Genomic DNA, 71,680 nt, shown 5'->3' with positions numbered 1-71,680 from the left:
TGGACAAAGCATTTTACTTCCAATACAAGAGAAACTGAAAGTCTTAAGTAAGGTGTTTATTACAGTTGTTTTTCACTCCATCACTCCAACAGGTGTTTCTGTTTTATGTGACCACTCAATGACTCAATGCCTGACCTAGTTTTTGAAGAGAAAAAATAAATAAACCTGACATCCCCTTATTTGATGTGTAGTGCTCATGTTAACTATTTTGTATATCCTGACATTTACAGTATCATGTAGAAGGATATTATATCACACATTTAACATTTAACTTTTTTTTATAATTGATTTTATCATAGTGAACCGATAATCTTTATTTACCACACAGATTCTTACAATATCATACACTTGACACACTATAATAATTGTATGCATAATTTGTAATAAGTGCTAATGTTTTGTCAACATTAATTCAAAGCGTGTTGCAAAGAAGGGATTGAAATGTCCTGATTACAGCCTGATGGCATCTTATTTTATGTCTTTACACAGAAATGTGGTCAAGTTAGTCCATTTTTTTATGTAGCCCAAATCACAAAGTTGCCTTTGTGCTTTAAATATTTTTTACATCATACAACTCAACCATTTACTCAGATAAGATAAAAACAACCAGCAAAACACCTTCAACACTTACTAACTAACTGGGGAAAAAACATCCAACCATGTGACAATTTTAATGTATGATGCTCAGAAAAATCCCCTAATGTGTTGTGACAGTTCAACCTGAGTATGTTATAAAGCCAGGTGCTCTCCGTCAATGACACAGAGGAGAGGAATGCTCCATCATGTGTGAGTCTTGTGCAATCAGAGAGTCAGTCTGGTATCGTGCAGCAGGTTTTTTCTCTTCCTAGTATATGTATGAGCTTCCAGGCCTGCCACTCTTGTAACCTGTAGTCTTCAAAGGGATGATGCATGTGAAAGGGAGCTCTGGCAGCTTTTCTTCGGCCTGTTTAGCTTTTTATTAAAACTCCCCTGCTGCCATGTGATCATTTGCAGATACTTTAGACTAAAATGTAACTATAAATGAATGAAATCAATAACATTTTCCCTGGAATAGAGCTTGAAAGATTCACACAAATAATTTGAGTCAGCTTCTCAAGTAAACAATTAGACGGTTGTGGTATAACTGCCAACACAATATAATGGAATAACATATCTGACTGTTTGGCTGGTTTATTACTGTGTAATTATTCTTTTCCTCCTGTTGTTGGCAGCAAAAAACATTCCAGTTTTGCTCCTCAAAAAGCCATTGTGCAGCAGATATAGTGGGTTACAGGCCAAAGATGATGCAACACCTCAGTTTAAGTGTGAGTCTTTACCCTCACTGGGTAGTGGCTCTGTAGAGATGTGCGTGCCATTTCTCAGTGACATGTCTGTCCTCACATGAACCTTATACCTGTATTTGTTCTCTAACATATCACCCCACAAAAGGCAAACACATTAGCCATCACATCAGTATAATTAGCTAACTTTTATTATGCTACGTTCTGTATGTTATGAATCATTTCCAGGCAACTATTGTACCATTTGTTATTCTTTTTTTTAAGGTCTGCTTTTTAATGGCTACTTCACTCTTCACCAACCCTGCTATGTCATTAGCTCTATTCACTCTCTCACTTTGAATCAGTGCATTGAATATAGTTGCATATTTATCTTAATTGAATCCCATTCAATACTTTCCCAGTCCACGGGGGCAAGCAGATGCTGGGAGTGTTAATGGGCTATTGATTTAGTCTTGAATCAGCTTGCTTATGAGATAATGGCGACTACGTCTTAAGCAATTCACTCCACTGACCTCCGGGGGATTAGTCATTCAGGAATCTCTAGACTTCCATCTCTGTTGCTATAGTTTTATTTTCTCTGTTATTCTAATGAGGCATACTGTTTGGCCTCTAAAGAAAGTATTTGTGATTAAAGTGTGGCCGCATATGCAGCTGTGGGATGCAGATGAGAGGAGGAGATGTTGGGTCAGCATTCATACAATCAAAGTTTTGCTCCCTGTCGCTCTCACTCTCTCCCTCTGTGGTTTTCTTCCCGTTTCCCTGTGTGAGCTCTGAGTGGGAGAGTGTCTGTATCCATGAGGATCAGCTGGAGGGAATACCAATAAGCACTGCAGGCTTCTTCCCCTCTGTGGTTCTGTTCTCTGCTGAAGGGACGGTTTTGTTCCATCTCAATGAGTGTGCCAGCTCAATTGCCCTGTGTGTGTGTGTGCATGTATTTGGGGTGCACAGAGGCATTGACAGAGGGAACGCTAAAAAAGTGTCACCCTATGCACCACACACCACAGCCTCATCATTTTGACTCAAAGTTCCTCAGATCACTGCAAACGCCTGTGCTTGTAGTAGTGTCTGTGTGCCTGCATGACCTGAACCTACACTGTGAACTGATGGTTTCACCAGATTACAGCTGGGATTGTGATGCCGTCCTGTTTGCATAAAAAAAAAGTCTGTGGCTTTATTAATGACCCCTCCCATCAGGGAGGTACAGCGAGTTTAACAAGAAACAGGCTCAGTTTCTGTATGTCCTACTTATCTGAAACAATATTTATTTCACTAATACTGCTCAGTTCACCCGCTACACTAGATACCCACCCAGTTCTGAATAATTTGTGTGCTTTCACCTCACTCCAGTTCAGCAATGCTGAATTGCTGCTTTGCCTGTTTCTTCTAGTGCTGCACTGGGACATCTTTTTTGCATGAAAAATATAATCGCTAACTAGATCATTGATCTAAGAAAGAGCACACTGCAGTGCAAGATAAGCAGCATCTGTTTCTATCGACTCCCTCGACTTTGCCCCCAAAATGTAGCTAGAAGATTTGGACGGATTTCTCAAGCAGAACAACACAATGCTCTTCCTTGTTGGGTTAAGATTGAGGCTAATGCAGTTAGAACTTTATGTTATGCTGTCTAGCGAGGTCAGAGCATATTAAATGGGTCATGGTGTTGGACAGACGCTGTGTGCTATGTAGGGCAGCGTGGGGGACAGGGGGCTCAAACAGGGCTGAGGTGTAAGGGAAGCACCCTGGGGGCACACTGGGCCTCCTGTAGATCCTGTTGGTGGAGATGATGATGATTAGGATGATGTGCGCTACTGTGCTGTGTTTGGGAGCGTCCCCCCTTTGTTCTATTCCTATCCTCTTATAGGTTTTGGTTTCTGTAGCTCTCTCTCTTTTTTGTCTACCACTTTCTGTCTGTCTGTCTTCTTCTGCTCTACTGACACACTAATATCAATTGGTAAGTCAAATAGCAGTGGGCGTAACGCCTGGCTCGTTAATTTCACAACATTTTCTCACATTGATAGTGATATACCAGATTTTAAGCATATGATCAGACAGATGGGTCTTGCACAGTCCAGCTTTGAAATCCCAAAGAATCTCAGTCAGTCAAGTAGGAGTTCATCCTGTGGCTCAAGGACACCCATACACGTCACCTGGCTCCAATACATGAAATTCTATTTGATCAAACTCTACCCTGTGTTGAATCTGTGACCTCTCAGTTATGGACTGTCCACCTAACTGTCAGACTTTACCGCTGCCATCTGCCGTGTTGTTCAAGCAGCGTTTCCCCTAGTTACTGAGCTTTCACCCCTCCCGTCGTCTCCTGCCATCCCCAAAGGCCCTTTAATCCTGGCCCTGTTTCACCCTCCTACCTCAACCACCCCTGGAGAATGCCTGCATAAGTGTTTGGGAGAAACAGAGTGAAAAGTAGGGCAGCTCCTCAGTAGATTTGGGAGGACATTTTCATCAGCATGAGTCTAACTCATTTAGCAGAGCCACTCATCCAGAGAGACCCTCAGATTTCTCCAGCAGTAAGTCAGCGCGGGTAGAAATCTTGAGTAACAGCAGTAGTGGCGGTGGAAATGGGCTTATTACATTTCTTATCAAAAAATAGTCTGATGGCATACTCGTTTTTAGGTTTGAATGCGTGTAAAACATCTGGGTTGTGTTATTCATGTTATCTGCGCTGCTCTTATGAATCAGATCTTATTGTGCCAAAAGACATCTTGTTTTAATAAGACAAAGCTTACGCCCCTCATTCCAGCTGTGTCATACAAGTTTGGCTTGACATTTAAATATGGAAGTTGCATCGATACGCTTTCCACTGCAGGCCTCAGCAGTGATCCATTAATGGCACCTTGAAGCAATAAACCTACACCACTGTGTTCTGTGTTTGGCGACTAATGCTACAAAAGAGAATATTGAACATTTCACAGTTAAGGCTGGTGGTGGGAGAGCGCCTGAGGAGCTAGCTTAGTTCCAGTAAGCTGTCTGGTCGAACAGGCAGCTCTTTGTGTTTGTTGTTTGAAAATGAAGCAAGACTGGGTAATATGAGAAACCTACACACAAGCCTACATTACACTTCCTCTTGAAGAAGGAGGATATTAGGCTCCTGTATGACAAACAGGTTTGACAAAAGGACAGCTTTTGTGTGAACCCGATTGTTTTATCAAGCGATATTGCATGCACTCTGGAAGGAGCAGGATTGTGATTGGGCGCAGGGCTCCTCAGGCTATACGTCAGGCCAGTCAATCCATATGCAGTAGCTCGCTCGTCAGAGTCCTGGACAGAGCAGAGGTAGGACATGACAAAGTGTGCTTTTTTCTCCGCAGACAAAGAGTCCTGTGTTCAAGAAGGACAGATGCCAGAGAGGGGTAAAGAGTGGGATGAGGACAGAGGCTGAAATACCCCAGGCATGCTTGTAGAAAGGAGCATGGCATTCTCTGGTTACACACTATACATAAATAAGTATGTGATATGTATGTACAGTATAATTATAGGCACCATAATTACAAAATAATTACTTTATATACATGTACATACAAGACTAGATTGTAACACGTTGATGTTTAGCAAGTATATTGTTTACCATGTTCACCATCTTAGTTTAGCATTTTAGCATGCTAACATTGGCTCCAAAGTACAGCTGAGGCTGATGTGGATGATGTTAATTTTTGCAGTTTTTGTGTTGCACATTATAGCGAAACCACATTCTAGTAATAAATGGAGATGTCAGAGATGATGCAACAAATCCTTGCTCACCGTTTCACCCTCACGAAAACAAGTTTGACTAGTTGATTGAGTGTAACGGTCACAATGCATTGCAACAGCAAGTATACGGGAATGTCTAATTGGATGACTTAAGCTCAACAGGTTTGAAAGAGGAATAGTCCTCCTGAGTGACAATGTGTTTTTGTTTTATTATTATCTGTTACTCGGTGTGTACGTCGAGTCATACTTAATCACCCTATTGTTGGTAAACCCTGTTTCACCGGACAGTCATGAGCCGAGGAGTGTCAGTGTGTGTGGTGTGCATAGGTAAATTGTACAGGTACTTAGCACTTGTGCAATATGTAACCATTACATGATGATGTGGGAATGCTAAGCAGGATTCAGCCCTAAGTCTGCCTGAGTTTGCTGTGATCTGTTTATTTGCTTAAAACTAGCTGTGTTACATTTGTTTAGGATTAGTGCAGCTTTGTACAGCCCATAGTGCTTGTTGTACAACATTTTGTGTTAGGCTTGATCAGCTTACATCTCCTGTCATTACACTGGTGTAGGACTGTCGTCAACTTGAAACTTGAAATTAATTGCAGTGTCATTTACACTTGAAGTGAACTATTGTTCTAAAAATTAATAAATAAATTCTGTCTTCACAGCTTTCGTCAGTTTCCTCTTCATGTGAGGTATTAAGGTTTCCTGCCATAGTTAAATTTGCTTACCTAAGCCATATTTATTCTGTTTCACTTCCTCAAGTCTACAGCTGACGTCTATGCTCGACAGTGAACTATTAACACATACTGACTGTAATGTTCAGACTTTATTAGGAACATGGTGATTTACTGTAAAACTAGGCACAATTTCTGGTTATGGGGTTTCCTGAGTCTTGTGGCCTTGTGTAACATTTCCACTGACCTACATTAGATATACATGCTCCACTTCTTTCACACACATTAATAGCTGTTATCTGAATTTTGTCATCTGTGTAATCTGTGTGCTATACTGTAAACAAATAGGATTAAATTCTGGCTCCTAAAACATAACAGATGTGCCGAATAATAGCATTACATACACACCCAGATGGTCCCACTGTGACAATAGCAGGAAAGCTGAATAGAGTAGAGGACTCGCTATGTAGAATGACTGTATATGAAGAGCAAATTCAGAAACGTCAACAAAAAAACAACAACATTAAATTAAATGTTTTATTACCCAGCTCTTAGGGGGTTTTTTTTGGTCACCATTCGCAACATTTTACTCACCAGCTTCTTGTGATTCTGTGAGCTAAATTACAGTATCATAACCAAGAGGAATAATTGTCAAAACTGGAAAATATGGTCCAATTTAAAACTGAATGCAGTTTTCATTTGTAATGCATACGATTGGAAATGAAATTGTTGTTTACCTTTTCCAGATGACATGTTTTGCTAGTTAGACACGTTTCCATATTAAAAGATCATCCCTGAAAATTCTCCATATCTAATATAGTATCTGTGTCTGATCTTTGTTTCTCGTCGTAGGACCGGAGTACTGAGGGCAGTTTCCTGAGCATCCTTGGGTCGATGCGTCGGGGTTCCTCAGAGAACAATCTGGACCTGGATCTGAGCGATGGAGGTCCTGGTCCTGCGGTGGGCTGCGAGGTCCAGCGTAGTCGTTCTTGCTTGGACAACCTCCAGCAGAAGATACTAAAAGTCACGGAGCAGCTGAAGATTGAGCAGACGGCCCAGGACGAGAACGTAGCCGAGTACCTGAAGCTGGTGAACAGTGCGGACAAGCTGCAAGTAGGGCGCATCAAGCAGGTGTTTGAAAAGAAGAACCAGAAGTCAGCTCAAAACATTGCCAAGATGCAAAAGAAGCTGGAACAGTACCATCGAAAGATGAAAGACAGTGAAACGCACCACATCCCATCCCCTCACCCATCTACTGTCAAACACATTACCTTACCCAGGGAGTCTCCCAGAGAGCTGCTGAGGGATATGACTGGCAGCGGCCGACACCCGACCATGGACAAGATCAAGACCATCGGCCCAGGTGTTTCCCTCTCCCCTCCTTTCTTCTTCAGCAAGCCTCGAGAGTTCGCCAACCTTATCAGGAACAAGTTTGGCAGTGCTGACAACATCGCCCACCTCAAGACCACTCTGGATGCTTCCTCACCGCTCCCCACTGACAGTGCAGGAAAGGGGCTGAGTAGCAGCACCTCCATGGTGGGAAAGCCCAAGTATCCCAGTGATGATGAGAGCTCCTCGGGGAGCGCCTCCATTTCAGCAGACAGTAATGGGCAGCCAGCAGGGGGAGGAGTGTCGGCGGTGCAGGCGCAGGGCCAGGACCAACAGGCCAGGGGAGACAGCCAGAGCAAACTGGCTCTGTGCCTGGAGGAGGTGAGGGAGATCAAAGATGCCCAGAGCCAGCTGGAGGAGGATATGGAGGAAATAAAGGCTCAGTTCAAGAGAGAGTATGGCATCATCAGCCAAACACTGCAGGAAGAGAGATACAGGTATGCTTATATTACTTTAATTTTCCTTCAAGCACCAGGTAGCACCAGCACCAGGCCTAATGTCTAATCTCTATTCTCAGGTTCAGAACAGTAAAGAATAGTAAAAACACAAAATGTAAACAACCATAGCACCTAATGGAATTTGGAGACAAGTATTTACTAAATGGTAGATTCATCACATTAACATCAGCAGGACAGGAGTATATAGTACATTCAAATCTGCCTATAAATGATCATTTTTAACAAATATTTCTGCATCTTCTACCAGGTACGAGCGTTTGGAAGACCAACTAAATGACCTGACAGAACTTCACCAAAACGAGATGACTAATCTAAAGCAGGAACTGGCCAGCATCGAGGAGAGGGTGGCCTACCAGGCTCATGAAAGGGCCAGTGACATACAGGTACGCCATAGTGTATCTATTATGTAGTGATGCTTGACAGAAATGGACACTGCAGACCATGTGGTGTTATCTGTGTGTCATTAGGGATGGGTATCAGCAGGCAGGTCAGATAGAAGTCAGTAAATTCAAATGTATTATTTTAGATTAAAGTAAAATCTCAGCACATGAAGCGCTGAAGCTAGTCTGACATCCATTGATAAGGCTTTTATCATTAGTCATAGTGATGAGGCCATTACCATGTAGAGGTGAATGTATTAGTTGCCTTCGTCAGATGGCAGTCTAAAAAAAAGTCTGTTTTGTCATTTGACATTTATCCTCTCTGTCCTCTTGTCTCTCTGCTCTCCACGAGTCTTGAAGGGGAATTTGATTAATTGAGGATTAAAAGGTCATCAAAATGCCTTTTAGCCATTTGGGAAACATTCAGGCCCTCAAAGTCTCTCTCCATCTTTCTTAGGAGGCTCTGGAGTCGTGTCAGACGCGAGTGTCCAAGCTGGAGCTCCAGCAGCAGCAGCAGCAGACGGTCCAGCTTGAGAGCCGTGATGCCCGGGTCCTGCTGGGAAAGAGCATCAACATCATGCTGGCCATCATCACCGTCATCCTGGTGTGTGTCTCCACTGCTGCCAAGTTTGCTGCTCCACTGATGAGGAGCCGGCACCAAGTGGTAGCTACCTTCTTGGGAGTTTGTTTTTTGACCATATTCTGGAAGAACTGGGACCGTTTACAGTATGCCATAGACAGGTTGCTGGTACCTGCCTGATGGTGAAAATAACACTGCAGAAACATGGACACTGTCGGTTGTCAGGATAGGACTGTCTAAGGATTGGTTGTACAATCGTCACACACACACAAGATCGCCATGCATTTACAGAGGTCATGGTTTTTCAGTCAAACTGAAATAACATTTTTGTGATTTCTTTCTTGTTTAGAACTTGAATATGTGTTGCTAACAATTTTCATTTAACCTTTAAAATAATATTTATATAACAGTACATTTTGTTACTTCTCTAAGGATTGTTATGGAATCATCACAAGACATAAATAGTCAATTCAAGGATCAAGAAGGGTGGAGAGAAGCGCTCATGAGACTCTTGAGTACTCTTGATTATTTGGTCTCATTTTGCTTCAGCTTGACGCTAACGTCTCTCAAACCGTAAAAATTGCACGCAACATGCACACACAAACAAAACCTCAAGCTTGATATCTTGTTGGCCACAGTTATGAAATGCTAACGTCACCCTAAGAGGATTAGTTGGACATTTTGGGATATACACTCATTTGTTTTCTACGAAAGTTAGTTGAAAAGATCGATACTTTTCATATTTGTACAGTAAATATGAAGCTACTGCCAGCAGCCAGTAAGCTAAGCTTAGCATGAACACTGAAAACAGGGGGAAACAGCTAGCATGGCTCTGTCCAAAGGTAACAAAATCCACCTATCAGCACCTCTAAAGCTCACTAGTTAACAGTCATCTAAACATCTTGTTTGTTTAATCTTCACAAAAACCAAAGTGTAAAAATGACACGAAATAGTCAGGCACATAACCCTCAAGGTATTGTTTTTACACTTTGTTTTTAGAGGTTCAGAGGTACTTGTAGTTGGATGCAGGCTAGCTGTTTCCCCCTGTTTTGAGTCTTTATGCTAAGCTAACCTAACTGGCTACTGGTTGTTTATATTTAGCATACAGATATGAGAGTGGTATCCATCTTCTAAACTAACTCTCATCAAAAAAGATTTTCTTAAAATGTTGGAACTGTTACTTTAAATGAAGAATCTACAGACTAAAACACAGAGGCAATAGACATCCTCTTTCTTTTTTATGTTTGTTTTTTTCTTTTCTTTATTCCTTATTGTCTGCCCTCTGTGGTCAGTCATCTCTTAAAGTTTTTCTGTTTACTGTTGCTGATGTTTAAAGTGCAATATATTTGATTTCTACGAGCACTGTTTTTTTAAATGTTTCTTTTAGGAGTGAACGTTTCACGTCAATGATTTACAGTGACAGGGTGCTGGTGCTGTGTGGGGAGGGGGTTGAGTAAGTGTCATCTATGTTGGCATGAAAGAGCCATAACCACTGAAGCCACTGGTGGGCTCTGATAAGACCAGCTGTCTCCTCTCTCAAGGGCCAAAAATCAATCCCACTGCATTACAGTGCTGATAGTGCGGTAATATCAACACGCCAGCTCTCCAGTGCAGACATCACAAAAACAAAGCATGTCACTTGCGTATGATGTTTGTCTTTTACTAATAATGTGATTAAGAGGCGATGGGTTATACTGTGAAACAATTTTTCCAAGGAAAAATGCAATTCCCTTTATTAAAGAAGCAACAAACCACCTTCAGTACTCTAATGATGACAGAGGAGCATGTTACCGGCTCTAAGTGATCATCTATGAGCCAATTCTTTTGACTAATTAATGTGTTATATCATTTTTGTCTTACAAACATTGCCTTTGATGATCTCACAAGAAGCTATGGACGTTTGTCTGCCATAATAACATGTTTGTGTTAATGTTTGTTGTCATCTTTCTGTTGCTCTAATGACTGTATTATATTTTTTTGTTTTGACATATTTGAGGAAATTTTACCTGCAGAACTACACATCTGGTTTACATTCTCATTCATCTCTGGTGCACTACGTGATCAATCAGTTGTATTTTCATGCATTACGTGCCTTCGTCTGACACTTTCTGTTAAATTAAACAAGGCTTTTTAATCAACTTGTGGCTGATGGTAATTTGTCATTTTTTACTCCAACATTCCAGTATTGTGAAGTCTCAGTAGTGTAGACAACAGAAGACAGTCAGAGACAGACAGTAGACAGTCAGAAAATCAGAGATTATGTCACCAAGTGCCATTGGTGTAAAAAAAGAAACAGATGAAATGTTGTTAATTCACTGAAACTTCCTGAAAAGGTCTACATTCACAGAAGATGTTAAAAACTACAGATTTCTTAATTTTCCTTTTGGACATTTGCACCATAATAATAATCCCTTACACAAAGCGTAATATGCATACAGTTTCTAATGAGTTACATTCTATCACATATGAATGCCACAAATATTTACCACTATAATACCACTCTTACTACCAAATTATCTCTCCTTCACCACCACTAGAGGGTGTAGGTGCTGCACTGTTGACACAACGGAGACCAGAAACACATATTGGAAGGCTGCAGCATCTTAAACAGCCTTCATGGTACCAACCAGATTGTATGCATGTTTTATATTCTACATTCTGTCAAAACCCCTTCACACAAACATTACAGTAAGACGCAGGAGACAGAGACAACATATATACTCCATATAGACAACACTTTTCTGTGGGATAATATCACAAGCAGTGTGGAAGAGTAGCACCCTCTGTTGTTGGAACAAATTAACATTGAAACTACATTTTCTCTACAGATCTCTACAATGTTCTAAAGTGCAGGGCTCCATTGCAGCATATTTCTGTATATTTCCATGAACATTAAATCTAGGTCATATTGTACTCCATGCTGTGAACAGGAATGCTTTCTGTAGGCTGTAACTGTGACTGGTGTTGTTCCCATCAGGGTGGATTTTGGTGCCCAGGATGTGGATGGTTAGAGAGAGATGGATTCATTCAATTTCACTCACTTCAATGATCCCTCAGCCAAGCTGGTACAACATGCAACAGCACAACTCCAACAATATAAATCATGACACACCATGTGAAATATCACCGTCAAACAACAGATAACATGTCACACATATTCAACAATACAACAGCATCAACAGTACTGCTGCATATCACTGCCAGGGAGCAATAGGGACACACACAAACACACATATCCAGACAGAATTAAGCCTGTATGCGGTTAAACTCAGTGCAGTGGCACTGCAATATGGGTCACCTGGCACAGCTGTGTGCACGGTTTAGTCTGCGTGACTAGTGCCTGCATGCCTTAAAAGAGGAATAGACACATGGTGACATACAGGAACAGGAATGGGGAAGATAGACAGATAGCTTAACTGGGGATCTGTGGCACTCACACAGTGTGTGTGTGTGTGTGTGTGTGTGTGTGTGTGTGTGTGTGTGTGTGTGTGTGTGTGTGTGTGTGTGTGTGTGTGTGTGTGTAGGTGTTTCATGCATTTGTAGAGCAACTAAGGTCCTCAGGGGAGAAGAAATACTGGTGTGATGCAGAGATCCTGACTAACACACACATGGACACTGCCACACACACACACACACACACACACACACACACACACACACACACACACACACACACACACACACACACACACACACACACACACACACACACAGGCTTAAAAACGGGGATTATGAGCTATATTTGTAGGTGGGAATAGAGAGCAATATTTTCTTTCCCAATCTCTCTCTCCTCTGTATTATGTGATCTGAAAAGTGAGCGCTTCCCTTTGATGTGTGCTCGGGTCCTGTGTGTTTTTCACTGCGCTTTCTCTTGCGGCTCCTAGAGCTTGTCGGCCTATTCACTGGGCTCCATAATGAGCTGCTAATTATCCCAGGACCTCATCAAGTCTCTTTGGGCTTCGCAGCTAAGCCTCTTCCTCACACAGGTTGGCATGGTGACCGTAGGGGATGGGACCTGCATGGAGGAGGCCACCAAAAGGACAGCCGCAGCTTCACTCCTACTCTCTTCTACTGAGGGGGAGTGAGAGGGACACATTTTGTTTCACTCCTCGGAAGACAAAGAAGAGAATGGGGAGTGTGTGGATAGAATTAGCTTTAAGCATGGCTGGTTTAAATTTGGTGAACTTTAGTTGCATGTGTGTGTTAATAAATACATATGTGTGTTGTTTGTGTGTTTCACTCACTCTGAGTGCATGAGCTCATATTCTGGGAAAGTTCTGACCTCTCTGGCAACCTCCGCACTGATTTAGACCCCTCTGTGGCACTGGGCCCTTCCCATTTCCTGGCTATGGTGTCATGAAAACAAGCCATGTTCTTTTTCTCTGCTTTAGCACTATAACATAAAAATGTACCCTGCATCTAGCAAATAGCCACAGTCTCATACTTCAGCAGGCACAAGATCTGCAGCTGTGACACTGCAGCGTCTGTGACCAGAATTAAAACCTCCAGTGACGAATACATGGAAACAGCTGGTGAAAAATTCCAGATTTATGACATTTATCATCAAGGTCTTCATATAAATCACCTCTTAAAATGCCATAATTCAAAGGCACCTCCAATTTCCTTTAGTTGCTAGGCAACAATAGAGCGCCACAGTGATGCTTGGAGTTAAATGCTGGCAGCCCAATGGAGTAAAGAGGATTGTGGGGTGAATCACTGTCTTTTATAGCTTTGAGCATCCATTACACATCCAGCTGACAGTGACAATGATACACTGTCGCTAGAGAGTAATTATATGGCCTGTTGATCCCTCGGGTGCATCCAAAAGCAAATTATGTTAGTCTGCCTTGTGATATTTGACCACTGCCTCTAGACATGCATTTGAACATTATAATCATTAGAACTGATTTGAGAGATTTAACAACATATGGTACTTTTGCTGTGTTGAACATTTGATTATTGGAGGAACAATGTTTCATTTCTCTCTTTGAATTCTATTCTATTCAAAGTCTGCATGCCATATGTGATGTCTGCTATTGGTCTGTATGTGTCTGCGTTTAGGTCTGTTTTCTTTAAACCTGTATTCTACTCTTGATTAACCCACTATGGGGCCCTTAACAAAAATGAGCTTTTGGATCCCTTTTGACCCCCTGTTGCTCCTGCTCTCTGTGCATGTAATTCATAACCTCCAAAGTCCTATTAAAAGCACACTGCAGACAACATTATATTTCCCTCGAGACCCAGTAAACAACAAGTACTATCTGTCCCTAGTTTGCTCACAATTTCATTTAGGACTATGCACCATGTAAATACAAATAAATGACATATGGGGCATTTGGGGCCCTGGGGCAGTTGCCAGCTCTATCCAGTTGGTAATTCAGCTGTGGTGATTGTTGATTGTCTGCTTTTTGTCTTAGTTGTTTTTCTTTTTTTTATAGCCATGCTAGCTGCTCTGTGATGATGTACTTAGGTATAACAATGCTTTTAGCTAAATCCTAATGTCAGCATGCTAACATTTGCTATTTGGCACTAAACACAAAGAACAGTTGAGGCTGATGGGAATGTCATTAGTTTTGCGGGTCTTTGCTCATAAACCAAAGTATTGGACACATTTAAAATGTGACCTGATGATGGTGCTAGATGAAAAGTTAAGGGGTCGCCAAAGTTCTTCATTTTGGGCACCATCAATATCTGCCCTACAGTTGTAGAGACATTTCACTAAAAATCAAAAAAGTCAATTCGGTGGTCAAAATATTATGGCAATCACTCTAATAGTTGTAGTAGTTCCTGGAGCCAAGGCTCAGACACATGAATTCCACACATAATCATATTCATGATGCGCATTTTTGTGCAAATCTTTTTCAAACACTCCCATGAAACCATTAATTCCACTCAAGATTAAATGAATAGAGGATGTTGAATGCAAAACCACAGCATTGCCAATAGAAAATGTTGGCCATTTGTGTGTTTGCCTCTCTGTGTGTCCATTTGTGTTACATGATAATTACAGGCTCACATTCCTGAGGTCTATACTGTACGTAGCTGTGGGTGCTTTGCGTATGGCTTGCTGAATCTGGACAACAAAGACCACAGTATGAGTGGAGAGATTCCCTGAGTATGACTTCACACTCTGTGGGACAGCTCTCTGTTATGAACAAACAACTCATCTCTAACACACCCTTACTACAGGGCAATCAGACATTGGCACTTGCAAATACTACAAAAGGAAGCTATAGCATGGTGGGGATTTTCACAAAGTGCACTTTGTGACAATCCCCACCAGCTTCCAAGAGCATTCAACAATCATCTTAGCGTACACTGTAAACCCAGATTTAGTTGTAATTAAACTTCACTAAATGGTCACTAAATATTCTTTCATGTTTTGTTAAAAACTATATTCATTACTAAATCACATTAGTTGATTGTAATAATCAGCTTAAGTATGCAGTGCACAGATCATAGTAAAGTGATGGTTCGGAGTAATTTCACCCTAGGGTCCTTTGCACCACGACCTCGAGCCAAACAACCCCCCAGAAGCTTTTTTCACCTGGGTCAAACATTGGGAGACTTAGCGTTATCAGCTGAATAGCTTAGTGCAGGCCTAATGGATCTAAGAGTGTATCTTGTACATTACCCCACTAATAATGCCCGAAATGATACCAAACTTCTACCCTTGTACAATATTTATTAATTTAACTTTTTTTTTTTAAAGTAAGTGCTGTAGTATAACTAGCAGGAGACAAGTAATAATTGAGGTAAGTTTGGAGACATTACCTTATTTAATCATTAAATTAATAAATATTTTTGTTGTATCTCTTTTCGGTGTTGTAATTTGTAGATGGCCCTAAGCACTCGTCTAACTGCAGGTAGCAGCAGCAGCAGCTAGCAGAAGAGAGCAGGCAGTGTTCATAAACTTCTGGTGTACTTACAAACTTTGCAATCCATCGTTTTATGAGTGCATAACCTATTTGTACTAGTGTAGAAGTTTGGTATCATTTCGGGCATTATTAGTGGGGTCATTTACGAGATACAAACGTGGGTCCATTAGCCCCTGCGCTAAGCTATTCAGCTCATAACGCTACTCTACGCTAACTCTCCCAATGTTCGACCCAGGTGAAAAAAGCTTCTGGGGGGGGTGTTTGGCTCGAGGTCATGGTGCAAAGGACCCTAGGGTGAAATTACTCAGAAACATCACTTTAAGCAGAGATAACTAAGGATGTTAAGAATCTGTATGGGAGGGGCGGGGTCATTTGAACTTGTTCTGCACTCAAGTGATGCAAAGGCTCATGGGAAAAAAATATGTGTTCTGAACGGTTTCTGTCCTAGTTAAATTGTGTTTTAATAATGTTCTGTTAATGTTTTGGGTGTGCATTTATGTTATCTGGGTTTTAGTTTTGTATGATTGATTTAGTGTTCATGTTTATCTACATTGATTGTTGCGCCATGACCGAGACTGATAGCAGCTGGGCAGTGAAAAATTACTGCTTACCTGAGTGATAGCCTACTTCCCACGCTGTACGTTGGAAAGTTACAATGTTATCTATATGATTACTTCTCTGTTCAATGGAACAAATGTATTGAATACCTTGTTCTAAAGATCATGCTGTTATAAGGTAAAAACAATATTTATATGAACAAGTTATTTCTTTAGTATTTATAAGTAGCCTAACGTTTTATATTTGATATGTTTCTTTGCATGTTTAAAGCTATGGTGCGTAGTTTCTGTCTCCCCCATGAGGAATTCTAAGTAATGACAACAAAACTTTCAAGGCATTCACATGATACAAGCCTTCCTTGATCGCGCACCACCCCGACCCCCCCCACCCCCTCCTCCACATAGTTGCTAGTAGCCAACGAAGACGTAGGATTAAAAAAACAAAAACATGATGGACTCTTCAGAAGAGGTAATTATCTTCAGTCGATTTTCTGCCTGCGAAAGTCGCTGGACGACACCAGTTTCTGAACATAGCCTACTGAGCCTACATAGAGATACATAGCCTACAGAGAGAGTTTTGTGGAGCTGATTTTCTTAATTAGCTTTGCAGCAACTCATTTGGCAATGGCTTGAATGTAACAGACATTCATTAATATAAAAAAGTTACACACTAAAGTTACTAAACTAAAATGATTTAAGACAACATGACTCCAAAAAAAATTATGTATGTTTACTAATGATTTTTAGAAATGACAACTAATGTAAACTTGATTTGTGTACTACATTGACTTACCGCTCTGTGTTAATACAACTTGACCCGGTCTCACGGCAGTTCGTGTAAATGTCCACGTTATTCTTAATCTATTGATACGTGTTCACGGAGACGTTTTTCTCGTTTTTTACGTGTAAATGTCACATTATTTTCTCGGGGTAAGGACGCCGGGAGGCGGCCGAAAAGGACGCTCCATAAGCCGGGAGGCGCCCGCGAGGCGGCCCGCGAGGCGACCCGCTGGGGACGCCCCACAATAACGGGATGGCGGAGGTTGGGTTATTACTCCCTACAATTTCGTGCTGTGGCCACAAAATATGCTTCCCATTGAAATACATTACTTCACATTTTCGTGTTGTCCACCACGTAAAAAACGACAAAAACGTCTCCGTGAACACGTATCAATAGATTCAAATAACGTCACATTTACACGAACTTCCATGAGACCGGCTTGAAGTTTCACCTTGTGTAAAAACGTAGACGATTTTAGGCAACGTGTTTCCACGCAAATTTCTATTAAAGTCAACTAATTCGGGATAACAGTGTACTTTCGCAAATAGTAAACAGTTTGAAACAAACAGTGAGAATTATTTTAGTCTTTGACCATGGTTTAATCTGGTATCTGCATTCCTTCTGTGGCTGTCTGCAACCAGGCTCCTGCCACACTTGAGTGACATATGGGTGGATTGAAGCCAGACAGCTCATTATCAACACCTTGTCAGCCAACTCTCTCCACAGCTCTCCTTTCCTGTATGTGTGTGTGTGTGTGTGTGTGTGTGGCTGGTATTGTGTGTGTTAAGGAGACTGTGGGACGACTTCAGCCTCCTTGTCTGGGGATTATAGCTGCCTGAGGAAAGCTGTACAGAGCCACATAGAAGTGAAGGAAGTGCTTATAAGCGGACATCAATCTTTTTCAGTCTGGTACCTTTTATCTCTTGTTACTTGTTGTCTGTCCCTGAGACATCACTGTTTAGCACTGGTACAAACAACCAAATGTAGAGACTCAGACTTTCTGCTTCTTTCTATTTCCGTTACTAACTTCTGTTTTCTTTTTTTCAAACATTTCCTCTTTCAGATGTCTGCAGGTTCCATATGAGAATGTGTGTGACTACATTGTTTGTGTGTACATCTGTGTGCACTTCCTGCTCTCTGACAGTGCTGTGATAGGTATATCCTCCTACTGGGCCAGCCAGCAGTTAAGCCTGGCCCTCCTTTCCTCTCTCTCTCTCTCTCTCTCTCTCTCTCTCTCTCTCTCTCTCTCTCTCTCTTAAGCTGACATATTTTCAGACTGTTTCACGGCACACCTCATATTTTTGGCTCCTTATGTACTGAACAGAAGTTGCAAGATGTGATAGCAGCTGAAGAGAGAGAGAGAGGTGAGAGACAGACAGAGACCGAAAGATATGTGGGTGAAGGGTAGTGTTAAAAATGGAGGTGAGGATGTGTGTGTTTTAGATGCTGTTTATAGTACAAGAGCCACTTTTCATTAGCAGTAAACAGAGATAGAAAGAGAGTCAGCAAGGGGAGGAAATGAACAATGGAGGGGAAATGATCAGTTATCTGCAGTGGTAGCTGTCAGCCTCCACTGGAACAGCCTGTCTGGACCTCATTATAGGTCAGTTCATTTGGCTTAGGGGCCAAGGCTGAATGTACACGAGTGTTTGAGGAAGTGTGTGTGTGCAGTATGTGCAGTAAAGCACAGATAAATGGTAAACGCTGCAAGATGCAAAGAAATAGTTTGCATATGTTTTGGTGCTGTGATCCTCTGAGCTCCTTTTGGAAACCTGTTGGTTTGTTGTCATATATTCAAATCCTCGACATTGTTTATTAGGAACTAGACAAGCCAGTTGGAATATGCATGATAGATTTATATATATATATAAATTTAGCATTTGGCAGCCAAATGATTTGCAATTCACTGGAGATTTACTATTTTGCCAACTCTTTCACACTGGTGGATTGAGCTCTCAAATTATTTCACACTTGAAATAGTCTACTATGGTATCAAAGGCAAAGTCCAAGATTTCCATATGAATTTGGCGAATTAGGATTTTTAGAAAGTATTTGAAAACTATCTGTAAACTATTTCAAAAAATAATTATCAGTACCTTACTGTAATATACACAATTCTAAACCTGATTGTTGGTGTATGTGGGGGCGAAGGGTGGGGGGAAGGAAAGAGGCACTGAAAAGAGGGAAGAAGTTGAAATAAGAGTGCAAAAATAGTTAACAGAGGGTAAACCAGGCAGTGGAAGAGAAAGAGACAGAGAGAGAGAGAGAGAGAGTGTGTGTGTGTGTGTGTGTGTGTGTGTGTGTGAGAGAGAGATCTGCGCAGGGAGACGGAGCTTCGCGTCTGGAAAACAGCATCTTTCCCTCCACTCTGCTCCTCCCCTCTTCCCTCTCGGCATCTCTCCCACGCTCCAAAGCTCAGCCTTCAGCTCCCCGGATCCTCCCAAATTCTCCCGAGGTATAGCTTGTGTGTGCTGGATTGTGTGTGTGTGTGTATATGCGCATTGAAGCCTGCACATGTGTGTGTGTGTGTGTGTGCGAGTACTCGACTCGACGCTGTGCTCAGTACTTTCCGTGTTTCTCTCTCTCTCTCCGTCCCTGCAGCTGAGCTGAGGTGGGCGTGTGGAGCCTCTGACCCTCTCTCGCCCACTCTCTTTCTCTGTCTCTCCCTCTTTGCTGCAGCTACAGGGGGCTATGGATGGACTGCGTTTACCTCCACTCATCGAGGAGGCTTTGGACTCTACAGGTCTGTGCAGCTGTTTTGTCAGTGTGTGTCTGTTTGTTTACCCGTCATTCTGTGCTGTTGGCTGTGGCTATTTTTAGCCCTGCACTACAGATCAGATATGATCAGCAAGAAAAGGCAGAAGGGTCGATGTTTGTCTGTGCTGACAAAAGAGTGTTTACTCCTGAAGTGAGGGATGGGGTGGTGAACTGAGGAGGCGGAGGAGCTGGAGAGAGGTGGTCAGGTGGTAGGTGGAGGGGAGATTGTTGTGGGAGCCTGTCTTTATTAGGAGCTGTGGTCGAGCTGACAGACTGACTGACGAGTGGGGATTACTGTCAGCTATGGCTTCTGTGGACATTTGATGGAGGCGACACACTGCCAGGTACAGTAATAATAGATGGCTGGCAACCAGAGGCAAGAAATGATGTAGCTAGTCTTAACTCCGGCTGCATGTTATTCTGAGTCTGGTTGAGAATTGATTCAATGTGGAATCATGCATTGTTGGATGTTTTTATAGTTCAGCTTATTTTTTATACTTTACGCTCAGATTGTTTTCAGCTCCAAAATGAGTTCTTGTGGTGGACTCGCTTCGCATGTATGACGAACAGCTGCTGTTAGGCTTGTTTGGTAACTTCATGGCTGTTGCTGTATGACATTTGGCACAATGTATCTTCACAGAATCAGTACTGCATATAATTGTGTTCAGGGAAGAATGTGTGGAATGTTACTCCAACAAGGACGAAGAGTGTGTTTTCTTCATGTTTTGAATGGGCGTGTAGACAGAGCAGCTCTGTGTGGGACACTGCTAGGAGGATGTTTATTGGTGTGGAGGGGCTCAGAGAGAAGCACAGGTCAGCAGCCCTTTGACCATTGGCCAGGTTGCCAGAATCTGGCTTCCTTTTCCTGTGTAGTACTGTCCTGAAATTGAACTTTCGATAACAAGCATTTGGCGGATTATCTCTTAATGCCTGCTCTTCAGTCAGCTGTAGACTTATTAAACCACTTTGTTCTAAGTGTTCAGTGAGTCATTTCCTTTAATGCATCTATTATGCTGGGGCCTGCGTATTGACCATAATGTCACTCATAAGATTATTCCTGTTATCTTAACTCTAGAGACCTCTTGTCTTTCATTACAGTCTGAGGACTGCTTTTAAAGCTGGAAATTCATAATAAGGATAGACATACAGCAAACGAAAAGTGGATTGAGCAAAGGCTAGTGTCTTTTTGTATTACATAAAATAATAAATGGATTAAAGTGCATTAATTCTGTCCTGGCCGAGGTCACTACTAGCTAGATTTCAGTCTGGGTTCTTAGAAAAAGATGACTTTGTTCTATTTGAATTCTAGGCTTTATTTTCAATGCTTTTTCATTCCTGCTGGAAATTAATTCTGCACTGCACTAAATGAAATGCTTCTAAAATCACTTGACACATCTACCAACAGGAAATACAGATGCTCTAACACAAACACACACTCCCACTGATCTTTGACATTTGCGAGTTGTCTGTGTATCTTCCATATTGTTCCTCCCACTTGCACGAGTCGGCAACCATATCTCTCTCCATCCTTCTCTCTGTTTTCCCACTCAATATCTCTTCCCCCTCTTTCAATCGCAATGCTCGGCTCTCTTCTGCGCCCACACACGCTCAAAACACACACACACACACACACACACACACACACACACACACACACACACACACACACACACACACACACACACACACACACACACACACACACACACACACACACACACACACACACACACACACACACAAACACACAAACCTTTGCACCTGCCAGTGCCTCAGCCCACACAGCATTTCTCTCCTGTCCTCTCCTGCTTTTCCCTGCACTCCTCTCCAGTGTACTCTCTGGAACTATAACAGCAAAGTTGCTGCCTTAGATAAACTTTGTAGATCTGGGAGGTGCAGGGACCTGTGAGACAAACAACAATGTGAGATTCTCACATCAGTGTTTAATATGGCTAGTCAAATAAAAACAAATCTTGCATGTTTTTCTACCCTCAGGCATCCCAGCTTCTTCTCCCTGCACCACCCTATCCCCATTAACCCCCATCAGACTTAACAGGCTTTCAAGGCACTCTGCAGGTCCCTGACAAAATTGTTTGTTAAATCTCTCTTGGTTGCATAATGGAAAACTTTTGGTCCATGAACTCATGCAGCTCCTTCCTGCATCTTATTCTATGGATTTAAAAAAAACTTTACTTCTCCCTCGCAGAAATGCTCGGCACTTTCAACCTATCATTAGCGGGCTCTCTCTCTCCCTCTGGGTCGTTATCCTTTTTGGATTTGGCAGCTACATGGTGAGCTGTGGTACCCCTCTTTCCTCTGTGATTAAGTGATGTAAAACCTTCCTAAGAGATTGCTTTCAGGTGGGAGGTACTGATTTGTGATCAAATGGATTGTTACCGAATCACTTGTTTTCATGCTTTGTACTGTCACTGTTCATAACCCCTAATGGAATAGCTACACAACAAGCACATGTACACCCACACACTGCACCACCACACAACCACACATATTCCCATAAAAAGCATATTACCTGAATCAATCCCCTACAGTAGGTACACACTGACACAGCTTTTGTTCACAATGAGGCCAAATTATATCTCATTCTAACAATGCATCTCTATTCCGTTGACCCACTTTCTCTTATTTCCCTTTGAAAGTGCAAACATGAATTTTCCATTTAAATAACAGAGCGGCTCATTAAGCCAGCTCAACTCTTCGGTGCTTGTGATTCCTGTCTTTTCTTGTTGTTTCCTGCTACTGTTGTTCCTCTATCTCCCTGGAGTTTTCAGGCTCCAAGTACAGAGAGAGAAAGAGACATTAACTTCATGACCCCTGTAGCTCTCTCCTCATCTCAAGCTGTTGAGTCTCACGCAGCTTGAAGTCAGAAAATCTCATCTGATGGTGACTTCACTCTGTGGGCAACTTGATTATTGCAATGCTCTGACATTAGTAAGGGAACATCCAGAGAATGCAGCATATTCAAAATGCTTTTAGTTTTAGAATTAATGTGACTACTTGTTTTTAAAGCCCTGAACTGCCTAGCTCCTATCTGTGATTTGCTAACTCTCTACAAGCTGAACCGTTGCCTGAGATCCCCCCGGCAGGGCTCTACTAAGGGTTCCAAAATCTTGTCTTGTCACTGAAGGTGACCAGGCCTTTGCTGTTCGGGCCCCTCAGTTGTGGAACTCCATGCCTGGAGATCTTAGGCAGGCAAGCTCCTTGGCTTCTTTCAAATCTCTTCTAAAGACTTACTTTTATCGTGTGGCCTTTTTATAACTGTTTTTTATATAACTATTATTTATTGCTAATATTGCTGTATTATTTCTTGTTGAATCTTAATTTTATTGCATTTATATTTTAATTATGGATCTTGTTTTTAATTATTGTTTTTACTGTATAGCACTTTGTAACTTGATTTTGAAAAGTGCTATACAAATAAAGTTATTATGAAGAGAAGATCACTCTGTGGGGAAAAGCAAAAAGTAGATGGAAATATTTCCATGCTAAGCAAAAGAGTGGACAAAAAAAGCTTTATTACCACGGTGATTTTCCATATGGTGAAGCCCTGGTGTGCAGAGGTCACCATGGAGATGAACTAGTGCATGGTTTTACCTGACTCTTTCTAGTTTCACTAGGAAGTGAGCAGCTTGTGTGCCTTCAGGCCATATCGTAACTCCTCCTTCCTTGCATCTCTCTTATTGTCTTCTCCTTACCCTTTTGCTCTCGCACAGCCTCTCCGTCTTTTTTCAACCTCAAATATACACACATACTGTATGTCTTATATAAACATTCTGTGCACATGCAGCTTAAACATATAGTTATATATAGGCTCATCAGAAGTGGGCCTAAAGGAGATCTACACAATGAAGCCTGCTTGTCCCCATAGTGTATATACATACAGGTACAAGTACAAGTGCATAATCATGCATACATTCATACAGAACATCCAATACACACACACACACACACACACACACACACACACACACACACACACACACACACACACACACACACACACACACACACACACACACACACACACACACACACACACACACACAAATTGAATACCCTTCTTCATTTGATAGGGAATGGAGTAGACCCATTTGCTACATAGAGAGGTTTTCTTGATTTGTACCACATTTAAAGCATATACTGTGGCACCTGATTACATAAAGCAGACTGAAAAACGAACATCAAGATAGTAAAAAACGTGTTAAGGTTAAACGACATATCTTGTTCAGTATATTGCTACCTACTCTATAACACTGTAAGATTTAACTTATACATATATTAAACATATTTAATATACATACTGTAACTATGAGTCTAACTGCAGACTCACACTGAGTATTTTATGGAGAAAGGCTTGCCTGTGGTGCCAGGTAAAAGCAGCTCTGTCCCACATCCTCTAGCATGCCTCTGTTTGCTAAAATTCTCACTCTGCTCCTCAATTTTGCAAAGTGCATTATTACGCTCCTCACTCCATCACTGAACACCAAATCAGAAGCAAAACAAAGGGCTTGTGTTGCCACATTAGAGTAATGTTTAAATTTAATCTCAGCTCTTACAAATTCTGACAAAGAACACTCAGCCTTGCTTGTTGTCTCCTTTCTAAAGTGGAACCATGTTTGCAGTGACATACTCAATGTGTTTTGCTGCAATGTGATTAGGAAGGAATGTGCTGTGGCTAGATAAAGCCATCCTCCCCCTGGAGCTGTAACACTGCTCCTGAGATGACTCTCCTGCCCGTCCCTGCTCTAGTATGCAAGCAGCGTCCTTGTCTAATGCAATCCCTGCATGACTAAAGCCCAGCGCTGTGCCAACGAATGAGGTGGAGTGATCACAGGTATCACTGCCGCTGATTCTGCTGCACGATGTGTTTGACATTCACGCACAAGGTGAAGTGATAACGTTTTCTTAAGAACTGAAATAATTAACAAGCTGTTGGGAATAGCTAAGAAGGCAGATGGTATGGGGACACTGGACGGATAGTAGGGACGGCTCTGTAAGGAGGTTTCATAGAGTTGATGGGCACAGAATAATATGTTGAGGGGTACCACAAGGTTAAGGCTAATTTGTTTGCAAGGAATGCCGTCAAAGGAAGTTAAAGACAGTTGAGAAGGGCTTTCTTGCCCATTATAGTTAACGGATGTCCTAAACAATTTCTCAATGCCCAGCAGCAGTACAAAAAGTGTATACAAATTTTGTACATTACTTCCTAATTCTTGCCATGCTTTCCCTGGGATCTGTATCACAGTTTGTTTCTGATCAGATGTAGTTTGAGCCCATTGGAGGACAGTCTGAAGGCTACAAAACCTAAAACACAGCACAAATCGCTTGAGCCAAGCTTTCCTAGCTATCACACCCTGAGCTCCACGTTCTGACGCATTCGGATGTGAATGATATTCAGTGGGGAGCTTTTTGTCTCTTGATGGCCTTTAGCTGCCGCTGGCAATACAAGTAGCTCTAGACTCTCCCTGCCACATGGCTCCAGCTCTCTTCTTTATGACTAACTCATTACACCAGCATCAACGTTTAATGACAAAATAGCCCAGTGCTCATAAACCTCTCACATGCCTCTCAGGGGCTGCATTGTTTAAATTAACATTATTATGAAACAGGAAGGGTGTAGCCTTCTGCTAATGTCATACAGATATGATAAAAAATATATGTTGTAAGTGCTTGATTGTGTTGGAAATAGTTACTTCTAGTGAGAGGAACAACAAGGCAGAGAAATTACCACAAGAGATGGAAGCATCCCCTGAGCCAAGATCCCACCAGTAGCATCACTCCTAATTAGATAGATCTTTAGTTAATGCTTTACTGTGTCCCCTGCTGCACCTTTTTCTCTTCACATGGCTCTATTCCTGGCTCTCAGCAAACTCCATTCCCCTCTCCCATCCTCAAGCTGCTTTCTGAGTACAAACAGCAATTTTTAGGCACTCGGAGACCATTTACACATGAATGTGTGATGCTACATATCAATTTATTTCTGAGATTGGGCTTGACCCTGGATGGCATGTCATTGAGAAATAAGAGAGAAATGATGGCAGGCCACACAGGCCAGTGTGTGATGTAAGCAGAATTTCCAGGAATGAGACAGTAACTGAGGCACAAGTGATTTTTTTAACCTATAACTGCACCTGAGAACAAACTAACGCTGTAAATATAATCTCCATTTAGATCTGGCCTTTCCTGCCTGGCAGCAAATCTCATCTGACTAATGGGAATAGACTTTCCCTCCGAGTCAAATGGGAATTTACCGTCATGTTGTTGTGCTGTAAATGATGCGTTCCCTTCTAGTCTGACCTGCTCTGCATTCGTCTTCGCAGCTCTAACAAGCAACAGCTGTTATAATGTCTAATCAGGTTTAGCCCTACATCATATACAATGTCTCATTGGGCTTTACAGGCCCACATTAACAACCGCTCAGTCCAGGCTGTCGACAAGGAGAAAGAAAACCAACACAAAAAACAAAATGGCAAACAATGTAATGACACATTACAGTGTAATACAAGAGAGGGATGTGTGTTTGTCACATCATAGTGGTAGCTTGTGTTATTATGAACTTGGAGGTGCATTGCTGAGTGGTGAGTCATAGTGATTGCTTCAGCATTCAGCCCCCCTCCCCCCCCTCCTCGCTCCTTCTCTTTCAGCATTGTGTCAGCTAACTCCACCTACTGGTCAGAAATGTAAATTCAGTGTGCAAATAGAGGAAAGTAAAACATACCTTCTAATCTTACACTAACATTTTAATCAGTTGTCATCAACACGTGTTATGGATTAAGCATCAACACTTTGATACACTAAACAGTATGACATGTTTAGGCATATGATCTGATGCATTTTGAATCACGTGAATGGATTTCTTGTTTCCTTTCTATCAAAATTTCAGCTCGAGCTCTTAATAGGGGTTGCCAGTAATTTTGTATATTTAAATTAGTGTGTTAAATTAAGGTACATGAGTGTAATAGAGGTTGGAGTACAAAAGTCTCAAATGCCCATTTCATCACAAGATGGTGCTGTTGATTCAAAAGAAAACACAATCTGTGCTGCGTTTAAAGCATGACGGCATTTAGGTTGATGACAGAGAGGTAATTGTCACCTGTAAATCTCTCTTCCTGTCTCCCTCTCTCCCTGCCAGGCATCCCTTTCTAATATCGCTGTCATCTTTTCATCAGATGACCCGTGCGATCTGAAAGCAGAGTGCAGCCCCACCATGGACAACGAGATAACAGCGAAGGAGAGAGGCGTTCTGGAGGAGAACAACGAGAAAGAGGAGATGGACCAGGAGAGAGCTCAGGAGGAGGAGGGGGAAGAGAAGAAGCTGAAGGAGGAGGAAGGTGAAGGGGAGGAGAAGAGGAAGCCGGATCAGGAGCCGCTGACAGAGGAGCAGGAGCTGGAGGAGCTGAGGGCCCAGGTGCTGCAGCTGCTGCTGGAGCTGGACGATGCCAGAGAGACCTCCAACAAACACCAGGAGAGCTTCCATGAGCTGCAAGGTGAGAGCTCCAGCCTTGGATATGACTGTCAACACTAAGACTGTATGTGTATATTATTTATTGTAATGCTTTGAATCATTAATCTTCCTCTATCACAATCTTTTATCCATTATTTACTACTTATTTCACATCCATCTGACCTGAAATCAAGATATGAAACCAGATGCAAACATCTTTCACATACCCTAAATCCTGTCTTCCTGGGGAAATGTATTGGCATTTAAAGAGAAATGCTGCCATTTGTCAACCTGGGTCCTATTCTCATGTTTTTGTGTTTTATGACTATTTATCCTGACAACATTTTACTCACGAGCTCCGCTGGAGAGATTTGTGAAATGCGAACTGTTGGGGCAAGGAGCCGAAGAAGCTAAAGCTTTCCCAGAAACTGCAAAAGAAATCCTGGAAATCCCTGAAGCTCTTGTAGTGAACTACATAAAACATGTAGCGCAATTAGCTACAACTGGAATCTCTTTGAAAAAGGGAATTTGAGAAGATATGTAAAAATCAAATAAATACAAGATAAATTTAAAGCGAGCCACCGAAAACTGTTGCACGTGCATAAATATGGCGGGTACATCAGCCGCAGGTTGGACAAAAAGTAGATACACCATACTATGCAGGGGCCAGTTTCAACAATTTGCAACATGAGATAATTTTCTCTCCCTTTAACGTTGACACAATTTACCATTCAAAACAAATGCTATATTTGCAACCCGCGAGAGCTTGACTTGTAAAAGTATCTGCAATTTGCATTCGACAATAATGAAACGTGACGCTGCCACCATTTGTGAGCTGAGTGTTCTAATCTCTTTAGTGAAATGGGCTGCATTTCACCACAACTGATCGCCATCATTCCTGCATTTGCGTTTCTTAAAGTCCAGGTGTCTCCAATCTCTACAATGGAGGTGGTGAGTAAAATGTTATCTGAACCAATAATCAAAACATGACAATATAAGATCCAGATTCAGTTTTCCCTAAATCTAAAACCTAAAAGTGAATTACCCATAAGCAAAACAAGAAATTAGTTGCAATTAAACACGAACATTTATCGCACTTCTGCCATCTGGAGTCTTCCCTCTCTATGAATCAACTTAATTTATGTAGTAAGTATGTCATGATTATGAATTCAATCTTAACTATTATTGTAATGAAATAAAACAAACAATGACTTTGTATCTTAGTGATACATTTTCTCAGTTCTTTATACCCAAATACAGAAGAAAACTCTGTGTCCTCCGCCTGGACAGCTTAACTTTCCACCCGAGACATCTCCTGTTCATCACAATCTAGTTGAACATGTAGAAGCATAAATGTTTATATGCAGTCACTGATGCAGTCATTTCCTCAAGGTGCTAAATGGAGCATCACGTCATACCTTAGAAATGATGAGCTTAACGTTCAGGGACACTAGCAGTGAGTAAGGCCTTGGGTATGGGGGGTCTACAGTGAGCTCAGTGTGTGTGTGTGTGTGTGTGTGTGTGGATATTTATAAGTGTGTGTATGTGACTGTGTCTCATACTAAAAGTCATGGCGTGGTGAGCTCAGTTGTTTGTTTGGCAGCGGGAGAGGCATTCCTCAGACAACTGCGTGCATGCTGAGGGAAGCTTCCAGACTGGGTGTCCTAGACCACAACGAGAAATCACTATTGGTCAACTCCCACTGGGAAAGAGTCAGCTGTTCAGACTGCTGGCAGCTGTTGGGGAGGTGGAACTGTGAAGGTGGTGGGGGTCCTGAGTGTACATGGTCAGAAAATGGCAGAAGGTGAGGTACAGGTAAATATCAAGGGTCTATAGATGATTATTTATACAAGCTGCCAATCACAGCTTGTATCATGAAAACAGGGGTAGATTCCATGCCAGCATGAGAAACATCTGAAGCACAATGTTGCTGATTAAAGGATCCCCATGACAATTGTTGATAGTGAGTTTTAAATGTTTAAACAAGACTAAGAGTGGACGGCCATGCTAGCACTACATCTGTGAGGACGTACTGTCACAATGTCAATGATCACAATGACAATGCTAACATGCTGATGTTAGGCAGGTATAATGTTCACAATGTTCATGTTAGCAATTCATATTTGCTAATTAGCACTAAACACAAAGTACAGCTGGGGCTAATGGGAATGTCATTAGTTTTATATATATATATATATATATATATATATATATATATATATATTTATATATATATACTAGGAAGGGTAAATACAAGGGTAAATAAGAAAATGTTTTATTTTGGTAATTTAGATAAATTGATTTAAAAATGTACAGGCTTAACTGACCACCCTCTGTATTGAACTAGCAGCTGTTGTTGTGTTATAACCATTAGTGAATCCGCCCGAAGTTTGCTAGAGAAATGACTTGACATGACACACTAATAGGGACCAAAAAGAAACAAGACAAAAATAGCAGCAAACCAAAAGCAGCCAAAATAATCTGCCTAATTTCGTTCTGCTGTAGTTAAAAGTTATAAGAATAAGGAAGAGAAGACTGTTTGATAAAATGGATATTAGTAAAATGCATATATTAACAAATCTTATAGTAATACTGATGGCTCGGCTAACATTGTATTTAACACAAAGACCTGCTTGTGTTATTCAGTCATGCCTCAAGGTTGAAGCTTATCAAATTGTCATCTTTCTATTGGCCTGCTGAACTGACATGTTCCTCTTATCTCTCTCCCCATGCCCCCCTCTCCTCCACTTCTCTCCTCACTTCACCTCTCCACCAGGTCTGCTGGAGGATGAGCGCCTGGCCAGTGCCCATCAGGCTGAAGCCTTCACACGCCAGATCCAGAATCTCCAAGGTATCAGCATAATAAAACGCTCAGCAGAAGTTCTGTTCTTTACTAAACCCAGACAATAACTATGATTATTCCACAGGAAGAATAATCAAAAATCTACATCAGATATTGCATATTACATTTCTCTTATTTGTCAATAGCTCAATGCCAATTTTACTGCCAGTGAGAACAATTTGTTAGCATGAATCAATAGGACCTCCATCTTGTATGTCACTGTATGGATTTCTATTGTCCCGCTAGTTCTCTAATGAATAGTCTCAAACAGAAAGTGCTACTTAAGTATGTTGGGATGTGATTGACTGCTTGCAATCATTTGGCAATCATTTGACATTTTTTAAGAAATCATTCACACAGAAACACAATTATTCTTCAAAAAGTTTTAAATCTAAATTAGATTTGTGCTTAATCATGACGGGTCAATAAAACACACTTCAGAACCAACTCATCCCAAACAATCCAGGGTAAGGGCTCTGAGTACAGTAAAAATAAATGAAAAAAAGATAGAAAGGAAACCCAAACCTTACAATAAAAGAGACAAAGAAAAATGGGTGAAAAAGGAGAAACGGGATATTGTTTTTATAGCTGCAACTTATTTTTCAGTCAGTTGGAGAAATGCAAAACTATTTCATGACACATCTGCAAGAATTATGTCTGAACTTTTTAATTGAGTTATTTCTAGTTTTATTGCCATTACCTTTTATTGCTCTCTTGTTTTGTGAGAGGTGGAGATGATTTTCCTCTCCTGAAAATACTAAACTAATAATCTGAATCTGACCCTGAGAAAAAGGTATGTTACCATAAGTTACATCAGCTCCTCTTTCAAACAGTACCCACGCATAACAGCACATGCACATGCACACCACACGTACGTACGTACGTACGCGCACAAACACACACACACACACACACACACACACACACACACACACGGATGCATGCATATACACCTACTGATGCAGTCTGACCTACACATCTCCTCCTCCTCTCCCCCCAGCCCAGCTGCGTTCTGTGCAGGAGGAGATGGACAGCCTGGAGGAGGAGAAGGAAAGCGAGCTGGCCGAGGCCCAGGAGGAGCTGCGCGTTGCTCAGGAGGAGGTGATCCTGCTCCAACAGGCGGCAGAGGAGGCGGCAGCAGAGAGGGAGAACGACATCGCCTCGCTGCAGGAGGAGCTGTGTCGCCGGCGGGCCGAGCTGCAGCGCCTCAGCGAGGAGACCCAGGAGTACGAGCTGGAGATCACCACGCTGAGAGCCGAGATCAGCATGAAGAGTCAGCGCAGAGAGGCCGAGAGGAAAGAGGGTGAGGGATGAGAAGCATTGAGAGATCAGTGCAGTAATAGTCAGTGCAGTAATAGAAAAGAAAAAAAACAGAAGATATACAGTAGATGGATGCCAGAGAGGAAGGATGAAAGACAGAGGGTGGAGGTGGTTTCGGTAGTTGGCACACTTACCTCTTCTTCCCTTACAACATTGTTTAACTTACAGTACATCAAAGTCAAAATACAATAAGTATTGGTTTTACACCTCATCTTTGCATCTTGTGTAAACAGCCAGCTGTGAGAGGACTATCTCCATGTGCATTATGGAATTTATCCAGCTTACTACTTGCACAAATAGCCCATGATCAGTCTTTGTGACTGATATTATGAAAACAAAGCACAATGTTATGGATGTTCTTATTCCATACTCACATCATGTTAACATCCTGCAGTCAAGCTCATAAATCATTTATGGGTTTAATAAACATTACAAATTACAAATGTGATCGCTGAGGGGAGTGGTGTGTATGTTTGTGTGTGTGTGCAGATGTGTGTGTGCACTTAGGATACCAGGGACATGAAGTCATGAGTGGGAGGGACACACTTGATATCATCGCTGGGTTTTGCAGCTGAGCCTCAGTAGGGACTCAGGGAGGGGAGTTCATATTATTTCATTGTTGGGCTGTTTCATGAAAACATCACCCACAATTTACTTCATATGCAAGTATAATCTAACTCACAGTGGCATTCATTTTAAAGGAATAGTTTGACATTTTAGGAAACACGCTTATATGCGTTGTGGCTGGCACAATGTGGTTTGACAGAGGGTTAGGTTGGCCAAGACCAGTAACTTCTTGGAGTCTCTGCTAGTTACCTGGCAACCGGTCCCAGCCAAGAAATACTCCAGCACATAACCCTCCATAAAACAGCAAATTGTCATTTTTACACTTCATTTTTATACAGATTAAATGAACAAGATATAATAGTAAATTAGTGAGCTTTAGAGATGCTGGTAGGTGGATTTTATTACGATTAGATGGAGCCATGCTTTCTGTTTCCCCCTGTTTCCAGTCTTTATGGTAACAAGCTGCTGGTGGTAGCTTCATATTGACATGGAAGTGATATCAAGCTTCTCATCTAACTCTGGGAAAGAAAGCACATACACATATTTCCTAAAACTACTCTTGTAAATATATTATAGATTGTAATGATGTTAAAGCCTTAATCAGGGACATTAAAAATGAGCTCAACTGACTGCTTCATCTTACTGTAATATCTTCATCTCTGACCGTCCTTGTTCTGTCAGGTGACGTGGACCTGCTGAAGGAGGAGTGCCGTGTGCTGAAGGAGGAGTGTCAGACCCTGAAAGAGGACAACAGACGTCTTTCTGAGAGGCTGCAGCTGCTGCAGAGACAGAGGACATGGTGAGAGGTCAATGACTGCTCACTCATCAGCTGTGCTTACTGGATCAGCTGGAGGGGATACCCTCTGGAATACTACTCCTCCTCACAGCCATTCCTGTCATGGCTCATTTAGAAAAAACTGGACACCTGTTTAAGCACTTCAGTAAAGCATGTGGGATTACACTTAAGTGCCCAAACCATTAGTTTATTAATTGATAGGTAGATTGACAGAAAATTAATCGACAACAGTTTTGAGGTTGAAAGTTAATTATTGATCTTAAAAACAGTCTCCCTACACAATCTAATTAGGAGCTGTTATGACTTTTTTTTTTAAGATCAACTTTTTATTATTTTTATATTTTTTGGAACATACAGAACAGAACAGACAAATACAACTGAACAAGAACAATAACCCTCTCCCACCCCCCCACCCTCTGCGGTCTCGAGAAAACTAAAACAAACAAATAAACAAAAACAAAAAAAGAAATCACACCTTGCCTAGTCTGTTATGACATTTTTGAACGCATCCCCCGATCTTCCTCGGCAGATGGGGAACTGGCTATACTCCATCTGCTGAGGAAGATCTTGATACATCGAAAGCTAAAGCTAACTTTATTAATAGCACTATTCAAAACAGAAGTTACAGTGCTTTACAGGAAGAAGAAAAGGGGGGTTAGAAGAGACAATATATACAACACTGAGAAATAAGTCACAAAGAAATAGTTGTAAATTAAGAAAAAGGTTTTGAGTCTCTGAGACTTTGCGGTAGGCTGTTTTAGAGCATAAGCATGATAACCAGAACAGTTACTATTTGGACTTTGTGGTGGGACAACAATTTAAAAATGATGATTAATCAAATTGAATTTATCAAGTAAGAATATCAAACATGCTCTAGTTCCAGCGCCACTTTTCTCTCTTTTGCATCTTTTTGAATTTAATTTAAAAAAGTGATTTGGTTTTGGTTTGTTGGTTAGACAAAATGAGCAATTATACTGTGATGGGCCTTTTTCATTGTTTTCTGACATTTTATAGACTAATTAACTGATAATAAAAAAGTAATCATTGATTAGAAAGAAAATAATCTTGCGCTGCAGTCCTATTACAAGGCTGGCAGGATACATATGGCGACATGTCTGTAACAAAAACACAAATAATGAAACAGTGTCTCCATCAGATGTTGAGAATATCATGATAAAATATCTGCATACACAAATATTAACAGGCTCTCTGGTTATCACATTAAATAGCATAGCAACCATGTTGAGCCTTTGATCACGGAAATTATCAGCCCATTTTTGAGCTATTTCAGCTGGAGTTGAAAGTATGTTGTATTCTTCACCATGACTCCTTTCGTCCAGCTCCAGTGTCTACCTGTCACTGAAAGAGGAGGATGCAGAGGAGGGCACAGAGGGGAAGGATATGGGGATTGGCTCGGATGAGGTCATGACAGAGAGTTACATGACCATGGCCCAGTCTGAGAACTGTCGCCTTGTGGACGCGTCCATCCAGAAGAATATTTCGTTTGATGGAAAGCCCATGACACCAACCGGCTGGAACGGAGGCATCGGGGAGATCTTCTCCCTGAGGGACCAGCTCAAACAGGCAGAGGAGAAAGCCTCACAGGTTCAGAGAGAGGTATGATGCATTAGTGTCTAAGAGATGCCTTGGGAGTTTATGATAAAATGAATAAAACATGGACAGATTTGGGTCAACCGTTATTAGCAAATTCTGTTTTTGATTTTTGTTATGAAGATTTCAATCAAATACACTAAAAGTTGATTGTAAGGAAAAGACTAAGAATGTGCTCTCTGTGTCCTCCAGTGTAACGGTCTCAAGATTGAGCTGCAGGAGCTGCAGGTACTGTATGACTGCAGCCAGAGGGAGAGAGCAGAGCTGGAGGAGGAGCTGCAGCGCTGCAAGGCAGAGCTGGAGAAGCTGTCAGGGGGGGCTCAGGTGAGAGACGGACATGAATAATACTACAGCTGGTATCAGAAGTAGGGAAACTGATTTAAATGTTATATAACTATAAGTGATTAATGATAATCTTTAGGACATTTAAGTTGTTTGGTTAGTGTTGCATTCCTAAAGCATCATTAGAGCAGGTTGTGTTGTTTCTCAATTCTTTTATTTTAACATGAATGTGAACTTGTTCTAGAAGTAGTATTGAGAATTTCCAGCCGTGATTACTACACAATTAAAGAACGCTTTTTCTTTGCACCCACACTGTCAACTAACACATAACACGGCTAACATCACACCTACTGTATCCTGTCTGTTGAGCCCCCTTTCTGTGTATCTCATACTGTAGCAATATATGTTTGGATATAGACTGGCCTGGCCTGGCCTGTCAGCCCATATCAGTATTTATTGTGTGCTTTGGGCTGGGGCACCTTCTCCCCCGTCACTGCCCACTGTGTCTGTGTTTCAACTCTTCTATGACAGCAATGCCTTTTTACTGTTGGACAAAAACACAATATCTGAATAAAGGCATTCAGGCATCTAGCAAAGAATGCCTATTATATAATGAAATCCTTTGTAGGCGTCAGATATTGTTAAACAGAGAAAAAAGTAATGAAAGGACCTTTTCCCACCTTAACACTGGTTTCTGTTGATTTTTATAAGGTGCTATTTGAAACTCCACTTGCAGAATTGTCTGAAATAGGTAACTGAAACAATAAACAGCATTTCCTGTTTCAAAGTTACACTACAGTATTGTTGCATATGTGTTTGAAAGCATGGATAGTTTTTCATTTTTTCAAGTGCTCACGGGAAAATCCCGAACTCTTAAATTGAACATTCTTAACGCAATAACCAAAGTACCAAATTAATTTTCCTTTTGAGAATACAGTTTGTGAAGTGTGACACACAGTTTCGACTGCATTACCACACAGACTCAATATTCTGCAAGTTGATTTTCCTACAGTTTTAAAAGCAATGGATACCAATGGCTACCTTAAGGAAAGAAAATACGCATCCAAAAATCTTAAAAAACAAATAACAAAACTAAGCTACGTTTGGAAATTGGTTAGAATCAATGTAAAATACGGTATGTAGGTCCTTTATGTTTTATGTAATAAGAAACAAACAGAAGTAAAATCTGTGTTTTGTCTACAACAGTCGTAATGAGATGTCTCTGCGTTATGTCAAACTGTCTCCCCGTGCCTGTCTCTGATGCTGTCCTTGTTCTCTGAATGTCCATGACCTCTCAGCCTGTACGATTACAAATTTAGCAAAACGTAAAAACAAATGAACTATAAAATGAGGATAGAGAGACAAAAATACCACATTATGCTAGTCGCAACCTTCATGTTGTATGTCTTTCTTTCTTTGTCACCATAACATCACACACAGCCAATAAATGCCTCACAGGACTGCTCACACATATTCACATTGAGTTGATGTTTATGTCACCTTAAAGTTATGCATTGTTTATTTAACAGGGAATGTAAATCACTCCATCACAACCCTTCCCCTTGATATCAAAGCCATAGACCATGTCACCCTTTTTTTATTTAGTGATTTGTAGTGGTGGTCCATTTATATCTGTGTTTTTATTATTTGGATACTTCAATCCATCCATTCATTCATTCCCTTCATTTCCATGGTCCTGTTTGTTTTTATTCCCTCCTCAGAGATTCATCCATGCGTCTGAGCACCCTGTTCTCTCCATCCCCTTCATAGGAATAATTGTAATATTGGCTGTGGTCTGGTGCTGGTTGTCGGAGCTGGCGTCCCAGAGGGCAAGGTATGGGAGGAGCTTATCTCTATCTGATGCGTAATGCTGCATATCGTTCTTGATGATTAAAGAGTCAGTTCACCCAAATAACATAAAACTATGGTTTCTCACATCTCATGTCTAACTATGCAGATAGTTTGGGTTTTATTTGCTCAGGTTCTAAGATATCAGTTTGCGAGAATTCTGTCTTACCTGATACATAGGTGGACATCATTTTGTTCCTGTTTACTCTGGATAATTCACAGAAAACTGTTTTCATACAGACTATAGATATATAGTGTATTCTGTGGATTATCCAGAATAATCGGGACACTGTTTCTGAAAAGAAGTGTTGCTGGATTTAAAAAACAAACAAAAAAACTTTTATTTGGGTGGAGGCGGAAATATCTGAAAACCTGGGCATGGCATCTGCATGGTTCGATACTGCAAGAGGTAAGTGAGAAAATAGGTTTTTGTGTTATTTGGGTAAACCGACCCTTATATATAAATTATTGCTCAAGATTAATTTGGAGTGGCAATTGTTATGGGAGGGTCTAGACTAAATTTGCCTGGGAAAACCTTCAGTGAATGAAGATATAAAAAATGTATAGTAAATGGACGTGGGACGGGTGGGCAGTTTGGCAAATTAGAACAAAATATTTCCATGAATGGCACCGAAGTCATTTACAGGTAATAGTTTAATATTTTGGTAAATAGGCTACAGCATGCTTTCTTGCCAATAGTTAGAGAAGATTGATACCACACTCATGTCTGTGTGTTAAATATGAATTTACAGCCAGGAGGCAGTTAGCTAAGCTCAGCATAAAGACTGGAAACGGGGGGGGGACAGCTAGCCTCTGTACAAAATACTTCAACTAGCACATCTGAAGCTCAGTACTTTACACATCGTTTGTTGTTGGTTTAAACTTTGATCGGTACAAAATAAAACATTTAAAAACAACTATTTGTGGTCTTTGGGGGAGTTAAAGCTGTAAATAGCTAATTGTTGGCCTGTAAGCGCTGCAACTTCTCTGAGTCTTCGTTGTCACCACAACCCGCAGAGACAGCATTTAAGTTCTGGGCGGACAGATAAACTGTTGTTCGTCAAGAAATAGCAACAGTGCGTTAACTACCCTAAAACCACAAATTGTTGTTTTTATAATTTTAATTGTGTAAAGATTCAACATACAAAAACAGCATGTTAATCAGTGAGCTTTAGAGGTGCTTGTATGTATTCTTGAATTTTTGACAGAGCTAAACCAACTGTTTCCCCTTGCTAAAAATGTTATGCTAAACTAAGCTAATCCTCTCCTAGCTTCAGCTTCATATTTAATGTATACAGACATGAGAGTGGTAACAATCTTCTCATCTCACTCTGTATGAACGCGATTAAGCTTAATTCTTAAAATATCAAACTATTCCTTTAAAAGCCCAATACAGTTTATCTTTGGCTGATGGATAGCCTCTACTGACTCTTAACACCACTTTTATCCTATCTTCCTTCAGGGGAGTGAGGTAGGTTGGAACTCCATTTTGACTATCACTGCAGCCACAGCAGTGCTACTAATGATGACTAGCTTGTTGAGAGCCCTCGTCCGATGTTGACTGGATGGGCAACAACTGCACAGGGACAGACGTCTGCTTCAGACCAGCCCTCGTTCTCTCCTGCCATGTCTATAGACTGAACTGGATTTCTCTTAATGCGATAGAGCCGACAGCGGTGTAGTACATGTATGGGAAATGTTGTCGCTAATGAAAAGGTACCACATGCACTGATAACGATGCGCTCAGTCGCATTTAAGACTGAAGATGATGATGAGTTGACCTGCAGAGCGCCCAACATGAGGACCGATCTCACTCCACTAAATGTATGCTAGTGCTGTGACACTCTTCCTCTGTGTCTGTGAATATTATTTTTCTCTCCTTTAGCTAACAATGTGATAAAAATGAAGGTTTTGATTATTAATGTGCACCAACTGGTTTTCAAATTATGTAACCATTATTTATTTATTTGTTTAAATATTTCATTTCATAGTTACATAGTTCATAGTGGTCTCTGATAATAATGACAAACACGGAGTCTGGAGATTTAATGCACTGAAATCCCTGATATGTAGGCCTGTATCTTTATATTAACAAAATGAGCAGTTTGTAAATTAGTTGACTATTAACTTCTTGTTGCTTTCCCCCAAATTCTGAATGCAATATATTCCACGTACTACAAAACTGGATTAAATGTCACAAAATCTCCATGAATTAACATCAGCATAACATTACAAACTATCCTGCCAGTGATAGTTTACAGGGGCAGGGTTAGAAGGAGGTGGCACTGGCTCCCCCTGAAATATGATTGATCTCCCTGGTGCCCCCCCCCAATCCATTGAGCTAGCGTGCTGTCAATCTGACAATTGTGATTTCCATTGAATCAGAGTACTGTCACTTGGCCGCCTATTCTGCTAATCTTCCCAGCCCTTGTCACATGACCAATTAATGATGATTATCCAAAATTCTGATACCATGGAATAACCACTAGAATTGTTTTGTTTGTTTTTTAAAAGTGGCAGACTGAGCCTATAAAAAAAGTCTATTGTATTCAGATATATAGATTGTTTAAAATGAAAACAAGTGAAACTAATAATACATGTGATGTTTTATTTAGCAGAATTACATTGTGTTGTTCTATCCTATCCAATATTTCCTGTATTTCTAAGCATATTTTCTATGCTGTATTCTGATAAAATATCCCCCCTACCCCCCTTCCCCCTGGGCCCCCCTGACTGATTATTGGTCCCCCTGTGCCACCCCACTCCTAGAATCGCCCCTGGATGTTTAACCCCTCGTGGGTGGAGTCGGCTCCTCTTACAGTGTTGTTCAGTTATGTGCTTTGCTCCAGGCTCTGTCACTTCTGCCTGCCTCAAGTGTCTCGTGTCTGACTCTGAAATCAAACAACTCCCGCCTTCCTCTTTAATTCTCAGTTTAACCAAGATGCCAGAAAGTCTGTGCAGTATTTCTGATTTATCTAACCTGCCCGCAGCTCACTTTGTGATCAATTCTAAAATCTTACACCCACAGCTGCATCGTTAAACTTACAAATATGGTTTGCTGTAGTTTTGTTATGTGCTGGTAAAGATATCTCAGCAAATTTGGGAGTAAATTGTAGGATAATTAAGCTATATTATTATGTTTTCTAACATTTCGCTATGTAGAAATAACATTTTGTTCCTCTCCAGCAGGATTTAAATGGCTAGTGTATTGTTATTTTGATTTTCTGGTGATTACAGGTTGTTCTAGGTACTCAGTGGGTGAATGTCGACTGCCAGCGTTCCCTTGTTTACTGACGACACGCTTTATGTAACAAACTGCAGATCTGATAAACATGCGTCTGAAGTGAAAGAACTAACACGGTTGGATAGTTGTGAGGGCATTTTAGAAATTGGTATAGCTCCAAAATATATCAATAGGAAGGTGTCAGAAAAAAGTTTGTTTAAGCATTAATTACAAAAAAATATATGTATATGTGGAAGGACTCTGATTATTGTTTACATTTGTGAAACGTTTTTTTGGTGAAAATAGTTTAGAACTGAAAAAAAGCATGCTAGAAAACAAATAGAAGCACAATATATTATTTATGTTAATTCTTTGTATTTCATGTAAATAGTTATGACATATATGGGAGAGATATTTCTTAAATCCATTTGTACTGGCTTTGTAGAAAGTTTATTCTATTTTGAAAGAGCATCGTATATTTGATAGCCAAATTGTGTAAATGTTTATTTATGGTGATGTTATTCAGAACTGCTAACACTGCTAATCATTTCCAGTGTAGTCATTGCATGCATTTAGATAGCATTTGACCTTAGTTGCTAGAAAGAGCAATACGGCTCATTAATTTCAGAAATGTATTCAAATCTTTTCTGAAACATTTGTCATTAAACAGAACCTTGATAAGCAAAGCCTGACCAATGTTATTTCTGCCTATGAAAACACAATTAGAAAATTATGATGATGATGATGATGATGTTTTAACTGTCCATTTAAGTATTGCAATAGAAATTAAATTCCCATTGACTGCAATGGTACATATGAATTGTCTGATTCCGAATATAAGTTTGTATTATTTCATGAATATGAGCTTTATCATAGTTTTACAAGCTTCTATATAGCACCGTGTTTCTCAGATTATTTTATTTTTTACACTTTGTTATATTTATTTGACATCATTGTTGTTTTCAATATAGTTGTGGCTATTTTGTACGGTAAATGACTTACAAATAAAAATACCCACCCCACATGATGTCTAAGAGCTTTCTTTTCTTTGAAGGTGGCCTCACCGTCAGTCACAGACTCAGGATTGAAGGTATCGCGGAGTCCCATTCATGAAGTCAGAATTCAAACTGAGAGAGAAGTGTCTCTCTGCTGGGATTACATTACACGGGTTGTATGGATATTAATAACCTTTACTCCTGAGACGTGACAGAAGCTCACAGACACGGATTCCTTACAGATGTCAGGAACTGGTGTGTCAACGTTGTTGATGAGGCCTATAAACTACACTCATTACTCCATTGCCAAGACTCATGGTTCTTTAAGTTCAAGTGTGTCTATTTATCTATTTAAGTAGCATGGACGTGTAGACCTAGTCATGGGCTACAGTTAGCTTAACCCTCACTGAGAAACCTTCCGTCACTTGAGGTTTAAATTAAATTAGTTTTGTCTGAGTCTGCAAATATTCTCAACAGATTGTGAATCAGGTTTCTGTCTCATTATTTGTCAAAAGTGTCTTAACAGTTGAAATGTCAGATTCAGATCACCATTAAAATCTAATCAACTGGGCCTTGGCCTCGGGCCTATCTGTCCAGTAAATTCAACCCAGATCCCTTCTTAAATATTTAATATATTCACCTGACAGACTAACAGGGAAAAAGCTAATTATAAAAGGTGGAAAGCTGACTGTGAGAGCAGCCATGGGTAGTCTCTGGGGATATAATGTCAAATGAATAGTCTCCAGGTCAACAGCTGTGGGATTTAGTTTTTGGTTTAGTTCACACATACTTCCTATCAAAGGTGGGATTATATTTGATTATTTTGAGACAATATATACCTGTGTATTCAAAGTCACATCGTAAAAAGTTCAACTTGTGTGTAATGTAATACATACAGTCAAATGTGTTTTTATGTTTTAATCTTTTCAATATTGGTGCAATTTAACTTTTCTAGTATTAATTTGCACACAGTGGTGTTTACTCAAATACTGCAGTACATTTGTGAGGTTATTGTGCTTTACTTGAGTATTTGTTATGCTACTATAACTATTACTCTGCTGCATTTCAGTGGTAAATATTGTACTTTTTACTCCACTACACTTGTTTGACAACTGTAATAAACGACTACTGAAAGTAGTAGAAAGTCTAAGGTTTTACATTTTAAAAAACAATGATCAGCTGATTAAATATAATGCTGTTATAGATAAGCAGAAATGATGAAAAAGACATGCACATCCCTAGTGCCCAAATGGGATGGATGCTGGATCAAAACAATAGCATAGAAAGAAGAAACAGATCAGCACACCACATAGCTCCCGTTAGAAGGATTTTAATGCCCAATGGGTTCAAAACATCACTAGCATTAAAGTCACAGTTATAGATAAACCCAGTACATAAAGTAGTACAAATTTCCCTTACTTTGCCAAGCTACAACAGAAAATACTGCATACACAGTAATACATCAGTGATAATAATCCAGTATTATAAAATAACACCGGCATTGACAAGAATCAAAAGTAAAAGGACTTGTTGTATTTTTATTTTATGTACATTTTACAGGTAGTACATTCATGCTCATACTTTCCAATACAGGACTTTTACTTGTAGTGTAATTGACATATTGCAATTTTTTTTAAGTTAAATATGTGAATTGTTCTTCCTCTACTGTTTAAACATGAGAACTATGAACCATGATATATCAATATGACATTTTTTATGGAGAAGTATTAAATCGTATTATTGAATAATTGCCATCTCTGTCTTACAACACCACAAGATAAAAACATGATTTCGAAATACTGGTATTTAAGCTAAATTCCCTACTTTTTTATTATTTTTTATCATTATTGGAAAATATTCTGGTTTATGATTCAAGTCAGCATAAAATGGTTGGAGAACAACCAGCAAAATCTTTAGAGTATATTATTACATTGTGGGAGATCAACATGGGGACCCCTGTGTGTCCAGACTGAGTATTCCATGAGTGCCTTCCGCATGTGTCACAGTTATTCTTACCTCCCACTACTTCATCAAGGATAGTGCTGGCATCTGGTATTCACTACCATGTCACTGACTGCTGAGTCACAACACCATGACAGTCCCTGAACCTGCAGCAAACACAATGTTTATTGGAAATGACTCATTTAGTAGCTAGATTACTATGTGCACACACTATTCACTGTCTCAGTGTATTTCTGTACACCACCTCAGCTTCAATCAATAAATGCTGTCAAAGTTAGAGATGACACTAATTTGCTTTCAGTCAATTCAAGAAGTAAGTTTGTTCTTTCTTGTTTAGTAAAAAAAAAGATTAGTATGTGGCCAGGAAAGCACTTTAAAAGTGTAAATTGGGCTATACACTCTGAATTAAGTAAGTTAAAAGGCAATAACTCTCAGTAGTTGTTGGTGACACAACTGAACACATTTCCTATAATAAATTGCATTACTATGGTTTTGCTTGATGGGGCAGAAACATCAATTATTGTAAAATCCAAATAAATAGATTTTCTTTCTTATCATTTTTCCATAACCTTCCCTGAGCTTGTATTGACCTTTGCTTGTTTACACAGAAATGCATTTCACTCAGGGGTGGCAGATAGTTGTGAAACACACGTAATGCAGTTCCTTCATCTTTGACCTCATCCTTTAAAATGTTTATCTCCAAGGCCTCGGTGATTTAATGTGAATTTAATATGAAAAATCAAACTTTCTGACAAGTATCCTCTGTAAAAAGATAACTTATTGAGATAGAGAGACTCACTACACTTCTCACTTTCTTTTCTTAGCTCAATTGTTCAGCCACTTGGATCCTGAGCATGACACACATTCGCAACAATCGTCCAGTCCCATCCCCCAGCCGCCCAAATAGGAGCGCCTAAAAATAAGGAGCATGCCGCTGTCTGGGGTCTGACCAATCACTCCCCATCCTCCCCGTAAACCGACCCCGACTCCCGTTACCCTTATGGATTAGCAAATAGACTATGATCACAGAGGCTGAGTGACGTGGCCCTGGGTCCTTTATATACCCAACTCTTTCCTCTCTCAGCAATCAAGTTAAACACGCTCAGAGTCAACTTGGACAGTGCTGCTCCAGCTCACCTGCCACGAAACTCAGTTTTTCAAGAAGCGACATTCTTCCCGTGGCCATATTAGAGGAACGACTTGTCAAGAGGGTGCCAATTAAAAAAACAGAGGACGACCAGCTGCCTTGCACATTGTAAATCGGATATTTTAATCCATCACTGTCCTGACATAAGTGGTTTCTTCGCAAGTATCCGAAAAATCTCTAAGCTGCTTTTCAAACTCTCCCAAGTTTGAACTTTCCTCCGCGAGAGCGCGCTTGCCATCGACCTGCTAAAGTTTTCTGCGCTACCAAGCGCACAATTCAACACATAAGTGTCACCGAGGTATAAAAGTGGACACGGAAAAAGCCACCATGATGAGCAATAACTACAGCGACGAGCAGCTGCCTCCACAGTATTACCAGGCCACCGACTTTGGGGAAGAGGAGGACGACGACGAGATGCCAGCCACGGAGAAGGACCTGGCCGAGGACGCGCCATGGAAGAAGATCCAGCAGAACACCTTCACCAGGTGGTGCAACGAGCACCTCAAGTGCGTCAACAAGGCCGTCACTGACCTGCAGAGGGATTTTACGGATGGGCTGAAGCTAATTTCACTCCTGGAAGTTTTGAGCCAGAAGAAAATGTACAGAAAGTACCACACCAGACCCAACTTCCGTCAGATGAAACTGGAAAATGTGTCTGTGGCACTAGAGTTCCTGGACAGAGAGCATATCAAATTGGTCTCAATAGGTAAGTTAAACTTTAATGACTTCTGGAAAAAATACAGTGGTAAAATGCAAACATAAAAAGTTGCCAGGGCAATTATTAGATAGTAGGAACAAGTTATAAAAAGGATGACAGTGACAGTGTGTCCATAAAGATGCTGTGCTTTGATATTTAAAAGCTGGACCATGGCAACAGCATTTCATATCTTTTGATATTTTTAAATCTGTCATACCTTTTCCAACACATACAGATTCTGTAGCTACTCTCTTGGCATGTTATCAGCCCAGGTGTCAGCCAGTAGTGAGACATGGGTTTCACATGCCTCTGGAAAGCTGCATTGAGCTGGGGTCAACAGCTTATTGGAAAGTTACTGCAGAGGTGCCACTGAGGTCATTAACTTGTGTCAGGGCCAAGGACTAAGTGGCTCCATAGAATGCTTACTCCTGCTGCAGCAATGTGGTAAACTATGGGCTGAAAATTCAATAGGCCTGTGGTAATGAGAATGACACGATTTCTACATGTGGACAGCAGTCACACACACACACCTCTACACACAAGCAGGAACACACACACACTCATCTCTGTCAGGTCAGGGGTCAGAACGACTCACTGGGGCTCTTTGCTGACCACCAATTGCTGTCCAGAGCCATCAGCAACTCCTGTGAGGTGAGGATTAACGTTGGAGGGATTTAGGGCTCAGACTGTGGTACAGATAGCTGAAGTTAAAATAAATTGTTGCGGATATGTGTCACATCCACAGAGTCACCAGAAGAGTAATTCACTCCACCAGAGTGAACAGAATGCCACCTCTTGGAAATATTTAACAACCGATATTGTAAGATTAATAGTTATTGCTTACTGTAATTATAAACCTGCAGGCAAACCCACAATTCATACAGAAGAAAAGTTATTAAAACTTTGACAGAGTATTTTTCTGTTTTGGTGACTAATGATCCTGCCACACACTTGAGTGAAATTCCCGGCATGGCTGAGGCTTTGGCCGGCGGACTGTGAAGGCCAGCATGTGTGTGTCTCAATAGCAAGCTCTTTCTCAGGAGATCACTGGAGGGCAAACGTCACTATCACAGATATGACTTCAAGGTTAGCAGAGTGTGTGTCCTGGATAGTGTGTAGGACTTAATATGTGTGTGTGTGTGTGTCTGCCACCATTGTCCCAGCTGTACAGACCTCACCAGGTCAGACTGTTTCGATGGAAAGAAGGCGTGATAATAGAATTCCTGGCATTTTACTTCCTAGCACCCTCTCCCTCCATGCTGCTTCAGTTGGTTGATGCAGCCCTCATAAGATAATGTCTCAGTCTCATTACAGTGACCCAGAGACACTAAAAAAATCACCACAGGCTTAGTCACACATGTGTCACAGTGTGTAACTAGATACCATTTGATGGATGTCTCTTTGAGCACACAGTTGCTCTTAAATCCGGACACAGCAGGATCAAAACCACGCTGTGCCACATCGTGCCACCTGCCTGGGCCAGTCAAACGGTGTCACATCAAACATTACCCTCTGATAGGAGGCACTCATCTATGAAAAGATAAATAGTCTCAATAAAACAGTCTTGTGACAAACAACTGGCATCAAAGTGCCTTAGGTATTAAAGTCTTACTGAATTAAGTGGAGTGTATCACCCAAGATTAGTCGATGAAACATTAAAGTCAAGCGCTCCTCAGAGGTTCTTTGGCTTACATGGCTGAATTTTTAAATTAAGGTGGATTTGAAATGGCTTATTTGACAAACTTTTCCTCAGAGAACTTCAGAAAATAAGTTGCGTGCTTGCCGTCAATGAATCTAATCTCCACCTATTTGATTTATCACACTCTCACGCTACAAGTTTGGGACGTAATTGAAATCCAAGTGGTGTTTATGCAGAGAGGGATCCACTTCCACATATCCTCAGCTGTCACAGTGTCTCAGAGTGCCATTGTGACTGGATGACAGATTGTCAGGGGTCCTCAGCCAGACAGCTGTCTGAGAGAAAGGGGCTCGGGGGGAGCAACGCGGAGCATTAGATTCTTGTCTCCTCAGCAGTCAATCATCATTGCTTATATTTCTGGTCAACTCTGCAGAACAGCAAGAAAAGACTATTTTGATAACGATATAGAGAATATAGACCTCTATATTAGTAAAATATCTAGAGTAGATCGCACCAATCTCCCCGGAAGGGCCCATAAACAATCAACAATGAAGATATAGCTGGAAGATGCAGTTATAATATACCAACAAAAATACTGTAAGACATGGTGCATTATGTGAACTTTTTGGAAGTTATAAATCCTCATGAACACTTTTGTCTCTACTGTCCAACTGCAGATAGCAAAGCCATTGTGGATGGGAATCTAAAGCTGATCCTGGGTCTTATCTGGACTCTCATCCTCCACTACTCTATCTCCATGCCCATGTGGGATGACGAGGATGACGAGGAGACTAAGAAGCTGACCCCCAAACAGCGCCTGTTGGGCTGGATACAGAACAAGGTTCCCCAGCTGCCCATCAACAACTTCAACCGTGACTGGCGGGATGGCAAAGCCCTGGGAGCTCTGGTCGACAACTGTGCCCCCGGTAAGAAGTGTGTGGTGGCATCAGCTGAGTCTACAGGCTGAGTGGAGTAAATGCTGAGTCAGAATACATGCTCTGCCTGTTAAAAGGCTTTTTGTATTTAGCGGTTTTCCATGGTTACTATGGAAGTTGGGGTCAGGCATGTGTCAGTCAGTGTATCGCAGTATCACCTTCTCTTCTCTTTCCTCATCTAGAAATAAGGGGGGTATATATCTGCCACACATTCTGCAGCACACACACACACACACACACACACACACACACACACACACACACACACACACACACACACACACACACACACACACACACACACACACACACACACACACACACAGATTTTAGATTCAGATGTCCGTCATTGTAATCTGTCTCTTGAGAGCAGGTAGTGTCAGTAGGTTGTAGTGTAGATGGGTTGCTGATGGCCGGGGGGCATCCCTGCCAGCTGTCCCACCATAACTGAAGCTTTCACTCTCACTGTTTAGGGCCCTGAGGCCCAAGCCCGGCTTTAGTGTTTATAGCCTTGCTGCTACACAACACCCCCAAATTTGGGCACCATTCCTCCTCTTCTGTCAAGGGGGATGCTTGGCTCCGCATCAAATGCAGAGTTATCTGTCACAGGGAGGTGCCTAAGCCACAGATCCAAAGACCACAAGGCCACAGTTTGAGTCACTGCCATTTCAGGCTACTGCATTCAACACTGAACATTAGAGAGTCCTCTCTTAGCAGTGCTTCACAGAGCAAAAGGTGGAAGAGTAGCAAGAGGAGCGTAGAGCACCGCGTTTAACTGTTTATATGAGCAGAGATGCATCTTTCAAACACTGCTGCAGCACTGACCATACAAGGTTCTGTTGTTTCATCAGCTAATACCAGACAGCAGGGTAACTGACAAAACTCACTCTGTTCTGAAACACAGAGGCTCTGCTTGTAATTCAGATACAAATGTACAAAACAAGTTAATTGGCCAGACCAAGAAGAAATCAACATTCTATCTGACAGGCATCTTCAATTTCTATTCGTGTATCCAGTATTTTCTTATACAACTATAGCATGTGTCCCCCCATATTACAGTGATGCTACATTGTAAACTACATGACTCTGAGTTTACATGCTGGAAGGCACACCCTGGTGCCTCCCAACTGACAGCTCTACTGTACAAAGTTTTTTCTGTACGGCCACTGCACACTCCTCCCTTGAGATGCATGTAAACTCAACCCTGTTAATACTGTGGGCCTGTGTCTATATTACTGTAATTGGATAATAGTATTCTATGGTGTGCCTGTATGGACCTTTTGAGTGAGTGGCCATCACCAACACTAATCCAATTTAGGCATTAGCAGCACGGAGGAGGCTAGCTTTAGTCACAGTGAAAGTACGAGAGCGTCTTTAGCTTTGGAACAGTCAAAATATATATTCTTTTGTCACACATATTCACAGGAGCAGAGCAGTGTGGGTAAGGTCATGCAATGTTGTACTTGGAGGTGTTAGGCAGATAGCAGTGACAGCCCAAGTGGCCTTATTATAGCAACAGCAGTATAACACATTGTCTAATTGTCCTGTTTGCATTCTGTTAGGTTTGTGTCCTGATTGGGCTGAGTGGGACCCAAACCAGCCTGTGCAGAATGCCAAAGAAGCCATGCAACAGGCGGACGACTGGTTGGGTGTGCCTCAGGTAAGATGCATGACAGATCAGACAGTCACAAAGTGCTTTTTAGTTTGCTTTAGCTCAGCTGGGTGTCAGATGGGTGGGGTTGATATCACAGGGCAACACAACAAGATAAACATATGGTGCCTTTTCTGATCAGCAACATAGTTTATTCTTAGTGGATAGACATTCAGCAATCCCCAATTATTTCCAGGCAATTTAAAGCAAGCACCAAGACACATTTGCATATAAAAACATGCCTCACCATATGTGTCTATGGACCTGTGAGGCAACACTGAACTGAAAAAGGCAGTACTGTGTGGAGCCCAGTGTTTTTCCAGGGAGAGCATGCTGGAGGGTCTCATGAAATATTTATTACCCATCTCACTTTTAATATTTCCATTTGCTTTATTGTCGCTCTCACTCACTAAGTGAGTCTGTAGGAGTTTTATTTAGTAGATTCGTGAATTTGTGGAGGTGTGAGATTTCTGAACACCTTCCGAGCCTACGCCTGAAACAGAGGTGTCAATATGCCTGTGCTCATCAGAATAACAATATGAACAGAGTCTCCGTATTTTCATGTGCTCTATGCAGGTTGTTTACTTGTTTGTCTAAGTCACGGGGTTAGCGGTTCTCCATGAGGCTTAGCATTGGTGAGATAGCCGGTGGGTGTATGTCATGGCTCTGCAGGCCTGGGGGCGTGAGTACAGTGTGGTGGTGTTAAGGAGATGTGGGAATGGTCTGGCTCAGGATAAATCCCACTGGCTGGCTTATTGAAGGCAACAATCCTTAACCCTGCTGTCCTGGGGTTAAATATAACCAGCGTGAAGCATGGCTTTGTGCCACGGTGTGATAGACAGGCAAACAATTGCCAGAGGGAGATATAAGTCAGAGGTGGGGGGGAATAAATAAGTATGATCTTTGTTAAATCCCATTGCACTATGCGTAATAAGTGAAAGTTGTGTAAATAGTGAATCATACCCCTCTTACAAATGATAATACTGTCAATATAAACATAAATTAGGATATGGTGTTTTATAGTCATGGTTGTTGCAGGATGTTGTTGTCTTTTCAATTCAAACGCAACACACATTATTAACCTCTACTGTGCTGGCTGTCTCTGCTGTAGGTGATTGCCCCTGAGGAGATTGTGGACCCAGATGTGGATGAGCACTCAGTGATGACCTACCTGTCTCAGTTCCCCAAGGCAAAACTGAAGCCCGGAGCTCCTCTCAGGCCCAAACAGCTTTTTCCAAACAAGGCCAAAGCCTATGGACCTGGTGGGTAGCCATGGACACCTGCACAGTTCACAACAGTTCAAATGAAGAGTATAAATATGTTGCCCGTTGCTAAGAATGTTACATTGCTCCTAGTCTCGCTTTGCTAGACCATCCTCCAGAGTGCGCTGAAGGAGGGTCTGGCTACTCCACATAGCATTCGGGGATGTGCTCTGGTTTAATGGCATTTCTTTAAACCAATCAGAATAGTCATGGGCGGCGCTAAGCTCCGCATAGAGCCACTGCAAAATAGTCGTGCAAAAGAAAACTCAGATTGGACAGATAGTCTAGCTAGCTGTCTCAATTTACCATGCAGAGATCTGAGGAGCAGTTAACCATAGTTCTCATAAATCTACCAAATTTAAAATTCCAACACAAATAAAGCGGAAGGAAATGGAAAATACATGCATCCGGCGGAATTTCCTGCGGCAACGTAGCAATCCCGGAAGTGTAACATCAAGGATATAGACTACATTGCCCCAAGCCTTGCAGAATATATCACCACATCCTGTGTCTCTGCATTTACATTGCAGGTATTGAGCCTCACGGCAACAAGGTGCTGCAACCAGCTGTGTTCACTGTGGAAACTCTGGAAGCTGGCAGTGGTGAGGTCCTGGTCTATGTGGAGGATCCTGAGGGACACAAAGAGGAGGCAAGTTATACCTGATCAACAATGGATCTTAGCATACAGCCTGCTAGCCACCTCTGATAACCCTGCTGCATTTCAAAGTTTTGCAAAGTGTAGCATCTAATCTTTAATCTAACCCTCTCATACTTTGTCGTCTTATTCTCCAGGCTAAGGTTAAACCCAACAAGGACAAAAACAGATCCTACACTGTCACCTATGTTCCCAAAGTTGAGGGTGTTCACAAGGTATGACCAATTTTCTTTCTGATGTACATTAGGTCAACACGTCACTCAGCACAACACGGACAAACCACTATATTTAAAGATGTTTTACCTTTGTCTTGCTTTTATCTCTATAGGTGAAAGTGCTGTTTGCTGGTCAGGACATTGACAAGAGCCCCTACACAGTGAATGTAGCAAAGGATATGGGTGACCCCAGCAAAGTCCATGCCAGGGGACCAGGTCTGGATCCTACAGGCAATGTGGCTAACAAACCCACCTACTTTGACATCTACACAGCTGGTTAGTATGGGAAATTCAACCACTTTACATACTGACATGTACACATGTGGACAACAGGAATGTGATCTGATGACAGGCTTGCAGCATTTCTAACATCATTTCATCTAACAAAGTCAAAGAATTACTGTGATTTTCTCAGACAGACTAAAGCTACAGCATGTACTTTGACCTGTGATGACTGATCATTTTCCTGTCACACTCAGGTGCTGGTAATGGCGACGTCAGTGTGGTAATCGTCGATCCTCAGGGCAAAAAGGACACAGTGGAGCTCATCCTGGAGAATAAGGGTGACAGTGTTTTCCGTTGCACTTATCGTCCCATGATGGAAGGGCCTCACACCATACACATACTGTTTGCAGGCCAGGAGATCCCAAGGAGCCCATTCACTGTCAACGTCGCAGAGGGTGAGCCATCTGTCTGTGTTGTAAATTATTGTCAGACTAATCATATTTCTTATCATGCTGTTAGTGTCAGGGTGATCTGTCCATCACATCTACAGTCATCTTTATTTTCCCTGGGAACAGCCACTGAGTATAGACCATAACCCTTCCTATCTGTCATTTCTAGCTCTACCCGTTGCTCCTCCCATGGGAGCTCCACTGCAGATAGTCCCTCAGTCAGTGCGCACCCCTCCTGGAGCGAAGGCTGGGAATAGGGTACCCCCCCAAAAACCTGGCCGCCCAAGTTAGTATGGTTTGCTGGGAGGAGCCTGTGCCCAATGCTCAGCAAGATCCCCCCAAGCCTTTACCTGTGCGGCGCCCTGCAAATGCCCTTCTGTGCTTTCTCTAAGATTAGGGTGCCGCGGCTTAATGGCGTGCCTGCGTGGTCGCCTGCTCCATCTTCTTGCGTCCTGCAGCTTGATGGTTTCGTTATGTGCAGAGAGAGATGAGATGCAATGTTGTACAAATAGTTTACAGATTGTCCCACTTTGCATTTCTGTCTACTTTGTTCTTCTCTGTTAAATGTCTTTGCTTGTGCTGTTGACATGTTTGTTTTTATCACATCTAAATTTGCATCAGCCAGTTTTCGATTTAAGCCTGCAGTCAACATTTCGGAGCGAAGGACTGAAATGTTGTCAAATGCTTCCTCGATGCTCTCGTCAATGTCATTTTCAAAATTCTGCACTTTGTGTTATATGTACTGCAAAAAGCATCATTCTCATTTGCAGGTTCTGTCAGTCAAGCTATAAGGAATCCCACTTGAATTGGATATTTTACTGTCTTTGCTACTAACATTGCTATCAACTGCTGGCTACTCTCAGTTGCCGTTTGCTTTGCTAAAGATTTCTCTCTTTCACACTTGTTGTTATTCCTTTCAGCAATGAACCCAAATGCCTGCAGAGCTACAGGCAGAGGCCTTCAGCCTAAAGGTGTGAGAGTAAAGGAGGTTGCAGACTTCAAGGTTTTCACCAAGGGAGCTGGCAGTGGATCGTTGAGCGTCTTAGTCAAAGGACCAAGTGAGTCAGACATCTCTTTCTTCTCTGCATCACTCCTCACACTTCGTTTTTTATTTTTTGTCTGAAGGGTAGCATTCGATAGGCGTATGCTAATCAAAATTCATAAAATGTCTCTTCGACATCGACTTGATAAAAAACCATATTGACTGTTTTATTCATCCTCAGCTGGAGCAGAGGAGCAAGTGAAAGTGCGAGATGCAGGAAACGGTGTGTATGAATGTGAATATTACCCCCTTAAGCCCGGTAAATACACAGTCAGCATTACCTGGGGAGGCCAGCCCATCCCACGCAGGTAGGGTCCTATTGCTGCCTTTAGCTCTTCGTTAACAAAGCACATTCACATTGACACCTGGTAATATTGTGTAATATTGTGTGCTGCAGCCCCTTCGAAGTGGAGGTGGGTGAGGAGGCAGGTTTTCAGAAGGTTAGGGCCTGGGGTCCTGGTCTGAAGACTGGCATGGTTGGAAAATCTGCTGACTTTGTGGTAGAGGCCATCGGCACTGAAGTTGGAACTCTTGGTGAGTCTTGAGTAATATGAGCTCTTGTAGAAGAAAAGTGGATGTTTAAAAAATCTAGTCTAAATGTTTTAATTCTTTGGATGTTTAGGCTTCTCCATCGAAGGCCCATCACAGGCTAAAATTGAGTGTGATGATAAGGGCGATGGCTCCTGTGATGTACGCTATTGGCCCACTGAGGCCGGTGACTATGCTGTCCACGTCATTTGTGATGACGAGGACATCAAGGACAGCCCCTTCATGGCCCACATCCTTCCTGCAGCCAATGATGTCTTCCCTGAGAAGGTAATTCCCACTCACTGAATTATACACAATACCTATAAGTATGAAGCAGGTTGCCATTGTGACCTGATCATATTCTAAAAAAAATACATTAAAACAACAAAATGTTGCAGGTGAAAGCATATGGTCCAGGCCTGCAGCCAACTGGAGTCATTGTGAACAAACCAACTGAATTCACCATTGATGCCCGCATGGCTGGGAAGGGTCACCTCAAGATCTACGCACAGGTACGGAGAGCAACCTTCATTGTATTATTTATATTGCATGTACAGACCAGAGCTGACATGCAGCCTTTGTATCCATTAAGGACGCTGAAGGCTGCACCATTAACATCAAGATCACTGACAAGGGAGACGGCACATTTCTGTGTGTGTACACCCCTGTCAAGTCCATTAAACACACCATCATCATCACCTGGGGGGACGTCAACGTTCCCAACAGCCCCTTCAGGGTAAGACACATGACGCACACACACACACACACACACACACACACACACACACACACACACACACACACACACACACACACACACACACACACACACACACACACGCACATACCTAAAATTCAGTCAATTTAATATAATGATACTCAAATCAAATATGCACAAAGAGGACTGCAGCAGTTGTACTTGAACCAACTGCTTTTTCCTCAAGTACACTTTGAATTCATTAGGTGCTGGTTGGAGAGGGTTGTCATCCAGACAGAGTCAAGGTCTATGGGCCTGGAGTGGAGAAGACGGGGCTCAAAGCTAATGAGCCAACATACTTCACAGTGGACTGTGGGGAGGCTGGTCAAGGTGAGCATGTACAAGGAAGATGGTGTGGGTGTTAACAAAAAACACTTCTGAGTTTAGTTGACTCTTAATGAATTTAGTGCTACGTCATGTGGATGTTGAAAAATATAAAGCCCACAGAATGAACAGAATAAGTAAAGATTTGCATCTTAGCTGACAAAGTTGAGGTAAGTTATTTGAAATGTATGAAATGTAGTTAAAATAAAGCTCTAGGCAGTGGAGCGACTGCTTCTATTTATTCAGATCATCTATTTTTGAATGGCCTTCTTGAACTGTGCTCATTGCTATGCACCATTAGGAGACATCAGCATTGGAATTAAGTGTGCCCCAGGGGTGGTTGGCCCTGCCGAGGCAGACATCGAATTTGACATCATCAAGAATGACAATGACACCTTCACTGTCAAGTACACTCCCCCCGGTGCAGGCCGATATACCATCATGGTACTGTTTGCTGACCAGGTAAGATACAGTTTCCAGTGCAAGAGAAACTGGTCAGTAATGTAGAATATTTTTTTTTATATTTATTTAGTCTTAAGTCATTTCTTATGATTATTTTATGATTGACTTTGTCAGGAGATTCCCATCAGTCCATTCAAAGTCAAAGTGGATCCTTCCCATGATGCCGGTAAGGTGAGAGCAGAGGGCCCCGGACTTAACAAGACAGGTGAGATCCACTGACACCAAGAACCAGAATTAGTATAAATACCAAGCACACCAAATGTATAGGTATTTGCATTTGTAGAAAACTCTCACTACAATACTTTGATGTTATAGAAATTATTTGATTTGACTAGGATTGGTAGCACTGACAAAACACGTGTGTGTTTCAGGAGTGGAGGTGGGCACTCCAACTCACTTCACCATCTACACAAAGGGAGCTGGCAAGGCCAAGCCTGAGGTGCATTTTGCAGCATCAGGTCCAGGAGAGGCGGTTCGTGACTTTGAGATCATCGATAACCACGATTACTCCTACACTGTCAAGTACACAGCTCTTCAACAGGTACAGTAGGCCTTTTTGATGAACAGGATGGAGAGATTATTCACAATAACGCCTCAAATCATCTTGTGTCTTTTCAGGGTAACATGGTGATTTCAGTCAGTCATGGAGGAGATCCCATTCCCAAGAGTCCCTTTCACATTACCGTGGCACCAGCTCTGGATATTGGAAAGGTGAAAGTGGAAGGATTAGACACCAGTAAGTTACAAACACTACATACTATGCTCTTGCATTTACACCATGTAAAAGTAGTGAATTGCAAGGTTTTAAGTGTTTCATGTCAATCTTTCCTGCAGAAGTTGAGGTTGGAAAGGATCAGGAGTTCACAGTTAACACAAAGGGCGCTGGTGGGCAGGGCAATGTGGGTGTGAAGATGACCTCACCCTCTGGCCGACCAATCCCATGCAAGTTGGAATCAGACAAAGCCAAAGGCACTCACGGTGTGAAGTATATTCCCCCAGAGGAGGGGCAGTACAAGGTTGATGTCAGCTATGATGGCAACCCGGTGATGGGAAGCCCCTTTGGGGTTGAGGCAGTGATGCCTGCTGATCCTTCAAAGGTAAAAGTTCATGCAAGCTGCATGTAGTTCTACACTGTGTTCATACTTGAGGCTCATGAAACATAACATACAAATATTGGATGTTTTGTATAGCACATCTCAGAAAACTGACCTGACTGTTGTATCACAGGTGCGAGCCTTTGGCCCAGGCCTGAAGGGAGGCATTGTGGGTAAACCAGCTCCATTTACTATTGACACAAAGGGAGCTGGTGCAGGTGGGCTGGGCCTGACCGTGGAGGGTCCCTGCGAGGCGAAGATTGAGTGCCAAGACAATGGTGACGGCACATGCTCAGTGTTCTACCTTCCCACTGAGCCTGGGGAGTATGCCATCAATATCTTGTTTGCCGAACAGCACATCCCCGGCTCTCCCTTCAAAGCTGCAGTGCGCTCAGCCTTGGACCCCAGCAAGGTGATGGCCAGTGGGCCGGGCCTGGAGAAGGCCAAGGCAGGCGAACCGGCGACCTTCACTGTGGACTGCACCCGGGCAGGCGACGCTGAGCTCACCATTGAAATTGTGTCAGAGACCGGGACTAAAGCTGAAGTGCACATCCAGAAAACAGCAGAGGGGACCTTCTCTGTGACATACATCCCACCCTTCCATGGCACACACACCATCACAATCAAGTATGGCGGCCAGATGATTCCCCAGTTTCCCAAAGTCCTGCAGGTCGAGCCCTCTGTGGACACCAGCGGGGTGCATGTCTATGGGCCAGGAGTGGAGCCCAGAGGTAACAATACCAAGAACCTAAGCTTAAAATTTAATAAGTTTCACTTCATGTTAGGTTTTAAAAAAACTTGGCATAAAGAATTAGTCGATTACATGATAAGTTAATTGTTAGAAAGGCAATTAAAGTCATTTATCAAGCAAAATGGCCAACATTTGCAGGTTGTTTTCATATGTCATAATTCCAATTTTGCTTTTGGACTGTGGTTCTGAAAACACAAGCTATTAGGAAATGTCACCTTGGGCTCTATTTAATTGTTAGTTGCAGCCTGAGTATGTACTTTTTTTTTACTTGTTAAGAAATATCATTACTTATAACGGCCTCTACTGTTAAATATATATAAATAAGTATAAATATCGAAATATATATCATATTTATAATGTCAAGTCTTAAAATGACTGCGTCCACTTGGCAGCAAATCACCTAAAGGGCTTTTCTGTTTCTAGGGGTCCTCAGAGAAGTAACAACCCACTTCATCGTTGATGCTCGTGCCCTCAACAAGGTTGGAGGAAATCATGTGAAGGTTCACATTATCAGCCCCTCCGGCACCAACACAGACACCTACGTCACTGACAAGGGAGACGGCACCTACAGAGTGGAGTACACAGCATTCGAGGATGGTAGGAGAACAATATTACTTCATTTCATTTAAGTGTGTTAATTCATGTAATTCAAGGATCATAAGGTGGAGAGGCACTGAACAACAATAATGGAAGTAAGAGCTATGTCAAATCTGTAACATTAAGAAACCTAACCTGCTGCAGATAGATAGAGGATTTTACATAAGCAGTCTGTCTAAAAAGAGAGCATACAGACAGACGGAGAAATCACTAACAGGTGCTTGTGTTGGGCGCCATTTGGGAATGAAGCAGGAGAGTGGGAACAGAAAGAACAAGAAAGATAGGGGTATAAATACAGAATGATGCAGTGGAGCAATGATGTGAGGGGCAGAGAGCAGGAAGGCTCTGTTTTATAAATAGTGTGCTCTGGAACAGAAGCTCTTAACCAGGCAGGTATGTGTGCTGAAGGCTGCCTGCACACATCTATACAGCAGTGGAATGACAGGGGATATTAATAGAGACCTATAACACAAAGCAAAGAGATCACATAGCACTCCTCCACCACCAGACATGCTCTAATATCATAGCATTGCTGCTGGGAATCTGGCATATAGGCCTACTGAGAGGGCTCTGTCAGAAAAATTGTTGTAACAGAATAATGAATAGGGAACAGCTGTAATGAATTGTACGTTCACCAGAACGTCTGCACCCTAGATGGAGCCTTTTATAAATAAACAGATGTTTATCTCCCTAAAAGGGACTTAGTTTGGCTCATAATTTAAAGCAAGCGGCAATAACAGAACATATTTGCTTGCTTTGAGAACATTCAGCCAGAGAGGTATGACATCAGACATTGAACTGATGAGTCTCTTTGTGCGCAGGAATGCATCTGATTGAGGTGCAGTATGACGATGCGCCGGTTCCCAAGAGTCCCTTTAGAGTATCTGTGGTGGAGGGATGTGATCCGACCCGGGTCCGTGCCTATGGACCAGGTCTGGAGGGAGGGATTACCAACAAGCCCAACTGCTTCACTGTGGAGACCAGGTACTGTTGGATGACATTTAAAGGCAACATTTGTGGGAATTTAACTCAAACATGTGCAATTAAATTAAAGCGTTGGCTTCTCTCTCAGGGGTGCTGGTACAGGAGGCCTGGGCCTAACCATCGAGGGAGCCTCAGAGGCAAAAATATCCTGCAAGGACAATAAAGATGGCAGCTGCAGTGTGGAGTACATCCCTTTCACTACTGGAGACTATGACGTCAACATCAACTATGGAGGTCACCCAATCCCTGGTAGTCCGTTCCGTGTACCAGTGAAGGACCCTGTGGACCCTAGCAAGGTGAAGTGCTCAGGTCCAGGTCTGGGCACTGGAGTGAGAGCCCATGTTCCTCAGACTTTCACAGCAGACTGTACCCAAGCTGGACAGGCCCCACTGGATGTAAAACTCTATGGCCCAACAGGTAAGGACATGCTGTTAGACTATGAAAACCTCTTGCCTACTCTAAGCTGATAAATGACGGAAAGTTGGCGGTATACGATTATTTCTATAATGTCTTATTTCCAGGTACCGTAGAGCCAGTTGGTGTGAAGAACAATGGCGATGGCACCCACACAGTTCACTACACCCCAGCCCAGGATGGCCCTTACACTGTAGCTGTCAAATATGCAGATCAGGAAGTCCCACACAGGTGCAGTACGAGTTTAGTAAAAACGCCAAGCCAGGCAGTATGTGCAGATATGTCTTAATTAAAGTTCAGCTCTGTCTGTCTGGATTTAAAAAGAAAAGTGTAGTTCAGCAAGATGTCTACTACTTCTTCCACAGTCCATTCAAGGTAATGTCTCAGCCTGGGCATGACGCCAGTAAGGTACGCGCCAGTGGCCCTGGTCTAGACACAAAAGGTGTGTCTGCAAGCCTGCCAGTTGAGTTCACCATTGATGCTCGTGATGCTGGGGAGGGACTGCTCACTGTGCAGATTCTGGTGGGTTCAGCTACCTTTCACACAATACGTTTTTAACCATAAGTCACCATTTAAAATAACTTAATATTGTCAATTGACAGGACCCAGAGGGCAAGCCAAAGAATGCAACCATCCAGGACAACAGGGACGGCACCTACACTGTCTCCTATGTACCTGACTCTACAGGCCCTTACACTATCACCATTAAATATGGAGGAGATGAGATTCCTTACTCCCCATACCGCATCCAGTCCCTGCCCACAGGAGACGCCAGCAAATGTCTCCTCACCGGTAAGAAAACCACTGTGTATACATAATAAATAAAAGTAATATGTTATAGTTGCAGCATTTATATATTTATATTCAAAATCTGAAATTTTTTCTTTCCAGTTTCTATTGGAGGACATGGCGTGTGTGAGTAACAGAGGCTTTGTTTTTATTTCTGTGACACATTGCGAGAAAATCCTAGAATCCATGTGTTTATGTAGCACTTCTTTCCGTTTATCCTTATTCCCTCTCTGTCCTTAACAGCAAGTCTTCAGAAGCTGCAGACCTCCGAGGATACAGTTATCACAGTGGATGCCAAAGCTGCTGGGAAAGGCAAGGTGACCTGTAAGGTGCAGACCCCACAAGGGATGGAGCTGGACATGGATGTGGTGGAAAATCGGGATGGGACCTTTGACATTTACTACACAGCCCCTGAACCTGGAAAATATGTTATTACCATCCGCTTTGGGGGACAGAACATTCCTAAGAGCCCCTTCCATGTGGTGGTGAGTAAATGAGTATTTAACCAGCTGCTGAAGTGCTGTTCTGTTCTGACATTTAGGTGTATGAAACCAACAGTTTCTCTTCTTTCTGTATTGACAGGCCACAAATGAGCCAGTTGTTCCCCGCGATACTGTGGATCCTCTCTTCCGTCCTGTTAACTTCCTTGTCCCCTTCACGCCACAGCAAGGAGAAATCACAGGTGTGACAAACACCACTCAAACAGAAAGAAAATTCTGCACGCGCACACACACACACACACACACACACACACACACACACACACACACACACACACACACACACACACACACACACACACACACACACACACACTTCCTTTTTAGGTCACTGACATTTCAACACACCGCTGTCATTTCTAGGTGAGGTGCGGATGCCTTCAGGCAAGACTGCCCGCCCGCATATCACTGACAATAAGGATGGCACCATCACAATAAAGTACCAGCCCACAGAGAGAGGTCTGCATGAGATGGACATCAAATATGACTGCAACCACATTCCAGGTCAGAAACACACTTAGAACGCATTAGAAGGATGGGAAGCGGTTGTCAACTTAAAAAATAACTTTGATTTATTCAAGGATTTTTTGCTCTCTTGTTTTTGTTAGTTTAAGTTAAATGCAATAGATACTATTCACAGTTCCTAGTCTCATTACTGTTTGCCAATGATTATATCCATTATACTGTAGGTAGCCCTCTGCAGTTCTTTGTGGATGCTGTAAACAGTGGAGTGGTGACTGCTTATGGTCCAGGTCTGAGTTACGGCATGGTCAACAAGGCTGCCACTTTCACTGTGGTCACCAAGAATGCAGGAGAAGGTACTATACATTAGTTCCCCACCTTACTTCCCCAGTAATATTTGCTATTAATAGTAATACAATTAACCCTTACTACACCGCAGAAAAGTAAGAATCTTTTTTTTTCTTCTCCCTCTCAGGTGGTCTGTCATTGGCAGTGGAGGGACCCTCTAAGGCTGAGATCACCTGTAAGGACAACAAAGACGGTACCTGCACTGTGTCCTACCTGCCCACAGCTCCTGGAGACTACAACATCATTGTCAAGTTTGACAACAAGCACATTCCTGGCAGTCCCTTTACTGCTAAGATCACTGGTGAGGAAATCAATCATTTCTCCCATTTAACCCATTTTTTGGACTATATATTTATAGTGGATGTGTTCATTAAAACAGGTTTTCGATTAAGGTTTAGGTTAGGTTTTAGGGGTTGACAAACATCTAAACCACCTTTTTTATGTCAAGGGGATGACGCCATAACCAGGACATCACAGCTGAATGTCGGAACAGCGGCTGACGTGTCCCTGAAGATCACAGAGACTGATCTGAGCTCTCTGACTGCCAGTATCAGAGCACCATCAGGCAACGAGGAGCCCTGCCTGCTCAAGAGACTGCCCAACAGACACCTCGGTGAGATAGTCACTTGCCAGATACCCAAAATAAAATGAAGCGTATAACATGGATAAGACAAATGCATTTGGATTTCTTTTTTCTGGTTCTTTGTCTTGATTTTTTTCCCTCTCTACCTTTTTTTATGTTCACAGGTATTTCTTTCACCCCTAAGGAGGTCGGTGAGCATGAAGTGAGCGTGAGGAAAAATGCCGCACACGTGGCCAACAGCCCTTTTAAAATCATGGTTGGCCAGTCAGAGATTGGCGAGGCCAGCCGAGTGAAGGCTTTCGGTAAAGGCCTGGTGGAGGCACACACCTTAGAAATGGCTGAATTCTTTGTGGATACAAGGAACGCAGGTAAGATTTAGAGACGGTGTGTTTCACCTTTATAGCAAACACCAAGGGCCAACACAAGGGCAACACATTTTTCAACACACACTTTTTCCACTTATCTTCTACTTTTCATCTTCCTTTAGGTTATGGAGGTCTAGCATTGTCAATCGAGGGTCCGAGCAAAGTGGATATCAACTGTGAAGATGTGGAAGACGGGACGTGCAGAGTCACCTACTGTCCAACAGAACCTGGAAGTTACACTGTTAACATCAAGTTTGCTGAAAAACACATCCCAGGTTAGAATATTTTACTTGGAAAGTTAACAAAAACATTTGACATCTTAAAATAAAATAAATCTATTTTTCTACTTTTGTTCACTGTATATGTCTTTGTGCCTTCCAGGAAGTCCTTTCACAGTTAAGGTGACCGGAGAAGGAAGGATGAAGGAGAGTATTACTAGAAAGAGACAGGCGTCTTCTATTGCCTCAGTGGGCAGCACATGTGGCCTTAACCTCAAGATCCCAGGTGAGTACAGGAGCCAGTTCGAAGTGGTTAGAGGGCAGCGGTCAACCAATCTTAAAATAAATGCACTTACATTCGTATTCTCACTTCTTTCTTCTCGCTGTAGGAAACTGGTTCCAGATGGTCTCAGCTCAGGAGAGGCTGACCAGGACATTCACCCGCAGCAGCCACACCTACACCCGCACTGAGCGCACTGAGATCAGCAAAACCCGTGGTGGAGAGACCAAGAGGGAGGTACGAGTGGAGGAGAGCACCCAGTTGGGTGGAGGAGGAAGCCCGTTTAGAGATGTTTTTGGAGACTTTCTGGGAAGAGAGAGCCTCAGCAGCTTTGCTGGCATCACTGCCAGACCTGAGGGTGAGAATCCAAATTGAAACTCAATTTTTTAAATGAGAAAACATGTATGCTTTGGCAATAAAGGATATATGTTGGAGTATTTTTTTAACTAAGAATATGTGTCCTGTGCAAATGTCTAAACACGTCTTCGTGCCGCTCTGCCATATCCAGTAGAGAGTGGCTCTCAGGCCATGACGGCTCAGGTGACCAGCCCCAGTGGGAAAACAGTGGATGCTGACATAGTGGATGGAGGGAGCAGCACCTACAGCGTGCGCTTTATCCCCAGTGAAATGGGACCCCACACGGTCAACGTCAAGTATAGAGGCCAACACGTCCCTGGTAGCCCCTTCCAGTTCACTGTGGGGCCCATGGGGGAGGGAGGAGCACACAAGGTCCGTGCAGGAGGACCAGGCCTGGAAAGAGGCGTGGCTGGAGCACCTTGTAAGTTAACTCTGTGGACGTGCTCTCAGTGGGAAGAACTGTTTTTATTTTTTATTATCATTTTTTTTTATTCAAGACATGATTCCAAAATGTTGATACTTAAGTTGAAACTTGGTTTTATCCTCTTTAGCTGAATTTAGTATCTGGACCAGAGAGGCAGGTGCTGGCGGTCTGTCCATCGCTGTAGAGGGCCCCAGCAAGGCTGAAATCTCCTTTGAGGACAGAAAGGATGGTTCCTGCGGTGTCTCCTACATAGTGAAAGAACCAGGTAAAACTTTTTTTTGCCCACAGGTGTAGATTTTTCCTAATTTGAATGTTTTCTCATAGTGTTTTTTATCTCTAAACTGCTAAACTTTTCAGTAATTCCTTCATACTTCCTTCAGTTAATTTGGTGGTAAAAGAATATAACCTGTCTGCTTCCCCAGGTGACTACGAGGTGTCAATCAAGTTCAACAACGAGCAAATCCCTGACAGCCCGTTCATCGTTCCGATTGCTACACTGTCAGACGAGGCCCGCAGGCTCACTCTCACAAGCCTTCAGGTAAGATTACACACACACATACACACACACAGAGTTGACAAAAGCAGCCACATTAATTTGTTGCATTAAACACTCACAGACACAACACATGCACAGTGACAAAATATCCAGGCTGAATAACAGATTGCATGTAACATAATGATTGAGTGGCTGTAGATATTTTTGTCTAATATCACTTTGCCCTTGAAGTGTAATTGAATGCCAGTGTTGGAGCCGTATCAAATGCAAATATAATTCTGTGGTGCCGGCCAGTGATGAAGGGCTGGATTAACTGTCCCTTGCTAATGTGGGGCAACACAAGCTGTGCTATATGTGGGCAGTCAGTGAGTCTATGTGGTTTCTGTCTGAGCAAGAAAACAGTGAGCAGAAGATAAAGACTACTTTAAAGATACCTGTGAAAGCTTACAATATTGCTCTCCTCACTTCACAGATGTTTGTTTTATTTGCTTTCACAGTTTCCATAACAATTGCCAACAATTCTAAAAACGTATATTTTTAGTTGACTGAAATGCCACTTCAGAGTGCTTTCCTACCACTAGAAGCCATGTGAAGTGCGATATCAGACCAACATTTAGAATGTCACACTACCTCTTATGTCTGCTAGGACCGCTCGTCCGCCTGTAGGGCAAAAACACTAAACGCCGGCCTCGCTGTAAACTCTGACCTTTTCTGCCTCTCACACTCAAATGCTCAATCTATTCTCGTTCAGGCGTGATGAGTCACACACTTTGTGTCCCTCGATGTGCAGGCACACACACATGCAAGCAAATAAATATATTCTGATCATATTCTTCCCTGTCTTTTGTAGGAGAAGGACTTGAAGGTAAACCAAGAGGCATCCTTCATGTTGCAGCGCAATGGGGCTCGAGGTGTGGTTGACGCCAAAATCCACACCCCCGCCGGCTCTTCTGAGGAATGCTATGTCACTGAGCTTGACAGTGGTACGCATCAACCTCACTTTATAGTACAAAGTAGACTTCAGGAGATGGAGAATTCAGCTTGTTTTATTATCTGTAAGCATCATTTAGAAGTAATATATCCACTTATTTTGTGTATCATGTTCAGACAAGAGTACAATCCGCTTCATTCCACGGGAGAATGGAGTTCACTCCATAGATGTCAAGTTCAACGGATGCCACATTCCCGGAAGTCCCTTTAACGTGCGAGTGGGAGACCCAGGGCTGGTTGGAGACCCAGGCATGGTGACAGCGCATGGTCCTGGACTGCAGGGAGGAACCACAGGTAGATATAACCACCACTACTTCAAATATCTACCACATTTGCTTTGTTTCAGCATAGTTTTCTTGTGATTTAAATTTTTTTTTATTTAATATCATGTGCACTGTTTGAGCAGTCTCTTCATCTTTCTCTGCATTGCCCTCTTTCTTCCAGGTGCACCCTCAGAGTTTGTGGTCAACACCTGTAACGCAGGCTCTGCCACACTATCGGTCAACATCGATGGGCCATCCAAGGTCAAGATGGACTGTCGGGAGTGTCCTGAAGGCTACAAGATCACCTACACCCCCATGGCACCCGGCAACTATCTCATCACCATTAAATACGGAGGGCCACAGCACATAGTGGGCAGCCCTTTCAAAGCTAAAATCACAGGTCTGCTTGACAGTCACTCTCCCATCTGATCTGTGGATCTCACATAACAAGTGTCTCGATTATGAAACAAATGTTCCTTTAAAAAAAAAAAAGTGTGGAAGTCAGGAAAATGTGATGTCATCTGTTCATACTGCTTAGTGTACATTTTACATAAAGGCTGTCTTTCTCTGGCACTACACAGATATTGTCACTACTTGGTGCATACAAATTCCTTTATTTATTCATTAATGTGACTAATACTTTCAAGACTGAGAAGAACTTCGTACTGAACTGTTCCTACTTGAGCTCAGGCATTAGTCCAGCATTAGTCTGTGGAGGGAAATTCTCCCCACGAGCAGCAGCATCTTTGTTTCTATCATATCTTTGTCAATACTGAGTGTATAATGTAATGTCTGGACTGTCATGATGACATCAGATAACCCCTCTCTCTCTCTCTCTCTCTCCTACAGGAGCTCGGCTGTCAGGGGGACACAGCCTCCACGAGACCTCCTCAGTCTTGGTCGAAACAGTTACCAAAACCTCCAAAGTGGGCGGTGCCTACAGTTCCAGCTCCTCCTCTTCCACCACCTCAACAAAACTGACATCTGATGCCAGCATGGTGGTTTGTCGTGGAACAGGGCTGTCCAAGGCTGTGGTCGGACAGAAAAACAATTTTACAGTTGACTGCAGCAAAGCAGGTGAGATGATCACCCATATAAAGACAAAAGTAAAATGCAGTAAAAACACAGTTAGCTTTGGTCTCCATCGACTACTAAGGGAAATATCTGGCTCTTTAGCATCTCCGTACTCCACTATGTTCAGGAACTAGTTGCCTGTCTGGTGTTTGGTGCTGGGCAGGTAGCATACATTTCAGACACATTATTTCAGACTGTAAACAGCTGCCTGCTGATGCTGCAACTGATGTTAATGAGTGAGAGTAAACAAAACATTAAAGTTGCGGGCCTTTAAACCAAAACAAAGAGCTAAAGGAGACACTAGAATGTGGATGTGAGCTGCAGAATCGGGTGATAATTCTCTATGGGTTTGTCACTAGAATTGACCCCTCTTACATTATACATAATCATTTCATCCATTGGTTGCATCAACATTTTGATTAGTGCAGCTTTAAGACAACACACACACACACACACACACACACACACACACACACACACACACACACACACACACACACACACACACACACACACACACACACACACACACACCTGTGCAACTTTTGTACACCACGTTCATTAAATCCTCCTCTTACTTCTTGTCCAGGTTCCAACATGCTGATGGTTGGCGTGCATGGACCCCATACTCCTTGCGAGGAGGTGTATGTCAAGCACATGGGCAACAAGCTCTATAATGTCACCTACACCGTCAAGGACAAGGGCAGCTACACCGTCATCGTCAAATGGGGTGACGACAACATCCCCGGGAGCCCTTACAAAGTGGTTGTACCCTAAAAACAAACTGCACCGGTGCCCTGTCTCTTCCCCTCCACCGACCCACCACCTTTTTCTCGTCATGTGCACGCTTTAATCAAAATCCCTGGTACTTCTTTTCCTGCGCTGCTCTTCGCTCTTCAGCGGATTACAATATACTCAACATGCACTAAATCCTGCAAGGACATTTGCTTACAGTTTTTCTTGAATAAATCTATTGTGCCAAAGTTTTGAATTAACTCCAGAAATTATATGCATTCACATTCAGAGTGATGTAAAGACAAACAGCGTGGTTTAAGAGTCTTTGAATGATGTTTTGCTCGGTCCATAACATTTCCTCTCTCTGTTCTGTTGTGTTGTAAACACAGAGACGTTGGGAGTTATTAAGTGTGATGCAGTATGGTTTTGTATGGTTTAAGAATGAGATAATGACTTTTGTTTTTGTTATATTAAACTATTTTGGTAAGCCTTTGCAGACCTAATAAAAATTGAATTGCTAACTTTCCAGACAAGAATTTATTTATTTTCTCACAGTGGTGGCAGACCATTCGCCAGTTCAGCAGAAGGCATTTCTTAGTTTTTAGATTTTCATAGTTTCATCGTGTAGCTATTTTCTGACCACTGCTGGTTCCTCCGTCTGAGCAGCTGTCAGGATATTTTCTCTTGATCAGAGTATCTTGACTGAGTGGCCAGTATCTAATAGATAGATTGCAAAGCTTTTAATTTTTTTTTTTTTTGTCATCTGGGAAACTCATAATAGTGAATCTCCTATAGCCCTTTATTTACCTTTGACATCAATTAAACATTACGAATTAGTATTGCACTGATGAAGCAATCCCGGATATTCTTCCTCTCCTCTCATTTACATCCAGTCTGGTTCAGATGCAATCACAAGATGGCAGCATAGTCAAGCTCTCCTTTACATCTCAACCAAATACACCAGTACAAAATCTCCATTGTTCCCAGTGAAGATTAACTACTCCATCCATAACACAAGGGAGCCTGCGGAGCATAGAAACCAGAGGCATCAACTTCCATTGTGCGTGTAATTAATCCTGTTGGATCAGAGATGGAACACAAGTGGTTTCTGTTGTGGCATCCTCGTGGGGTGGGGTGGGGGGACCCTGCTGAGGCACAAATCAACCAGAAAGAACGGAGTTTCAGCCTTTTGCTTGTGTGTGTCCCTGTACATATGTGTGTGTCACCACTTGTGTCTCCTCCATGGCCTGTGCATGTGTTCTGTATGTCCTCTGCGTGGTCCACAGGCCACAGTCCCACAGTGAGTCAACCACCCAGCCTCCACACACTGACACACACCACCAGCACCAGTACTATTCTTCACAGAGAGGAGCCTATAATTAGGTGCTAATTTTCTCTGGTTCCACTGTGACATGATGCTGGGGGCCATGGCGAGGCAAGACAGAGCGAGTGGGTGCATTTGATGAACAGTGGCGAGAGCTCAACTCCGGACCATCTGGCCAAGTGGCTATCCATGCTGACGTTGGGACCTGGGCAGGGCCCACCCACGTCAGCCTGCTCCTCCGGACCGGGACCCAGGCGTCTGTCCACCACAACATGTTTATCACGAGTGGCTGCCAAGTGAATCACAACCGCGTGGAAGATACAGCTCCTCGCTATGCAGACAGCAGCGATCAAGCAAGCAGAGAGATAGAGGCAGAGAGGGGGAGATAGAGAAGTGTGTGTGTGTGTGTGTGTGTGAAGGGGGGGAGGGCAAATATAGTGTGGGATGGGGAGAGGAAGAAAGATGGATTAGAGGAAGAGAATGGGATTAAAAGAATCCAGATGGAAGAATGGGAGACAGACAGGCACACAGACACACACAAAAACACAGAAACAAACAAAAAAGTACATTTGAGACAACCTAAGAAACACACTGCATATGAGTCAATCACTGCTCCAAATTCTTTTATGCTAATGCAATGTGTAGTTTAAACTTCATAGCAATCATAAATGTTGGACTTAGCAAAATGGGTGATGACTTATTAATTCTGTTCCATGGAGGATCAGTGGGGGCGTTGCCACGGAGATGCTTCTGTCTGTCTTACATCTCACACACACACACACACACACACACACACACACACACACACACACACACACACACACACACACACACACACACACACACACACACACACACACACACACACACACACGCACATTCTCAGAATTCTGGATTATGTTAAGAGTAAAATTGTGTAAAGGCATGTCCCCAAAAGCTTTTGAAGTTGGTGCTCTCAGGGCAAAAATCTCATTCTCTGGCTTGCCCCCATCATGCTGACTCCTGCTCTCCTCTCTCTTTCAATCTGCTCCGATCCAGCCTCTCCCTCCCTTCCCCCAATTTCATTTTTCCTCCCTCTCTCTAAATTCCAATCAATCCAAGCCTCTGCAGATCCAGTGGTTTATTTTTTCGTCTCACTACTTCTGTCACCACAAGCATGGTTCCGGGGCCTGTTTTCCCACCTTTGACCTTTCTTTATCAATGCAGCTAGTCCCTTCAACTCAGATGGAAATCTTTATAGATTGGGTCACAAGACATTGACGTCTCTTGAAGCAGATAAAAAAAAGGGAAAACTTCCATGGCTGAGCGAACAGACAAACAAACAGCTAAATGAATGTTTGCACAAACAAATGGCTGCCTGGCTGGATTAATGAATGGACATGTAGAGAGACTGGAGGGGGGGGATCGTTGTAGGAATTCATCCATTCGTTTTCTATCCAAGCCCCAGGCTCTGGTTTGTAATTGCTTCATGCATAGTTGATACACTGCATAATCAACCAAATACACTAGATTTTCCTCTGTGTTTATGTTGAAGGCTGCACTTGCATTTAGAGGCCATTTGTGACGTTTAGATTCAATAGAAGCAGTCTTATAATAGAAAGGCTCATTCATATCTAAGGCCTCATCTTTCCGCTTTAGAATGGATAAATACACACGAGACCAGTGAAAGGTATGTTGTCCTGTGGTTGAATCAGGAACATGTTGTGTTTTATTCATATAGAACAAAGATGAAATATTCATAGCAGAGTGTTGTTGCTATGCTTTCTTCTGTGTCTCTTCCCTCTCATGTACACAAATCCTGATTGAAAATCAGATGGACTATGACCACAAATTGGTTCACTTTGCATAGGAGCGTAAAAACAATGCAAATGGACGAAAGGAGGTCCCACTGGGCGTCAGCAGATTGTGTTCATGCAGCATGCAAATGCATGAAGCATGAAGCCAGTCCAACCTATCTCAACCCAGTACAGGCAAGCTGAACAGGCTGCACTCTATAGAGGGATGGATTTCTGTTGATAGAAGCCTCGGACGAGAGATGCATGCCAAAGACCACCCCAACATAGCATTATCACCCTTGTGCCAAAGAGCAAGCACACATACACAATATCACACACATTTTCTCCCATAGACATAAACACACACACACATCAGTTTGACCAGCCATTCATATACTCACAAGCAGCCCCACACACATGAAAAGAAAACAGCATGGTGCGAAATAGTTTGAGGTGAATGAACAGCAACAGCTCGATGCAGGAGACATGACAGGAAGGAAAGCCTTCCTTTGTATGAGAAAGGTGTGCTCACACTTCTTTTGTGGAGCAGCAGGGACGTGTCAGGGGCAAAGTCCCTATGTCTCCATCTCTAATTGGAGCGAATCCCTCTGCCCTGTCCCTACCACACTATGGTGGAAGCAGGATGCTGTGCTAATGGATACCCCCCCTGTGGAGTGCTTGTCCTTGATGTGCTGGGTTGCCGGTGGCCCACGCTGAGGGTAGACTGCAGATTAGAGGCAAATCAGAAGATTTGTTTGTCCTCTCCAAGCGGGGCGGGACATTCAAGGAGAGAGACCAGCCATGGCTGTGATAGAGTGGGTGGACCGGTGCGACAGATGTGTGTTAGTGTGACTGATGTGTTCTGGGTGAGCAGGCTGCGCTGGGTCACGACACCTGGAGAACGAACATAAGCCCGTCCAAGAAATGCATGGGCATACTGATGCTGTGTGTGTTTCAATCAATGTCTAAAAAGGCAAACAGCTGAGCCAAAGGTAGCTTTTTGTGATAACTGGTGAAGATTTAGGAGAAGATAACGATGTTGTAATTACCTGTGCAAAATTGGAACTGTGGAAGCTCAATGAGCTATAAACAAGGTTACTCTGGTCCCCTTGGGGTAATTGTTTCAAAAGCCTGCAACAGTCTGGTCCAGTGATGGTGAAATTGGAAGGGGTGGTATCCTGTAATTTCTCAGATCACTGAAGCATGTCCTGTGTGTGGGTTGAAACTCAGGCTGATTTGAAATGGAGGCATAACTTTTGTTCCCTCTTACTGTAAGAGTCAAAGTCATTGGTCTCAATCAGTGTTTAACCTAGCGATGATAGGGCCCTGTGGGTCACTGGGCACCACATGCACAGCTTTTTACATTTCTGTGAGTATGCCAGTTCCTATTACAGAGTATTTCTCCAGTCATGGCCGCAGTGTTTCTATGAAAATCATGTTGTATTATAATATGGGTACAGGTGGTTAAATCTATGTCCCATCGGATAGAAATAGCTCGGTTGAACAGAAATACATCCTATTTGATGCTACTTGCAGATGGGCCGTCTGGTAATATTAGCATAATGGAATTCAGGGCACACTCACAGAAATTCACTAATTCATCACAGCATCAGACCAAGCTAAATAATGCTGTGGCCCTTGAGCTTTGAAAGGGCGACATGTTTCCAAATATTAGAGCAGATTGACTGTTTACAGCCTAAACAATGGTGAGATGTCGTGTCCGTGAACATAGGGAAACTTTGAACGGACAGGTTATCCCTCACCCCACATCACAACATGTAAAGGTGACATTTACAGGCCTTTATTCTGTGATCTCTCTCTGATTAACATTGCTTCTCTGCCTTTTGTCCTTTCTATCTGCCTGACTAGCAGGTCTCACTTTAAAGGAGAATTCCAGTCGATTTCAACACGTAGCTCTGTTTTTTGTAAATTTGGAGTGCTGTCAGTAGCGAGAAAAACGAAAACAATATCCTCCTGCTAGCGTTAGCACCCAGGAGACTGAAACAGGGCACATTTAAAAGTGTTTTCAGCCTCTTAACATGTTTGAAATGTCATTACAAGTGCCTGCCCATGTGAAGCGATTCCTTCCGAGTGAACACAGTGAATCTGACTGCAGTAGATGTGAAAGAAATGCATAAAGTTTTGCTAATTCAGCTCTGTTTAGTTCTGGTGTTGAGACGGCAAGACAGTGCATCAGGACCGTCTACAAAGTACAACACCGAAAAGAGATACAAAAATATTTATTAATTTAATGATTAAATAAGGTAGTGTCTCCAAACTTACCTCAATTATAACTTGTCTCCTGCTAGTTGTACTACAGCACTTACTTAAAAAAAATAAGCATATGCCTATTTTTGAAAATATTTTTGTATCTCTTTTCAGTGTTGTACTTTGTAGACTGTGCCTAAGCACTGGTCTTGCCGTCTCAACACAGGAACTAAACAGAGCTGAATTAGCACAAATTGTATGCATTTCTTTCACATGTACTGCAGTCAGATTCACTGTGTTCACTGGGAAGG

At 42.3% G+C, this 71,680-nt stretch overlaps 3 protein-coding genes across 18 annotated transcripts in view; all 3 read left to right on the top strand.

The window, feature by feature from the left end:
- The window catches only part of LOC120563622 (transmembrane and coiled-coil domain protein 3-like), a 12,038-nt gene extending 1,431 nt beyond the window's left edge, over positions 1–10,607 (top strand). Inside the window, exons 2-6 of one of the 6 annotated variants that reach the window (XM_039807918.1) lie at positions 4,607–4,742; positions 5,654–5,680; positions 6,515–7,488; positions 7,757–7,892; positions 8,347–10,607. In XM_039807918.1, the coding sequence (XP_039663852.1) occupies positions 6,557–7,488; positions 7,757–7,892; positions 8,347–8,649 (1,371 nt within the window). In that variant the 5' untranslated portion in view covers positions 4,607–4,742; positions 5,654–5,680; positions 6,515–6,556 and the 3' untranslated portion in view covers positions 8,650–10,607. Of the gene's footprint in view, positions 5,681–6,514; positions 7,489–7,756; positions 7,893–8,346 lie in introns of all 6 variants that reach the window. The other 5 variants (XM_039807917.1, XM_039807916.1, XM_039807914.1 and 2 more) reach the window with 5 other exon arrangements.
- A 7,454-nt stretch (positions 10,608–18,061) lies between these two features.
- Positions 18,062–40,415, top strand: LOC120564033 (coiled-coil domain-containing protein 136-like). 10 transcript variants are annotated; one of them, XM_039808653.1, is made up of 10 exons: positions 18,062–19,140; positions 19,365–19,428; positions 26,593–26,947; positions 29,681–29,755; positions 30,747–31,049; positions 32,315–32,432; positions 33,770–34,046; positions 34,233–34,364; positions 36,044–36,156; positions 37,633–40,415. In XM_039808653.1, exons 2-10 carry the CDS (start codon positions 19,381–19,383, stop codon positions 37,643–37,645), a joined length of 1,434 nt encoding a protein of 477 aa, XP_039664587.1. In that variant the 5' UTR covers positions 18,062–19,140; positions 19,365–19,380; the 3' UTR covers positions 37,646–40,415. The 10 variants fall into 10 exon arrangements, 9 of the variants coding, with proteins under 9 accessions (XP_039664587.1, XP_039664585.1, XP_039664590.1 ...); XM_039808651.1 differs by having other exon boundaries at positions 19,287–19,428; XR_005640056.1 differs by having other exon boundaries at positions 18,694–19,140; positions 19,287–19,428; positions 36,093–36,156.
- Positions 40,416–43,421: 3,006 nt separating this feature from the next.
- Positions 43,422–66,590, top strand: LOC120564151 (filamin-C-like). Of its 2 annotated transcripts, XM_039808898.1 has the most exons (47): positions 43,422–44,203; positions 46,511–46,759; positions 48,331–48,428; positions 49,531–49,681; positions 50,212–50,330; positions 50,474–50,551; positions 50,665–50,827; positions 51,031–51,231; positions 51,395–51,511; positions 52,146–52,283; positions 52,449–52,575; positions 52,665–52,801; positions 52,890–53,083; positions 53,194–53,307; positions 53,388–53,531; positions 53,759–53,882; positions 54,178–54,338; positions 54,453–54,543; positions 54,710–54,879; positions 54,957–55,074; positions 55,173–55,435; positions 55,566–56,163; positions 56,607–56,780; positions 57,602–57,764; positions 57,853–58,181; positions 58,286–58,409; positions 58,544–58,700; positions 58,781–58,970; positions 59,070–59,093; positions 59,211–59,452; positions 59,550–59,649; positions 59,831–59,971; positions 60,157–60,285; positions 60,405–60,578; positions 60,726–60,890; positions 61,025–61,228; positions 61,348–61,500; positions 61,607–61,729; positions 61,833–62,081; positions 62,232–62,501; positions 62,632–62,769; positions 62,927–63,042; positions 63,851–63,983; positions 64,108–64,284; positions 64,435–64,653; positions 65,103–65,330; positions 65,917–66,590. In XM_039808898.1, the coding sequence occupies exons 1-47, from the start codon at positions 43,825–43,827 to the stop codon at positions 66,102–66,104; spliced, it is 8,244 nt and encodes a 2,747-aa protein (XP_039664832.1). In that variant the 5' UTR covers positions 43,422–43,824; the 3' UTR covers positions 66,105–66,590. The 2 variants fall into 2 exon arrangements, with proteins under 2 accessions (XP_039664832.1, XP_039664833.1); XM_039808899.1 differs by lacking the exon at positions 51,395–51,511 and having other exon boundaries at positions 43,825–44,203; positions 65,917–66,104.
- The last annotated feature ends 5,090 nt before the right edge of the window (positions 66,591–71,680 follow it).

Source organism: Perca fluviatilis, chromosome 8 (genome assembly GCF_010015445.1).
Source record: "Perca fluviatilis chromosome 8, GENO_Pfluv_1.0, whole genome shotgun sequence".
Classification (NCBI taxonomy): domain Eukaryota; kingdom Metazoa; phylum Chordata; class Actinopteri; order Perciformes; family Percidae; genus Perca; species Perca fluviatilis.
Note: the sequence above shows the minus strand (reverse complement) of the source record. Positions and strands in the feature narration are given on the sequence as shown.

Bases quoted from the DNA above. Each gene is read 5' to 3' on its own strand.
- LOC120564033 (XM_039808653.1), top strand. From the start codon at position 19,381: ATGGACTGCGTTTACCTCCACTCATCGAGGAGGCTTTGGACTCTACAG. The intron at 34,047-34,232 runs GTATGATGCATT...TGTGTCCTCCAG, and splicing joins CCTCACAGGTTCAGAGAGAG to TGTAACGGTCTCAAGATTGA. The intron at 34,365-36,043 runs GTGAGAGACGGA...TTCCCTCCTCAG, and splicing joins AGCTGTCAGGGGGGGCTCAG to AGATTCATCCATGCGTCTGA.
- LOC120564151 (XM_039808898.1), top strand. From the start codon at position 43,825: ATGATGAGCAATAACTACAGCGACGAGCAGCTGCCTCCACAGTATTAC. The intron at 52,576-52,664 runs GTAGGGTCCTAT...TGTGTGCTGCAG, and splicing joins GGCCAGCCCATCCCACGCAG to CCCCTTCGAAGTGGAGGTGG. The intron at 56,781-57,601 runs GTAGGAGAACAA...CTTTGTGCGCAG, and splicing joins GTACACAGCATTCGAGGATG to GAATGCATCTGATTGAGGTG.